The following is a 72089-nucleotide window of genomic DNA, read 5'->3' on the forward strand; positions in this document are numbered from 1 at the left end:
GGGGTAGTTGCCGAACCATACCACAAAGTTTTGACAACAACAAAAGTTGCAAAAAAGACAACAACGATACTATTGGAAAGTACAGTTGTAGTATTTCTCATATGCAGTCGTTTTGTATAGTAAGAATCGTAATGTCCTAGAGCCATACATGCGTCGTGATAATGCTTGGTGCATTGGTGTACCACACTCATTTAGCTCAATCCACAACTAGGGGTATATGTGAAGCCCCAAGAGAAGATGCATGACACTCTTTTTATGCTAGTCATGTAGGGCACGACTTAGCGACCACAGGATACCACGTTATGCTACACCAACTTTGCACCCCTACTTCATTTCACAATATGCCACCTTAAAGTTCAACCTTTTCCCATTTTGGCCCCAAAGTAATTGCACCTTGACCTCATGTATTCCAACTCGCATCCCACCTTGATCCCCACTTGTCCATCTTTAAACCCACTCTTTGACTATCATTTCTAGAGCCCTTGAGCCTAACCCAAGGTGTATACCCACTACATGCATATGATATTAGCTTATGCTTATGTTATGTATGTACCCCACCACCTATATGTCATTGCATGCGCATTGCATGTATTTGTCCACTGTAACCCTATTTACGCCCCCTTGTACTGTTTATATATCTCGCATGAATTCATTTTGTATTCCTCTTGTGTACCCTCACGCCATTCACACAGCAACATTGTTGCCCTAAGAGTTAAGGCAGCATGGCCTTTCCACCTATCAAAGGCCTCTTGATCAATCATAGATCTTGGGTTAAGAGGAGTCTCAATAGCTACATAAGGTGTAGTGCTTGTCCTCGGTATCATTCCAGCATCCAACACCAATACAACTGAATAGGATATATCCTCTGTATCACCATCATCAAAATCATTGTCCTTGATCAAAGATCTCACTCCTTGTAGATCAACAGGTAAAGCCACCTTCCTCTTCCCATTGGGATATGCAAACGAGCAAAAGTTCTCTCTGTCTAGATCACACCACTCATAAAATTCTTCGACCTCAGTTGTAAGATCTTTAATTATGCCGGTTTGGCCACCTTCGAAATCCCCATAGACTTCATCGATAGTGCAACGATTGTATGGCCCGCCAACTCCTGCCTCCACTGTTGCAGCTACACTGAACTTCTTGACAGAATCAGAAAAACAAAAGGTTCTACGAGAAAGAAGATATAGACTACAAGAAATGGGAATGAATCGGAATGGGAATATGCATACACCATGAACATCGTCTTCATGACCTTGAAGATGGCATCTCAACCGATACTTGGCGAAGTCGCTAAACATCATAACCTGATAACAATGGATATTTATGGATCTTCTCCACGTACTCCAACTCTTCTCCATGGATCTACTCTACATCTTGGCGATATTATCTTCTCCATTTTTGACATCGTCATATTAGCTAAAATAACGACGCACAGAGGAACGAGCACTGCGCTCAGACTTTCACTAGATCTGCTCCAGGAATCGCAATCGATGGTCACTAACGAAGAATTGACAAGCTCTGCGCTCATGTTTTCCATAGATCTTCTCCAGGAACTAAACGCTACAAACAAAGAATCAAGCACTCTACTTGGATCCCTCACAGATATGCTACATGAAGTGCGATTGAAGACGACAAACAGAGGGTTAATGAGTACTCTGCTCGAAATCTCTACGAATCTGCTCCGTGAACTACCGTCGAGGCTTAATGGGACGAACACTGTGCTCGGATTGATCAAGGCGACTGTTTTCGCCGGATTTACTCCTCTGCGGAATGGACGCGCAGGTTAGTGTGACTCGCCGGTGCCAGAAGCTGTGGTGGCATAGCTCCTTCACCGGCGAGCTCTGATACCATGTTGGAATTGACACCACGTACAGTAGGGAGAAAAGAGAAGTATGAAATGTTCTTGTATTGATTATTAACGAAGCTTACAGTCCACTGAACAAAGAGGACAAGTACACAATATATACAAGCAAGAGGCGAGGATTAACAAAGAATGAATAGAAGTGTAAATGTACACTACTACCCCTAGATATTTTCTTCCTAATATCATCCTCCAACATGTAGCGGCATTAGATGAAGGATTGGAAATAGGGAGACATCACTTGTTTGGGGCCACCCTTGGCTGCTGGACAAGTCTGATCCTATGATCCAAACTAGTATGTCCCAACATCTAGTTAGCTCGAAAGTTTCTTTTTTAATTGATCAAACTTCTCAAACCTGGGACCTATCTTTGTTGAGGGACATCTTTGAGCCTGGAGATGTGAATCATATTGTTAGGGTCCCTATTTACCCAACTTACGAGGATACTTGGTATTGGTTTGGTGAGTTTTCCTATAGCTCAAATGGCTTTTCTAAATGGAATTCTTTGTGGAAAATTAAGTCACCTCCAAAATGGAAGACATTCTTATGGAGAGCTATTAGAAATATTCTACCTACGACTTCAAACTTGGCTATAAAGAGAGTGGAGGTAAATCTTACATGCCCTATATGTAATATTTATCATGAGGATAGCATGCTGCATTCCCTCATTGAGTGTGAGTTTGCTCAACTAGTTTGGGAGTCCCAACTCCCCATCTCTTGTGTGATTGGAGCCACATTTTCTGCATGGTTTGAAAATGCTTTGGTAGTACTACATGGTGACATCCTTGTGAAAGTGGTAGCCACTCTATACTACATCTGGAAGTCACGCAACTATGCAGTATAGGAACACAATTTGCAGCAGCCAAACCAATTTTCTAGAGCAGTTGTTTCAGCTTGGCACCATGCAGTCGGCGCTACAGCCACGGGGAGACCTGCTTCAACTCCTTCACAGTAGTCGAATTTAAGTGGCAACACACCACTTTGCTATGTTGATGCTAGCTTCCTCCCGGCTGACCACTCAGCCACCTTTGGTGCAGTGCTCCTCTCAGCCGATGGCTCTTTCTTTTATAGCAGCATGTAATGGTCCACTATCATACTGCTCCAGGGCACTTATGGCAGAATCCCACGCTTGCAAGGAGGCTCTATCATGGCTTATGGACCATGGCATTGCTTCAGTTACTCTTCACACGGATTGCTCGGCCCTGTATAGCTTTCTCACTACCCCTTTTGACAAACCTAGATCTTAGGTCGAAATCATTCTCAATGATTGTTCGAGTCTGCTGCCTTTCTTTCCTGTTTGTTCTATTCCTCCAATTTCAAGATAGTTGAATTTAGTTGCTCATTCTTTAGCATCCAAAGCCTTACATTAGGCTACCTCGCTGTACTGAGACTCTGTCCCTCCTGACTTTGTTTCAGTTCTTTTTACAGTAATCTACTTCAGTTGTTTTTTGCTTTCAAAAAAAATACTATTGACTCTGTTACAATGCAGTATCGGATGCCACTAGACCATAGCATCTTGGCATCAGTAGTATAGATTAATTATAATAATAATTAAAAAGACTTCCGTCATATCACTAGCATCAACATCACCACCACCATCACCATCTCCACTTATTATTATTATTATTATTATTATTATTATTATTATTATTATTATTATTATCATTATTATTATTATTACAAATTATATGTCTATTTTATAAAAAAAAATAAACTAAACAAAAAAAGATAGTTTTATTAAAACATTCAGCCCAACACTAAAAATTAAAATATTTTACGAAAAATGAGTCATTTTAAAAGTTTATTTTCTAAAAAACATTTTTCAAGTTTCAAAAACATCTTAAAAAATAAAAAAACTATTTAGCAAAGAAAATATTTTGTTTGCTACTTAAACTTTTACCTCCTAAAAAAAATGGAATTGATGATATATTAGTTTTAACATGAAAACAGTAAAATTATTAAGTCTATGATTGATGATTCTATTTTTCATCTATTGGAATTGGACCGTACCCCTTTATTTTTCCCCCTTTATTTTTTCATTTTTTATACGTATTTGATTTTTCTTCTTTTTTTTTTTCAGTTTCTCTTTTTGTTTTCTTTTTATTTTTATCTTTTCTAAAATTTTGTAAGACAAAGTGTTATTATTATGGATGTGCAATCCATAAAACTTTGACAAAAACTTGTGTGAGGCCGTCTCACCGCGGGTCGGGCCGGGCCGGGCCGGGCCGGGTGAAAATGTGATACTTATACACATAGATATCGTACTTATATGCTCAAATGTAATACTAATCATGAATAAAATTTAACCAATCTTTTAGAAGACGCTAGGTGCTAGTCGGATGCCCAATGATGCCTAGCGCCTAGGGGCCGAATAATCCGAGTATATTGTTTCCACTTTTGATTCTTTGCTTCACGGTCACTTTGTCTCGTACACATTCAGGCTTGAATTTTGTGTATGTACTTGTGATCTGTTTCTTTTTCTGGATATGGCTGAGTCTGATGTATCTGCATCTTTGCTAACGAGTTTGCTGAGTTGGAGTTCGTTGCTTGTTTTGTTGTTGTCAACCCCTTTTTTATGCCCATTGTCGTTTGGGGCATGTTTCCCTTTCGTTGGTAAAAAATTTGTGTCCTCCGGTTTACAGTTTGTCTTCTTTACCTTGTGTGTCCAAGCTTGTATGGTCCACGTTGTGTTCACCCGAAGTTGCGGTATTGGTGGCATTCAAGCTTTCGGTTCAGGGGGAGTTCAATCCCAAGCTTGTTCGGTCCATGTTGTGTTCACCCGAAGTTGAGGTATTGGTGTCGATTCAAGCTTTCGGTTCAAGGGGAGTGTCCAATCCCAAGCTTGGTTGGTCCACGTCGATTTCACCCAACTGTCCATAGGTGTTGATGGCGTTCAAGCTTCTGTTGCAGTGGGAGTGTCCAATCCCAAGCTTGGTCGGTCCATGTCGAGTTCACCCAACTGTCCGTAGGGTATTTGTGGCGTGCAAAGCTTCTGTTGCAAGGGGAGTGTCCTAAATGGATTTGAGTTAGTTCGTTATTTAGTTATTTCGTTATTTTGGGTTATTAGTTATTTGTGTATCAAGTTGGGCATGATTAGTATTTATGCTCCAACTTGAGGGGGAGTGTTATGAAATATATTTAATATATGGAATCTATATAGATTGGGCAGTCTTAGAGATTTAGGTAGGTAGGCATATGCCAAGGACCTTGTAGTCCAGTGGCATCAAACCCTTCCCTTTATACGGGAGGTGGTGGGTACAGGTGATATTGACTCTTGTTCTTCATTAGGTTGAGAAAGTAGTTATGAACAGATACTGCATTGTAATAGAGTCAGTAGTATTCACAAAAAAAAAAAAAAAAAAAAAAAAAAAAAAAAAAAAAAAAAAAAAAGGTAGGAAAAAAATGTTCAAAACATTTCTCTCATTTTGTGACAATAATATTTGATTAAGAATGTAGGAAAAATTTGAAAGTAGATAATCAAATTTGTAAAAATTTAAAAATTGTAAATTGTAAATTACATTAATACTTTCTTTGTCTCTTAAATTTCCTCAATAATATTTTCCCACTTAATGACTAACTAAGCTATTTTCCTATAATTTAATAACCAAAACGGTCATTACCTTTTATCTTTCAACAAAATATTTGTGGGTGGTGACGTTGAAATTGTCACGTCACAATTTTGTGGTGTGGCATAAAACTATAAAATTCGGCCTAAAATGAAGCAAGGTTTCATACCTAAGACCTCTTGTCTAAATAGAAGACTCTCTACCACTACACTACACATTTCACTTGATTTGTATTTGTTTAATATATATATATATATATATATAGTAATACTTTTCTTTTAAAGTACTAAAGTTTCAAAAAGAAAAATGGATTCACAGAATCAGATCACAGAAGGTAAGACTTAGCATATTTTATTTTGAAAAAAGAGTTAAATAGATTGCAAGACAACACAACAAAATATAATAACCACCCCTGCAAATCTGCAATGTTTTCTCTATATCACAAACTAACTTAGGGTTGATATGAAACTATTGTAAAAGATCGGTTCAAATCACTTCAAAATTTTATACATACCTACAAAATAGAACTTTTACCAGCTTTAAAACCCACCCTTTGTTGCCCATTCTTTGCACATTCAAAGCTACTCCTCAACACATATCCTTTCCAAAACAAACAAACAAACAAAAAAAATCACGAAAAATAAGAGAAATACAAAATGGTTTCAAACAAAGTTGCAACTGTAATTTTGATCATGGCATTGGCCATGATAGTTTTAAGTTGCGAGTCTACAATTGATGAGGCGAAACGACTACTAAATAAACCTCCATCTCCACAAGCTGGCACGCCTAGTCACATGGAAGATTCCAAACGAGCTGTGAATGCACCTCCATCTCCTCAATCTGGCCCTATTGGCCACCAACCATGATTCAATATGTTTTTGAAACGGATTCTTTTTATGCAAGTTGGGTTGACAACGCGCAGCAATTTGCTTGATTTGATTACAATAATTGTCTCTTCATATTTTGGAAGTCAATTTATTTTATTTGTTGTAACAATTTTCATAGGCCACAATGCGTGCCATACAAATATACTTGTTGCCGGCGGTAGGCATATATGTAGCTTTAAAGCAAGCCTATTATGGCTTACGTAGTTACGTGCATATATGCATGCATGGATGCAATTTTTAGAAAATTTTATTTTTCCCTTGTTGGATTAATTTAAGGAGAGGCCCAACCTTTAAATAAATAAATAAATAAATAAATAAATATATATATATATATATATATATATATATGGAGAGAGAGAGAGAAAACCACCAACCTTGAGCCTTCACGCGAACATGCATTTCCCTCTCCATTGTTTCTGCCTCGATCATCTCCGTTGCAACAAAGATAACGGCCCTCTTTGTTAAAATAAATAGCTTTTTAGCCAATTTTGGTTTATTTGATCAATTGATCACACTATTAATTGTTTGACTTGGTTAAAAGATCAATTTAAGTGTTTGGTTAATTAGATTTTTATAACTCTAACATGTTAAAATTAAAAAAGTTGTTCAAAATAACTTTTTCAATTAGCTTTTTGAGAAAAAGAAATTATACCAAACTACAGCTAATGTTATCAACTAGTTATACCTTTTAATCTAATTAACTTAATCAGCTAATTAACACCCATTTACCAAACATGGCTCCCATTCATTGCTGCACGCACAAAAGTTTCGTAAAGGTAATCATCTCATTATACACACACATTGCGATTAGGAAATCAAACAACATACATAAAGTACATTTTCGACTACCTAAAGTTTATACTCGTTTTTAAAGATATTATTCAAACATAAATGTAAGCATAATGTACATTATTTTGATTATGTATTCAAACAGCATAAACTATTGAGTATGCATTATTTATATATTTATATAAATAAAGTACATTCTATATTCGCATAATATCCATTATTTGAGAATGTACAATGCAGCATGAAGACATTTGGGGGTTCCTTGTTTTTGTGTATAAAGTACATTATTTTTGTTCATAAATTACATTATTGCTGTTTATAAGGTACATTATTTGTGTACATGATGTTCACTATTTGATTATATCCAAATTGATTGAAAGTACATTATTTATATGAATAAAGTACATTTATTTATTTATTATAAATACTATATATGGTGGTTCCCAGCTAGAAATGCTGTATATACTCTTTTTTTTTTAATATATAAATACTATATACAGCGGTTCCCAACTGGAATCGGTGTATATTGTTATTTATTTATTTTTAATAAATACTATATACGGCAGTTGCAATTGAAAATCACCATCTATAGGTATTTATTTATTTTTTTATAAATACTAAATACAACGATTCCCAGTCGAAGTCGGTTATTTAGTTTTTAAAAAAATATATATTATATACGTCGTTTTAAATAACATTGTATAAGATATTTAATATACGGCAGTTCTAAACAAATGCCTATATAATATTTAATATACGACAGTTCTAAACAACCGCAATATATAATATGTATTCACTACGTCGGTCAGCTATACATCACTTAGTAAATCATTGCATATCTGTAAAAAAATCATCACATATTTGTCACTTAATAAACCATTGTATAGAATTTAACTAACTATATATATAGGACTCCCCCGAATTAAAGCTAACTTGAGCTTTCCTTTGCTAATGACAAATGGCAAAATTAATTAAATCATGTTAACAAAAGTGGGCTCTACCCCAAAATTAAACAACTAAACAACCACTTTACTAGTATTAAAATTTCTCTCTCTAGCTTGTTTAGGGTTTCATTTCTCCTCCTAAGATTTTTCCCAGGTTTTCATAAATTCAAGGTTATTCTTCCGTTCGTTTTCGACGATAATTTTCCCGTTGTGGTTCAGGCGGTATTCTTTGTTCTGCTTTGTTGATCTGGTTTAATGGCTACGTCAAATGAAGGTGGTGTGGTGGGGTCGACGGCTCTCTTGGCTGATATGGTTCTGGAAGATGAGGAACATGGTTTTGAGCCTTGGGTGATGGTGTTAGTGTCATCCAAGCCGGTGGTGAGGAGGCGTGGGTGGTTGTTGGGCGGTTCTTGACTAATAAGCTGGTGAAGGTTGAGTACATGCGGCAAGTCATGGCATCGGTTTGGCAGCCAGTAAAGGGTGTCCAAGTTTCAAAGGTCCAACCGGGATTGTTCTTGTTCGTTTTCTACAATAAGCCAGACATGCAGCGCGTTAAATATCTTTAGGGGATTGTTCTTGTTTTTGTGTATAAAGTAGATATATCTTTAGGGGAAGGCTTGAAACGTAACACCCACCTATCGTATGCAGGGATCGTTTGTTAAATACTATTGTGTCATTTTTCCAATCCTAAAAAATCAATTTTTATTCATGTGGGAGATTTTTGAAAAAAATTTCTTAAAATGAAATTTAAATTTATCAATTTTGGTGTAATTTTATATATAGGGAACTGTTCATGTGCGGGTATAGCTTCCCGTGTGGTTGTGCGGTTACACACCTTAAGCATTAAAATGGTGCACCTTAAGTACACAAATCGCGCACCTTAAGCACACAAACAAAACACCTTAAGAACACAAACCACACACCTAAAGTTTTTAAATGACGCACCTTAAGTACACAAATCACGCACCTAAAGTTTTAAAATGGGGCACCTTAAGTTTCAACACAAACACACCTTAAGCATACAAATCGCGCACCTTAAGACGAAAAACAACGCACCTTAGAAAGGAAAGCCACGCACTTAAAGCTTGAGGTTGACGCACCTTAAGTTTCACATTGACGCACCTTAAGCACACAAACCACACACCTAATTAAGAAGGAAAACCACGTACCTTAAGAAGTAAAACTATGCACCTAAGCAACCGCACAATCGCACTTAAGGAGGCCAACTGCACGAGAACCTATATATATATATATATATATATATATATATATATATATATATTAATTAATTATTGATTCGGATTCCTATTTATTACCGAACAAAGAGACTTTTTCACTTAATTAAATCCATTACAATTACCAACTATGTGAGTCTATGTCGTTGTCTTAAGCTCTCTACCATACCTTTAGCTTTTAGGCCTCCTGATAGACTTCATATATCGTTTCTTGAGTGCTACCACTCAAGTGTTGTGGACGCGACTATTGACTCTTTGTGCTTCAGTAGCTTGAGAAAGTAGCTATGAATAGATACTAAATTGTAACCACTGCTGCAAAAATCCCCGCCTAGGCACCCGCTTAGGTGCTAGGCGCTCCTAGACCGAGGCGAATTGCTCCCTAGGCGTGTCCGCCTAGGTGGCCGGTCGCCTAGCGCCTAACTCGGGCGACTGAGCTGAATTTGGCCGAGTTAACTCACCCAACTCGGCAGAGTTAGCCAGTTAACTCGAGCGAGTCAGCCTTGTTAATTTTATTATTATATTTATATTTATTTAAATTTATTTATTTATATAAGTAAGAGAAGTAAGATATATATATATATATATATATATATATATATATATATATATATATATATATATAATATAATATAATATATAATATAACATATGACATACACCCACACACATGAATTAAATTTTTGGTTTTATAGGGCGCCGCCTAGGTACTGCCTAGACGCCACCTAGACCGCTTAGGCGCTAATCTACCGCCCGACTAGCGCCTAGCGCCTACAGCAACCAAGATTGTAACAGAGTCAGTAGTACTAAAAAATAAAAAATAAAAAAAAGTGTTCTTCGGACTAATTGTTGGTTTGCTAATAGTTAGCTCTTTTGATCTTTGTGGGTCTTAAATTCCTTAATTTTGCATTTGTTAGCATCATTAAAATCTATCTATCTAAACATTATTTCTAAAATAATACACAATACTCAAATAAAAATAAAATAAAATAAGTAACGAATATTTATATGTGTTCTTAGTAGCTAACTCTTAAAAAAAAAAAAAAAGAGAAAAAAAAAGAGTTTTTCCTATCAATTAATATAGGTTATAGCATTGCTTTAAAGTTAATAGAGGTTTTCACACAAAAATATTAAATGTGACTGGTTAGATGTTACTCTGACTATTTCAGTTATTAGTGTGCAACAAGGACTAGTGATTTCATATTACTAACTTGATTTCTATAATAATTGAGTATTTTCTTTGATTTACTGGAACGCCACCCAAATGTGTACTCTAGGTGAAGTCCACGCTTTGTAGTCCTAGCTAGCAAAGGACCTGCCTAGATTGTTCATAGCTGATCGACTCAAACAGAGAAGTACACTATGCTACTCCTAATGGGAGTCGAACTTGGAACCTTTTGCTTAGGAAGCCAATAACTTAACCAATTTGATTGGAGTTGTCCTAAATTTGAGTATTTTCTAATATTAAGTTTAGTTGGTTTATTTGTGTAATTGTTTTAAAATTAATGAATTCCATACTTTTCTTTCTCTATTAATTGCATCAATTTGAAAAATAAAAAAAAAATTGTGGCAATGCTAAAACACAAAATAAAATGAACCAACATTTTGTTAATTAACTTGCGCGCAATTTGGTAAATCAATCTTAAAATAATCAATAAATATATAAAATTTTAATTTTTTAAGACTTAATAATTAATATTATGTTTTTTTTTTATGTACACTCTAATATATTCATAGTTTTATTTTGTGTACCAGAGTTTTCACAATCGAACACAGTGACTAATCTCCTCCCTGAATTGTAATCATCTCTTTAGGTGGAACAATTGGCCTGGAGATTTAAGACTGCTCCATACCCAATATAATGCATGCCAAGGATCGAACCCTTGAAACTAATGTATTCATAGTATCTATTCAACAATTATGCCAACTTGATTGCGATACGACTCAAGGTTCAAACCTGAATTTTTTTAAATATTTTTTTTAATGAAAAGTAGCTAGGACCGTTAACAAACCGAACATAAACGAACGGAGGTTGTTCGTGTTCGTTTGTTAAGGATTTTGTGGTGTTCGTGTTCGTGTTCGTTTGTTAAGATTTTTGAAAAGTCAGTTCGTGTTCGTTTGTTAAGCGTTCGTTAGTGTTCGTTAACGTTCACGAACATGTTGACGAACACGTTCACAAACGTGACGTGTTCTCAAACGTTAACAAACACGTTCACAAGCATGTTCATTTACGTTCGTGAACAATAAATAATATGCGTTCATATATATATGTGTGTGTGTGTGTGTGTTTGTAAACATGTCCGCGAACATTATTAAACAAACACTAAACAAGCTTGTTCACGAACACTAAGCAAACGAGCTAACCGCTGTTCAGACTCTGTTCGTTTATTAACCGCGCTCTAAATTTTGTTTGTTAATGTTCGTTTACCTTAATAAACGAACATAAACCGAACGCTTATCAAGTTCGAACACGAGTAGTTTGTCAAAAGTTCTGTTTGCTAACGGCCCTAAAAGTAGCAGTGATGTTATGGTTGGCAATGTACTTGACAATAATTAATATTATGTTAAAAAAGTAATTGAAGATACAATATAATAACACCCCTCATTCTAAATCCTAGTACTATAAGTTATAACCTCCCCTTCCAAAGTTTTCTCTTTACCTCAAACCAACGAAAGGTTGATACGAAACTATTGTACACGACCTTTTTTTTGGTGCGCATTGTACAAGACCTGTTCAAAACTTACACACATACCCTACAAAATAGAGCTCTAACCAACTATAAAACCCACTATTTCATGCCAATTCAGAGGCTAGGCCTGAATATATCTCTTTTCCTACACCACAATTTTAAAAAAATAATAATAAAAAATAAAAAAAATAACAAAAGAAAATGGGTTCCAACAAAATTGCTACTACACTTTTGGTGATGGCTTTTGCAATGTTGGTCCTGAGTTGTGGAAGCACAGAGGCCCTAGAACATGTGATCAAAAGACAATCAAATATTGCACCGCCGAGTCCAAAACCCAATGTCAACCGCCAAGGCGACCTCATGCCCGAATCAAGCCTCCAACAACATGGCATGCCCTGATTATATATTATTCAACATTATATATAGTCATCTCATTTTTCTTTCCTTATCCTTATAGTAAAAATAAATAATGTTGTTTTAATTTCTTTCATAAAAATTGCTTTTGCAATGTGTATGTATATGCGTATATATGAACTTGGTTTCTCACTAATTGTAGTTTTTTTTTTTTTTATAAAGGTGATATCATAGTTGATTTGTTGAAATAGTATGTGATGAGGAATTACTTTCTTTTGAAAAAGGCATATCTTCAAAGTTCTATCTCCAGCTTTATTGCTATGTTCTCAAGATATATAGATTTCACCACAGATCAAGCTGGTTGGAATTGAAAATTAATTGCATCAAATGACCTCCCAATGTATTATTGGGTATCTCGAGAGTGAGAAGAATTCTTAAGAGAAGCCAGTGAGGTAGGTGTCTAGGTGTACTTCTATTTGATTAAAAAAAATCATCTTGTGTTACAGAAATTTATACGGCTAGAAATCTTACGTTTTTCGACCAGTAAACGGTAATAGGGCTTATTTGGAAAGAAATCCGTCTTTCGACCAACATATTGATCAAAATCAAGATTCAAAAAATTCACCATCGGAATTACTGACCAACAACCAATATTGGACGGAAATAACATCAAACACCTCATTTGTGGACGGAAAATCTAGACGAGAAATCCACCATTTTAATATCTAGTTATTTTGATCCAATTATGCTCGTTGGTTGGAAATTTCAACCATTTTTTTTTTACTGTTGGTCGGAAATTCCGTCACTGTCTATTTTTGTATTTTGTGTTCTTCCTTAACCATTGGTTGAAAATTCCGACCAAAGGTTGGCAGGAAATTCCCAAACCGTTTATATTGCTTTTATTATTTTTGTCTTACATTATTTTAATTAATTAATTGAAATTTAAAAAAAAATCAAATTGATGTTATTTAACTATTGAGCCATTTTAGTTAACTGGCATTATGCCATTATCTTCCCCCAAAAGGTTGAATCCCTTTGGGGTCCCTCGCACCCGACCCAACAGAGCATTTAGGAGGATGTAAATCACGGTGACTCAACGACTCAGTAGACATGGTCAAATGCCGATGTGTACAAGGGATCTGTCCACTTTTGGCATAATTCCCACACTGTCGCTGCCGAAATTCAAACCTTAATTAGTTTCTTCTTCAAATACTGTTTACGTACTGAACTAGTGAGTTAAACCCGTTTGAGCTAGTTAACTGGCGTTATCAATTGGAGGGTCGGGTGTTTCTTCTTCAAATACTGTTTACTAAACTAGTGAGTTAACTCTTCTTCAAATACTGTTTACTAAACTAGTGAGTTAAACCCGTCTGAACTAGTTAACTGGCGTTATCAATTGGAGGGTCGGGTGCTTGACAAAATAAACAAAAATTGAAAGATGTGTTCCAGATGGGGACATAGTGACTAAACAAGGGCATGAACCAAATACTCCCTTAATGTTTAATAAGTTAATCAGATTGTTAAAGTTCATATGAAATAACCTGTAGGGTATAGTTGAGTGGGAGGGACTCATTCACCTTTAATCAAACGTCAAGGGTTCAATCCTTGACCTTGGGTATGGAACAATCTTAAATCTAATTCAACCTAGTACAAGAGGAATAGTTGATTCACCCGATCGGTACAGTCAACGCGCTTGGTCACAATTAATCAACAAATGACTTGGTATGTAGTATTGCGAAGTGCACGTTTGTGCTTCAGAAAATTAACCACTTAGGATGGCAATGAAATTAGAAAGGTTTAAAGTAAACATCTTAATTATAACAAGAAAATAGAAATTAAAAATAAGAAACTTATATGGATTGATCGTCCTTAAAGCAAGCTATATTTCTTCCCTTGGTATGCTTGAGAGCCAACTTCAAGCTTCTTAGTATGAATTTCTTTCAAAAATTGAAGTGTTTATAACCCTAGTTTCGTCCATCTACATTCACTAGGCCAAAATTACATTTATAGAACATCAACTGATCGACTTTGGACGACGAAATTTAGAAGTTCCTAAACACAATCTTGTTGGAGCGAGAACTCTAAGCACATTGATCATTACAATGAGAAATTTCTCATTATAGTTAAGGAGAAGCTCACTTATACAACTCTGAATTCCAAGCTGAGCTATTTATATCCCTGTAAATTCAAAATGATTTTGATTCGTGACATGCAAAAGCTGTAGCTCTTTAAGTTAGCTTTCTAGTGCAGGTGGGATCACTTCTGTTGAACCCTACTACATTGAATTATGATTAAAATATTAAGTACACGTTTGTTTGAATGAAAATTTCAACGAACTTTAAAATCTTTTCCTCCATTTTTGCATTGGTTTGCACTTATAAGCTCATCAAAAGTGTTTTAGCATGTTTCTTAACTGTATAAGTTATCCAATTTTTACACCTTAATTAACAAATATAACAAAAACACAAGTTAATTTCAAAAGATAACTAAAATATACAAATTTGATAAATTACTGCATTATAACAAACACACAGAACATACTTAAAGAATGATGTAAAAGTAGCCGCAAATTATATCGCGGACCGCGCATCAAAACGACGTTGTTTTGATTAATGAAAACAGACAGATGAAACGGTCTCCGTTCCGCGCCATTCACTTTCAGTTCATATACACTGCAGTTACATTTCAACACAACTACAGTTACATTTCGATATAACTACAATTTCATTTGATAATATAAAAACACAAATGTGAAACTGTTATTCAGTATCAGTTCATAGACACTGCAGTTACATTTCAACACAACTATAGTTACATTTCGATATAACTACAGTTTCATTCGATAATATGAAAACAAATGTATGTAAGACAATATCTTTTGAGATGAACTGTAGTGTTAGTTACGGAGCTCCGTCTCTCACCTACTGAAATGACGTCGTTTTGTGACCACGGTCCACGGTATAATGACTGAAAAGTACCAACATAGATAACTAGTTAATACTCAGGCGATAAATTATGAAGGATACAAATGTGTATAAATTATATACATTTATAACCAATAATAATGTCCACTACTAGTGTATGTACTACCAAATTCTCACGGAACACAAGCAAAAATGGCCGCAAGTTAATAACCATATTTCTTGAAAGTTATCTCTTCCCACAAACGTAGCCAAGAATTAGCGTATGATTGGGAACGCCCATCTATTTCCTGACTATAAAACCCACCCTTTCTCCTGCATTCTCTTCACAACACATCTTCTCTTCATCCCTTTTTCATCAAATAATCGAAGAGAAGACAAAAAGATAAAAGAAATGGCTTCCAACAAGGCCGCAACCGCCACATTCATAGCGGCGTTGGCCATGATATTTGCAGTGGAGGTTTCAGTGGCACAGGAAACTATAGGAAACTCCGACGACGCAGTTCGTCACTACAAAGTGAACGGCTTTGATTTCAAGATGGAGAAAGGGAACGAAGCTTGCTACATTGCCTGCTACAACAACGTGTTCGCTACCAATAGCAGTCCGTTCACCGCCGAGAAAAGGTGCCACAAGAAGTGTAGCTCCTCCGCTGGGGGTTCTCTGGTCTCCGCCTCCTCCGCGGTTGCGGCGGCCAAGCATACTCTCACCCCCAACCGTGGGATTTTCTACACCGGCGCAAAGAAGCCTAGAGTCTCCTCCGCCGGCACCGGCGCCGCCGCCGCAGAGAAGCCAGCTGTCTCTTCCGCCGCAGAGAAGCCTGCATTTCCGTCCGCTGGCACCGGCGCCGCCGCAGAGAAGCCAGCAATTTCATCCGCCGGCACTGCCGCGGAGGCGCCTGTAGTTTCGTCCGCCGGCGCCGCCGCAGAAGCGCCGGTAGTTTCGTCCGCCGGCGCCGCGGCAGAGGGGCCTGCAGTTTGGTCTGCCGGCACGGAGGAAACAAATTTTGGCAATCCCTATTCGTAAACGGAGTACAGCTTGAGAATTGAAGAAAGCGTTGTACGTACATGCATGCATGCAGATTCTCTTCTCGATTGTACGTGACATTAGTGTTTGCCTTTTAAGGAGCCATTTCTTTTATGTTGTAATTTAATTATCGATATCGGCAACGATGTCGATGATGTTGGAAAATATATTTCAACAGGGAACAAGGAATTATTATTAGTTTTTGCCTTCATCGATCACCATTGCATGCATGGAGTTAAGCAATTGTCAAAAAATTGTGAACATGAAGTTACATGAAATTGTGAACATGGATTTAGGTCTACCTTACCAGATAGATCCGATTCATGGCATAACACCAGACCAAACAATAACAATTGATTTTGTTATCATTCATGATAGCTAAATCCATGAACCAAAAACACCCTAAATCTATTGAAGAGAAACTTGTCAAGAAGTAGCTAATCTAGCAAACAAAGAAGAGTCCTCAAGGCTCAAAGGGGAATCAAAGCACACAATTTTGAAATAAAGCCACCAATTTTGTAAAAAGCAATTAAATGGGGTTTGTGTTGACCTCAATTTGTAAAGTATCCCTTTTCATTCCCAGATGGTTCTAAGAGAGTGGAGAGATTTAAAGACTATTACCATTGTCAGTTCTATAGTGCTCCAGACTAGAAAGGAAATTTCCACTGCATTCTGAGCATTATGGAAACTCATTGAAGGATGTTGGAAGATCAACATCCGAAGGATCATTCAAGAACAAAATCTGTTTTTTTTTTATTTATAATTATTATTATAAAAATTAATATTATATTATATTTAAATAATAAAAAATTTATTTTATTTTCCATGCGGTATGTTAAATAAAAAGTTTACCAGAAACTTGTTCCTTACATACAAATAATGCTAATTGCACACATTTTTAATGTTAACTAATTTAATTGTACACTTTTTTTGTCCAATTGTCTAATTGCGCAAACCATACAAGATTGATTGTTTCGTCCAAGCTAATTTAAGCGATTGTATCTAAAAACTAATTTTTCATTTATATATGTCCATTTTTCCATTACTTTATTTTATACATTATATTATAAGATTTGTACTATACAATATTTTGGTAACTTCTGTCAGAAATGCTAGGTGTTTGTGCAAGAAGCTTATTTCAGGTGTTTATGACTTAAGGATTCGAAATCAGCAAGAAGGTTATTTCAGGTGTTTATGACTTAAGGATTCAAAATCAGGACCTATGAAGCTTAAAATAAGGTCGAATCGGGATGATATCAAGGCAAAACGGTTCATGAATGAAGGTTCAAAACCATAACAAAGTTCAACGGAACAAAGAGTTAGCCAATTCGTGCCACTAGAAGGGTGTCGCGCTGCTGGTCACACCAGCGTGACACCCTGGACATCTTTCTAATGGTCAGTTGTCAAGCTATTGGTCACGCCGTGACCAGCAGCATGACAACCCTTCATCAGAAAGTAGTCAGCGGTGTCACGATGAAGGTCTAGGTTCATCGTGACCTCCCTGACTACTTTGCGGATCCCAATTGTCACTCATGACCAACAGAGGATATCCTGGGACCTGTGAAGTTGTTGCCTCGTGACCAGCATCGTGACCCGGCAATCTGGTAGCTAGCGGCTTCTTTCCGCGATTCCTTGTAGTATAAATAGCAATAGGCATTATTTTCAATATATCTTTGAATTTTCTAAGTCTTCCTTTATCTTTTCTCTCCACAAACCCATCTTAGAACATCTATACATTACAAATTCATCATTCCTTGGAAGATTTAGGGAGAGTTCTCATTTGTAATTACACATTCAACTTCAATTTCATATTCTCTTTTGACAAATTCAATCAAGAGTTTCTATTTCTTATTCTTGCAACTTTTAATTAATACTTTTGTATTTGGATTAATGCATAGTATTCCAATTGTTTTAGTTTTCAATCCCATTATGAGTAGTTAAATCCTTTAGGGATTTAGGTTAAATTGCTTTGTATGAATGCCAACATGATTTGAATTGCTTAATCTACGGTTTGCAATGCCTCTAGAATGAATGTGATTGTGAAATTAGGGAAATGTTTGACTCTTGTTTGGTTAGGGTCCAACTTTGCAAAAGATCAGATGTATTAAATTGGTGTTTCACCTATGAGAATATGGATTCACCATAGCCAAAGCTTTCACATTTCTAACTTGGCCTTAAGAGAGAGGAGTTGGAATGGATTGTGCACACAAGGTGCTTTAATCAAGCAATCGTTATACCCTGCACCACGATGCACATAGCAATGTGCACCACGTATGTAAACGACGTCATTTCGATGTTAGTGGACACAGACACGAATGACTCCAGGGAATTCATTATCTATAATACACATAATCATTATCTAAAATACACAAAACGTTTGCCTATAATACACAGAATGTTTGCCCAGAATATTGACACAAAATACACAGATGTTAGTGGACGCGGACGCGAATGACTCTAGTGAACTCATTATCTACAATACACATAATCACTATCCAGATTACACAGAACGTTTGCCTAGAATACACAGAATGTTTGCCCAGAATACACTGAATATTGACACAAAATACACAGAACTCATCCTCCTAACATTCGAATGCACAAACACATCACAACCTGTGTTAATAACATGAATACACAGAATATTGACACAAAATACACAGAACTCATCCTCCTAAATATTCGAATGCACAAACACATCACAACATGTGTTACTAACATGAATACACAGAACGGTTGCCTAGAATACACAAAACGGTTGCCTAGGATACACAGAATGATTGCCTGGAATACACAGAATATTAACATAAATACAGAGATCGGCCGAAACGGGAAACGTGATTTCCAAAAAAACGGACGATTAGTTTACAATGCTCAAAACGACGTCGTTTACGTACGTGGTGCACATTGCTATGTGCACCGTGGTGCACGGTATAATTTGCCTTAATCAAGTGTCTCACCGAGTCTAATTGTTATGAGAATGGGATTAGCACTTTGGTGATAATCCATTATTGTCCACGAGAGTGGTAGTGGTAATGACTTTACTCCCTCACTTTCATTATTGAGCATTGTTTAGCCTAGAACCTTAGAACATTAAAGAAACATTTGTGCATTGTTATTTGATTTAAATCCTCTTCTTCATCATTGTTTATTCTAAAAATACAACTTTCATTTTTGCATTGCTATTTGATTTAAATCATCTTCTTCATCATTGTTTATTCTAAAAATATAACTTTCACACATGCATCATATCCACCATATATTTTCTTATATTTTTTAATAGTAATAATATATAGACATTATATATATTGGAGTACTATATAAGTTATTTTTAGAAATATAAATATCAAATCTATAAAAAAAATGGTTTATATTATTATTTACCAACCCAAATGTTAAAATGTGGTTAGCAAGATTCAAACCTACACAAAACAAAACCCACATAATTTCTACTCATGCCCAATAACCAATCCAACACAACCACATTTATTTTATTTTTACAAGCATTACATATTTAACTAATAAAAACCTTCTTGGAATGAATGCTAATACATTATGTAGTGACAACATTTGAATAGTTTCTTACTTCTTATAGTTTTATCTCTCATTTATTTGGGATGGTAATTTCACTCAAATCCGGTGAAGACAATAAATTTTTTCAATACTGTTTCTCAATATTTATATTAATTTTTTAAGAGTTTATTAGTGAAGTAGTTCATTCGTGGTCGAAGGAATTAAACCAAAAGATAAATAAAAAGTTTTTGTTCGAGCAAAGGCGAAAAATATTTCACAAGAAATATGAATTGTCTAAACCATTGATTTTTGGAGCTCATTTTAGAAGCGAAATGGCGTGAAAATGTATGTTTGGAAAATAGAAGAAGAGGTAGCACAATGAGTTAATACCCAATATAGTCCTCGACTATAGTGGTTTTACTCAATTTAGTCCTAAATGACTTTTTGTGCTCAATTTAGTCCTCGACTTTGATGGTTTTACCCAATTTAGTCCTTTGTTAAAAATTCTGTTAGTTGACGCTTAAAAATAGGGTCCTAATGGTAATTTCTCATCCTTCGTCCCATTTGCTTCTTCCCCTTATTAAGATCCACGCAGAAATGTAAATCTTTATACCCAAATATTTATTTACACTGTATTTATTTATTTAGGGTTGAAGTTGATTTGGTATGAGAATTTGCATTTTTGCGTTGATCTTAATAAGGGGAAGAGTAAGGAATCATCCCAAATGGGATGAATGATGAGAAATTACCATTATGGCCCTATTTCTAATAGTCAACTAATAAAATTTTTAACAAGAGGACTAAATTGTGTAAAACCATCAAAGTCGAGGACTAAATTAAGTACAAAAAGTCATTTAGGACTAAATTGAGTAAAACCACTATAGTCGAGGACTATATTGGGTATTAACTCTAGCACAATTGATAGAAGAGAATATTTATGGCTAAGTGCAAGAGTTCGAATCTTCATGGAGATAAAATTTTTCAAATAGAAGACTTGATAGCAAAGCTTGAGAAACTGAAAATATATTGTTAGAATCTCAAAGGAGTTAACCTTATTAAGGTAGAAGACTTGATAGTATGGTAGCACAAGGTTGATGAAGAAGAAGCATGTTCGAAATCCATTAAGAACAAATCAAATCAAGTAGCATACTGTTTTTGGGTGTAGCTCAGAGTTTTCCATCGTTGAACATTATAGCCACCTCAATTGAGTGGGACAGCTGGCCTGGAGATTTAAGATTGCCATATACCCAAAGTCAATGATTGAACCCTTGACCTTTGGTTAAGGATGAATGAGTCCCTTCCAGATTATCAAATATTATACTTGATAGCAAGGGTTGGAGCAAAGCCTAAAAGAAGTGCACAGTGTTCGAGTCTTCACAAGATCAAATAATTCAAGGAGAAATGTTGGTAGAAGAGTTGGTAGCACATCTACTAGATAAGCTTGTAATAGCAAGTGTGTAGCAAAGGACAAATGTTCGAACCCCTGTGAATGCAAATAAATGAAGTAGCAAAAGTGTTAAAGACATGGAGATGCAAGGTTTGAAGCCCACCAAGTTAAAATAAATCAAGAAGAAAGATTTGTGCAAAGGTGGTAGAAGAGGTTATAAAAGAGAAGAAATTGGAGCTAAGTTCGAATCCTTTCAAGAACAAATCATTTAAGTAGAAGAAAAGGTAGAAGAGATGGTAAAAGAGGTTGAAGCAAACAAAGTAGAAGAGATTGGAGCAAAGGTAATAGAAAAAAACCATTATTATGAGAAATAAATGTTTGATATATATATGATATCGCAACATACATATTCGATTGTTTTGCTTTAGATTCCAAGCTAATTGCCAAAGACTTTGTGGTCAAGCGGCACCCGGTGTACACTCCCATGTGGAAGGGAGTGGGTTCGAGCCTCAGTGGAGGCATTTGTTGACTCTTTGTGCTTCAGTACGTTGAGAAAGTAGCTATGGACAGATATTACATTGTAACCGAGTCAGTAAAACTCAAAAAAGGAAAGAGAGCGGTTGTATCTTCTTTTTTTTTGAAATCAAAACCGCCGAATAGGCTATTATTTTTTTTTTTTTGAAATCAAAACCGCCGAATAGACTATTATAAAAGTGAAGCAATAGAGTTTGGAGGGACAGAGTCCCAATACAAAACAAACGGTTGCCTGTGAACCAGCAGTAACAGCTAGAGTGTTTGCCAAAGAATTCAAAGATCTAGAAATCAAACTAATATGACAATTCAAAAATGAACCAGCAGTAACAGCTAGAGTGTGAGCCAAAGAATTCAAAGATCTAGAAATCAAACTAATATGACAATTCAAAAATGAACCAGCAGTAACAGCTAGAGTGTGAGCCAAAGAATTCAAAGATCTAGAAATCAAACTAATATGACAATTCAAAAATGAACCAGCAGTAACAGCTAGAGTGTGAGCCAAAGAATTCAAAGATCTAGAAATCAAACTAATATGACAATTCAAAAAAGAAGATAAAGAAGTCTTGCAAGCATCAATAAATAAACCAGCGTAGGAATGAGAGGACTCCGGTCTTTGTAGAGCACTGTGAAGTTGAGAACAGTCCAAGCATAGTTGAATAGAGTCGATGCCCCTATTCCTGAGCCAAGCCAATGCTTCTTTACATGCAGCAGCTTCCGCCATGAGAGGAGAGAAAGAATCTGGCAATGGCCCTCCGCATGCAGCGACGAAGCCACCATGAGTTGTTACGAGAACAGCCCTGAAAGAAGCCTTGAGAGTATTGTGGTGGAAGCTGGCATCGACGTAGCATCTCAGAGTAGCAGGGTGGTGTACGTGCTGCACTCCTCCCACCGGCGACGCAACTTGAACCGTCTGATGCTGAGGCGCATTCACCGCCGTCCACGCATGCAGCGTAGCCGCGACAGTAGCCACCAACCTCCTCGGCGTTGGGAGAAAGCCATCCCACACTGCGTTGTTCCTTGCGCGCCAGATACGGTACAAGATAGCTACAGTCATACAAATATTTTCGTCGATCAAAGAACTTATCATATTCGCACACCACAAATTAAATGAGTCACCTAAAATGCTAGAGAAAGGTAATTGTGATTCATGCCAAACTAGTTGTGAGAAATCCCATAAAATTAGTGCATGCATTGTATCCTCATGACTCAACCCACACATTGGACATTCCAGATTCACCTCAACCCTCTTCAAAAGCAAATTAGTAGTCACCGGGAGAATATCATTAAGGGCCCTCCACAAAAATGTCTTCCATTTGGGAGGAACTTTAATTTTCCACAGGGAGGTCCAATCAACAAAGCAGTTTGGTGAACCCTCAAAGTTACCAACAATACAACGATAGCCCCCTTTGACCGAATAACAACCTTTCGAGTCTCCAAACCAATACCATGAGTCCTCATAGTCCGAGGAGATAGGCACTCTCATAATACGAGTCACATCATCTGGGGCAAAAATATCAGTCAGAATTGAATAATCCCAAGAGCTTGAGCCTTCATCAATCAATCCTACAACAAGAGAACCGTTCAACTGTGGAGGCATAGGCGTATTAATCATTGGGTTAAGGTCATCAGGAAGCCAGGGATGGCTCCAGATTAACGTTGATTTCCCATCCCCAATTCTTTTTCTCACACCTTGGCATACCAAGTCATGGGCAGCCATAATACTTCTCCAACAGTAACTAGGACAATTTCCCACTGTAGCACTAAAAAAAAGAGGATTTCGGGTAGTACCTTGCCTTATATACTCTAGCAACAAGGGAGTGAGGCATTGTTAAGAACCTCTAAGCCTGCTTACCCAGCATAGCCAAGTTAAAGGCATGAAGATCCTTGAACCCCAGTCCACCAAACTTTTTAGGTACACATAACCGATCCCATGCTTTCCAATGGATCCCTCTCTCTGAACCAGATCCCCACCAAAATTTGTTCATGGTTCTCTCAATTGACAAACAAACCGAATCAGGGAGCAGGAAAACCCCCATTGAGAAGGTAGGCATAGCTTGGGCCACACTTTTCAACAAGACTTCTTTCCCTACCTTAGATAACAACTTTTTATTCCAAGAACCAATTCTTTGCCTAATTTTATCCTCAATATAAGAGAAAGCATTCCTTTTATTCCTTCCCACAAATGCCGGGAGGCCCAGGTATTTCCCAAAATTAGAGGCCTGACCTTGCAACCTCAGCTCTATCATGCTGAGTAGTATTTTTACTAAAGCAGACACTCGACTTATGATAATTCACAGCCTACCCAGACATTTGTTCATACTGATTTAAGCAATACTTTACCACACCTGCCTCTTGAGTATTGGCCTTAAAAAACAGGAGACTATCATCTACAAAGAAAAGATGTGAGATAGGAGGAGCACCTCTAGCCACCCTGCACCCATGTATGGCCCCTTCGACTTGAGCCTTCTGAAACAACAGAGAGAGCCCTTCAGCACAAATAATAAATAGATATGGGGAAAGGGGGTCACCCTGTCGTAGGCCACGGGTAGGAAAAATCCTTTCACTGCTAACTCCATTAACCAAGAAGCTATAGGAGACTGTAGTAAAACTAATAAGTTTAAATGAATGTTATATTTTTCAGTTATGTCCATCTTTTCCATTACTTCATTTTATACATTATAGTATAATAATTGTATTATACAATATTTTGGTAAAAAATATCTCTACTGTTATAATTTCCATTATCTTTTTCAATTATTGTTGCAATGCACATGCATCATATCCACCATATATTTTCTTATATTCTTCAATGGTAATAATATATGAACATTATATATATTGGAGTACTATATAAGTTATTTCCTAAAATATAAATATCAAATCTATAAAAATGGTTTATATTATTATTATCATTATTATTACTAGTATTTTCGCCCGTGCGTTGCACGGAATGAATTTGTTATAATATTTAAAAAATATTTGGATCGATATACAATTATATAAATTATAACATCGAATATTATATAGCGCAATTGATGAAATTGGTTGGATTGATTGTGTTTTTTTATGTTTTCTTTGCTTGAATTAGAGCAAATAATTGTCCAATTACCCGTGCGATTCACAGATAATTTTTTTATTATTTATTTAGATAATAAAATTAAAGATAAAATTATTTTAAAAAAATCTAATATTGAACATGTACATTTATTTGATTATAAGATTAGTGCAAAAGTATCACTCAATTAATTGAATAATATATGACTTGTTTGTTTACAATTATCTTAAAAAGATCGATATTTAATATTCCGTATAACTTAACTAATTATATTATTACAAAAATAAATATGAAAAAATGAGAAATAATTTAACTTTAATTATTACGGAGTATAAAAATAAATTGAACGACCAATATTTAGCTTAATTACCATAATAATTATTAGACAATTATTATTAGTCAATAATTACACTAAATTAATTATTTTTCGTTAACAGGAATATCAATTTGTATATACAAAAATTATTACTCCGTATTATTATATATTAAATATGTTCGACCTTCTGCAGTGTTCATGTCACACGTGTACTAATTAATTTGATCAACGACATATAAAGTTGGTGAGATGATTGCTCAAATAATAAATATTAATTATGTGATAAGTTAGTTGTTTCCGGAGGGAGCTTCAGTTAACTCTACGACTAAAAAGAGCACGTTCCCGTGCTTATGGTGTAGTATTTATTAATATAATTAATAATTAATAAAATATAATTAATTAATTAATATTTAATTCATATAATTATAATAATATAATTGTCGATTATATTTCCAATGAAATATTAATATATTCATTTAATTTTTTCTAATATTTTTGAATATGTTCATTTCCTTTTTTCCTTTATAAAAAGAATTATTAATTATCATTCATTTTTCCTTCATAATTTTTTCATAATATTTCATTTGTTGGTTACTAATTCTTTTGTAGGAAAAATTATGTTATATTTCCAGTGAAATATTAATATATTCATTTCGTTTTTCCTAATATTTCATTTTCTTTTAAATATATTCTTGATTTAATTTTCAATTCCAATAATATCTCATATTCTTGATTTAATTTTCTACTAATAAATGATGACTTTAGGAAATATATATACTTGGTTTGAGGGAAAGCATTCAATAGTAATAACCATATAGTAATATGAATAATTATTAGCTTAATTAGAATACTAATTATTAGTGTACTAATCTTACCATTATTAGTTTTATTACAATTAATTCCTTAATTAGCAAAATAACAATTCTATAATTTTGCTAAAATATATTCAACTAATTCATTACTTTTAGAAAATACTAATAATTGTATAGTAATATGACTAATTATTAGCTTAATTTTAGAATAATAATTATTAGTGCACTAATCTGACCATTATTAGTATTACTACAAATCTACAATTAATTCCTTAATTTTAGCAAAATAATAATTTTTTAATTATACTAAAATCTATTCAATTAATTCCTTAATTTTGGGAAATAGTAATATCTCTATAGTAATATGTATAATTATTATCTTAAATAGTATTAGGAAAAATATTTAATGGCCGATGTATAGATGCTATACGCCGGCGGTAAATGAAAAGATTCCATCTCATTAAAAAAAATCAACATTGACCAAGTCCTTGTTTGTAAAATTTATATTACTTTCTAAATTATTATATTTTTAATAAGAAAACTCTTTATTTTTTTATTAACAAAATGCAGCTAATTTTTTAAACCTATTTATTACTTAGGTAATAAGGAAATATACTTGGTTTGAGGTAAAGCATTCATGATTATGGTTTCATCTCTCCATATATATACAATGATCAAGCTAATTCAAACGGTAATCGCGTTACATTGTGCAGCCATAAACTAACGTACATTAATGCTTCGTGCCTACTGTACATCTCATTTTTTTTGGAATAAATACAGCTCATATTTAATTTATATATAAAACAACAAACGTAGTACTGACGGTTTATTATATTGTAAAAATTATGGAGCCGCTGGTCTGCAGAGGATAGATTGCAGACAGAACCGGAGACTTTGAGGCCTTTAGAAGCCCATTCTTGTCAGCGCTGGTTGAGCTCTTCTTCCTTTCTTGAATCGGTGTAAACACTGGCACCTAATTCAGCTAGCCCCTCCACTACTGCATGCATAAACACAAAAAAAAAACATAAAATTTTCAAACCCATAAATGAATCCTCAATGCATTTAATAAAAATCATAACTTGATAGAGAATGATGAGGAGCAGAGTAGAGGGAGACAGTGGAAGAAAGGGATAAGAGAGACACCAAGATATGATTTTACAGAGAAAAGGAAAGGAGAAGGAGGCATTGCAAAATAAAAAATTATAATTTCTAAAGACTAATCTATTATATTTATAGATAGAAAATGTGATAATTATAAATTTAAAAGGAAAGTATAATGGATTTTAATTTATAAAGGAAAGAGTAATTATTCTGTTATTATATATATATATATATATATTCTTATTTTTTATGCAAGTTACCTTTTGTAATTAAATCAATTGTTTTATTTGTCTTTTTTATTTGCCTAATATGCATGCATCCACCGTTTTTTTACTTCTGTCATTATTTTAATTATTCTTATATTCTTATTTTGTATGCACATAATTTTATTTGCCTATTATCATATTACCATAAATATATATGGATAATTAATCAATTATAGGTGAATGAAATTGGCATGTTCTTAGCAATTGACTTATTTTATGAATATATATATATATATATATATATATATATATATATATATATATATATATATATGAATAATTAATAAAATAATAAATGAATAAAATAAATGATTTTACTAAAATGCCACTAAGTTTGGGCGGTAAAATTTGGGAGGAGGATATTGTTTTTATATATAATAATATAGGTATAGATTATTATTATTATGATCTTAACAGCAACAATATTATATCAATGTATAAAATTTATATTATTATTATTCATGCAATAGATCCACTTCATTATACCAAGAGGATTACTATTTTTATCCTATCCCAAAATCATAATAATATGCAAGAGTATAAGATAAACTTTTCAAAAGAAACACAACTAAGGGATAGAAATAGCAAGTAATTTTAATACAACATATTTATAACAACAACCAAACTAAATTAAAAAAGAAAATACATAGAAACTTCTCCATAAAAAAATTACTTTTAGAAATAGAAAAATATGTAATTTTACCACGGCATAATTGTAACAACAATTGAATTGAACCTTTGCACGCCATTTGCTCCTCATCCATTGCCCTTTCTGATCTAATTGTTGATACTGGTGGTAAAAGCACTCAACAATCTTCATCAGTTCTTCTGCGCCAAAAACCCCAATATGTAATTCAAGGCCTTGAACCACGTTTACCTTTTTCCCATCCACTCTCTCGTAGTCAACAAAATCTTTCTTCCGCTTCACTTGCGAGGAAGAATATGGTATGCTCTTTCTCCTCTTCCTCCGCTAACCCCTATCATTTAACCTAGATGACATCGGTGAATGTTTGCGATTTACCGGTGCGGGTGACTACGCATAAAAAATCATCTTTTTCAACCGATTCAAGTAGGTCGGTGCAATTCTTGGTGCATGCACCACCGTAGCTTTCTCAGAGGAGTTAGATGGGGCTTCGTTATCGTTAGGAAACAGTATATCATCACCAAATTGAATTACAAAAAAATTCAAAACAATTGTTAACACGAAATCATAAACTAAACAATGAAAGAAAGAACAACAAAGCATAACCATGAATCTAAAGAAAGAAATCAAAAGATTTTCACTTACTCTTGAGTCTTGAGCTTGTCCATCAGAGTTGTGATCGGAAACCTACAAAACGAATGCCAACTTTGCCGAGTTCAGAAGTTGTGAGGGAGCAATCTCTCATGCTCGGAACTTATATGAAAGAAATTGGCGTCAATTTAAACCTGTCGGAATAAAATTAGGAAGAATGCTACTGGAGGTTTTAATTTTCTTGGGATTATGGCAATAAATTTTATGGAAATATATAAATGGTTAATTAATAAAATAACCATATATATATATATATTTGGTTTTACTAAAACAATTCTCGTGGTATTATGGAATAAAATTAGGAAGAATGTTATTGGAGTAGAGGTTTTAATTTTCTTGGGATTATGGCAATAAATTTTATGGAAATATATATAGTTAATTAATAAAATAACCATATATTTATTTGGCTTTACTAAAATAATTCTCGTGGGATTATGGCATATAATTTTACTAAATTAATTCTTAATTTGATTTTACTAAAATACCATGTTCAGAGGTGAAATTCATACAACTATATATATCTTTAAAAAAAAAGGAATTTATTTCAATCTTAAATCACATATATAATTATGTTATGTTATTAAAAAATTATTACTGTACTGGATGAAGAATACATCTTGAAATTATGTATTAAATTTTATTTGATTGAAATAACTTAATCGAAATTACAAATATATCACCAAATATATCACATATTCATTCTATTTATACTATTACATATAATACATATATTACAAATATATCACCAAATATATCACACCAATTATATCATACCAATTATATCATCAATTATTCAATCACCAATTAATATTACTATATTATATTACCTTTTTAATATTTTAATTAATTAATAAATCCAATTATTCAATCACCAACATTTAACCATAATAAATTAATAATTAATAGATTAAGAAATAAATAAATAAATAAATAAATAATAGATTTTACCAAAATGCCACTAATTTTGGGCGGAAAACTTTAGAAGGAGGATAATGTTATTATATATAGATAGATTTACAATAATATAAATTTCTAAAATTTAAATAAATTTAAGATTTAAAAAATATCAATTCGATTAATACATGTATTTTAAATTAACAATATTAAATTTTGTTTCTCGATTTTTAATTGAACAGAATTCAATACTTGTGCTTTAATTTGCAGTTTACCCACTGAAACACGTCCGAAAATGCAGAACAACACAACTATAAAATCGTGGTCGGCAGGATTCAAACCTGCACAGGCAAAGCCCACATGATTTCTAGTCATGCCTGATAACCACTCCAACACAATCACATTTGGTTTATTTCTTTAGGCATTATGTATTTAACCAATAAAACCTTCTTGGAATGAATGCTAATACATTATGAAGTAACAACATTTGAATAGTTTCTTAGAGTCATTTCCATTTTTGGTCCTACTATTATTTGGGCATTGCCAATTTTAGTCCACTTCATTAATTTTTGTCACATTACGGCCAGTCTTATTTATTTAGTCCTTGCCACTTTTAGTTCACCGTTAAAATTTTCGTCGAATGGTCGTCCAAAACAGGAGTATTTTTGGTCTTTTCATGCTTTGGTCATCTCCTTGACCCTTTGCAGTGGTTTTCCTTACACATTTTCATCCAATGAAGAGGTCCGGCGGAAGCCATGTGAGTCACATTACAAAGCCATGGCTTTCACCGGACCTCTTCATTTGATGAAAATGTGTAAGGAATACCACTACAAAGGGTGAAGGAGATGATCAAAGCATGAAAAGACCAAAATATCCCAATTTTGGACGGTTACTTGACAAAAATTTTAACGGTGGACTAAAAGTGGCAACTAAATAAGACTGGTCATAATGTGGCAAAAATTAATGAAGTGGACTAAAATTGGCAATGCCCCAATAACAGTAGGACAAAAAATGGAAATGACTCAGTTTCTTACTTCTTATAGTTTTATCTCTCATTTATTTGGGATGATAATTTCACTCAAATCCGATGGAGACAATACATTTTTTCAATACTGTTTCTTAATACTTAAATTAATTTTTTAAGAGTTTGTTATTGAAGTAGTTCATTCTTTGGCTATATATAACAAAATTATCAATTTTTTTAATTGACTAGATGTTCGTTTAATCGGGAATACAGAAACCCGGCGTTCTCCTTTCCCTCCTTCATACGATGAGCACGAATTCGACCCCCAAGATCATCGCTCAAAAAAATAATTAAAACTTAAAATAAAAAATTCTTTAAAATAAAAAAACAATGAATAAGCCAAACACCTTGTGCTCAGATGACAAGTAGTGACTCTCCATATGGGAGGTCATGAGATCGAGCCTCCAGATACTACAATGTAATAGGGTTAGTTGATTCGGTTCGGTGAATGCACATGATTAGACCAACATATTTTATTTTATCATTAGACCCTTAACAACATTGACTCTTATATAATTTAGTAGATATATTATATTAGTGAAAAAGAATTACATTTACGGTTTGACAAAATTTAATTGTTGAGAGAAACTATTAAGCGTCAAATGTAGTCTATTAGAAAATGTTTCTCACCCTTACAAATTTCATTACATTTTTGCCACCTCTAATGCGACAATCGAAATGCTTTCACCCCCTACAAAAACCACAAAATTTTTGCGACTCTCTAATATGTCTATTTTTGTTTGATTAATTTTTTCTTTTTTATTTCAAATTTCAACTTACTACAAATTGCTACATCATGGAATAAGTTTGTGTGAGTGGCATACGTAGGAGAGTGTAGATCATGTTAGGATCAAATGTTTATCATTATGCTAAAAGCTATAGCTATTGCATGCTTTGATACTAATTCTAATTTCAATATCAAGCATGTACCACTACGCCAAAAGTTATAACTAATAGTATGTGGATGTGCAACTTTAATTTATTTCTTTCTAATTGCATAGCAATCAACATCACGTTTTGATGACATGATGTTGGACTTGACTCTTCGAACCGCCTGCGCAATATATGATTAGTTTGCCCGCATGGGCAGCTCAACTAGTCACAGGAGTGAAGTTTGAATTGGGAGTAAAGACCAGGAATCGAGTCTCACCAATGGCAATGTGTGGGCAACCTCTCAAAGTGAGGGGCTCCTTGTGAGCCAGTAAGCAAAGGTCTAACCTCTGTATTTAATTGAGTTACCATGATTTACATCCTCCTAGATGTTTTGTAGGGTCGAGGCGTGGGGCCTTTGGGATCGGAGATTCAACATTTTGGGAGTAAAAAATATATATGGTTAGTTTTTCCTCTTTTATATTATCTCTTTTATTTATTTATTTATTTCAAACACTAATCTATTAAAAATTGAGGCGTGACAGAAATATAGAAACTTCTAGCGTGGTTCATTATTAAATTTTCCTGTCAAAGTCTTTAAAGGGGAAAGTAAAATGGTAATTTCCTTGATAATATAACTAAATGGATATAATTTTATTTTAAACATGCATTCTTTGTCTTGAACAAGCTAAGAAATGAATTGCAACATTCAATCCCTTAAGGCCTTAATGTCAAAACCCATAATTGTTTTCCCAAATCCGAGTCGCTTGCAAAACCCATAATCAAATTGAAGTAGTTGAATGTAATTTTTCCGTTCAAAGTCAATTGTCAAGTGAAAGTCTCCCAAAGACCTATTCCTCCCGTTCATTCTTGTTGATGGCATTTACGGACTGTTTTGTTCACGGAATATGGAGGGAATGGCATAACATTCCCAGTAATAGCCTATTCCGTTGTTTGGTTCGCATGCATTTGTATTCCCAGGAATATTGTTCCTGGAAATGGGCTATGGGTAATAGCTATTACCAGCACCCTCGGTATTAGCATATTCCTGACCTCTCAGGAATAGGTATTTTATTATATTTTTTTTTCCCTTTTTAAAACCTAAATTTTTTACGCTCACTTATCTAAAACTCATTGCATCGCATCGCCTTTCTCTCTGTCATCGCACACATCTCACCTCTGCCGTTGCAAATTGAAATTCTTCTTCAAGATATTTTTCTAATCTTCTCTCTTTTTTTTACAAATTATTATTTTAATATATATATATAAATATATAAATAAATATATATATATATATATACACACACACACACACTATATTTTATGACCAGGCTCTATCAAAAAAAAATAACAATAATAATAATAATAATAATAATAATCATAATAATAATAATAAGAAGAAGAAAGAAGAAGAATAAAAAATTTTGTACAAGGGCATTTATGTCTTTTAAATATATATTACATCCTATTCCTTTAACCAACCAAACGCTGGAATATAATTCCCAAGTCTATTCCTTCCACGAACCAAACACTGGAATACAATTTCTATTCTATTCCTTACCTATTCTATTTCTTATGGAATAGTATTCCTATTCCCATAAAATTCATTCCGTAAACCAAACGTGTTGTTAAGGCTGTAAAAACACCCAACAAAAATTCACGATGAATAATTAAACAATATAAAAGTTTAAATTATCAGTGATGTAGTTTTTTTTTTTCTTTTTGGTACTTTTATATTTCGATCAAATATGCGCAAAGTATTGTGGACTATGATGGTCCATGTAGCAACGTGGACCATAAGATATATGCATTCTAGTTTAGTTTTATTTTCGACACACTAGTTTCATTATAGTAACACTGGAGTATATATATATATATATATATATATCATTTTAATTACACTTCATGTATATAATAATTAAGCTTCGTTTTATACACAATAGATTCATTATAACGGCATTAAAGCATCATTTTAATTTCAAAACATGTTCATTTAACAGTATAAATATGTGTATGATGTCTGCTATTCAGTTTCATTTTATACACATAACAGGATTGTTATACCACCATACCACTAAACTATCATATAATTCTACTACACGTTCATTTGACAATATACATATATGTATGTGCTCTGCTATTCAGTTTCATTTTGTATAGACAATAAATTGATTATAGCAACATACACTAAAATATTATTTTAATTTTATTACAAGTTCATTTGACAATATACATATTTGTGACATGTTATCATTGTTCACATAGATTTGTGCATCATAATCCACCGTATAACAATTGACGAATATAATAGATAGAAATATCGAGATAAGCCCGATTAAGTTACCAAATAAATGTGTATCAACAATTTATTGTATTGTATTGTATTGTGCAGTTATCTTGTTCTTCTCTAGTAGTTGCCTTGTTTGGTATTTGACATCATTACATCAATACCGTACAAGTTGCCAAGTTTAGTTATAACTTATAACTTACCCCAAAATCGATCTCAGTTTGAATTACATCAATTATTACAAGGAATTCAATTGGCTGTAGGGTTGTTAACGAACCGAACATAAACGAACGAAGGTTGTTCGTGTTTGTTTGTTAAGGATTTTGGGGTGTTTGTGTTCGTGTTCGTTTGGTAAGCGTTCGTTAGTGTTTGTTAATGTTCGCGAACACGTTCACGAACGTGTTCGCAAATGTTAACAAACACGTTCAGAAACATGTTCATTTATGTTTATGAACACGTTCGTAAACACTTAATAACCAAACATCTACACATGTTTATGAACACAATTTGTTCGTGAACTGTTAGAATAATTATGTTTTATATTGTATGGCTCACTATTATTAATATGGCTCATAAATATCTATTAAATTTAATAATTAAATAATTCTAATATTTGGTCAGTTAAAGGATAATAGTAGTTTCAACTGCTCAGATAACCATCTCACGTTGATGGAACTGTGAGATGGTTTTATCAACCAATGAGACTCTCTGGTCCTCTCCCCAACCCTTCTGCAAAACTAAAAGTTCTCTCTCCATCAGAGTTCTTAGACTTAGGGAACGCTCAGGGTCTGGAGGGAGAAACCAAGTCTCCCATTGAAGCATCTGAAACCATGGAGCCAGGTACATCTGTTAAACATTAATGCAATACTGTATGTGAAAAACATGTGTTCTGAAGATCTTATATATTTAAGTTTTATCTTACATGTGGTATCATGAGCAAGGTTGTAGAACATATGTTTTTCCATATATTATGATAATTACGTATTGTTTGTATGGTTGCGTATGTATGCTCAGTTTTTAGAAGATATGAGTTTTCATTCGCATGCCCAGGTTTCCGTAATTACATTCGCATGCTCCCTTATATTATTCTGCAAATGTGTTTTCAATGTTTTCTTTTTACTTTTAGCTTTTCAACGATTGCATTTAAAGTTTGCAATTTGAAAGGTTTACGTATATGATGTCACGCCAAGTTTGCTGCTTCCGTTTTATTACTACACATTATTAATGTTTGCCACCATGCGATTATGATATTGCAGATTATGTGAATCATTACGTACAAATTGCATATTAGTCTGCAATTAATCGTAATTAATTTAAATATCATATATTCATTATGTATTAGAATTGTTATTCTATTAGAATTATTATTCTATTAGAGTTGAATTAAGTATATTATTCCGCATTAATTTTCTGATATTATTTATTATGGTTTATTTATTTGATATCTAATTATGATTATTTGTTAGTCACCAAAGTGACCAAATTATAAAGTTTCATAGATATCAAATTTAAATAAATTAATTCAATTACCCATAATTATGTGATGCTTATAATCAAATGACATGATTTTATTTTCTACTATATTGGGTAAATTGAAGTTTAATAATTATGAAATATTTAAGAGTCGCCCAAAGGTTGATCAATTATTTCATAATTATAAACATAATAGCGGTTAATTATTTATATTCGATTGGATTGTTTAGCATATCCAAAGATAGCAAACAAGTTTAGTCGTAATATAATTAATAGCCAATTATGTGAAAATTGTACTAATTGAGCATCGTTATGTTTAATGTATGCGTTGTTGGATCACCCAAAGGAGACCTTCAATGTATTTAATTGTTTACGAGTATGTTAGTTAAATGTATTTACTTTGTGTTAATGTAGAATTAATGTCGAAGTATTTTATATGTATTGCAGCATTAAGTTGTGTTTCAATGCTTTCGCAAGTTGCGTCTATTGTAAAGTTTAATGGGCTAAATTTTGCTGAGTGGCATGAACAAATTCAGTTTCACCTTGGTGTTCTGGATCTTGATCTAGCACTCTTGACTGACAAGCCCGCTGTTATTGATGATAATAGCAGTGCTGATGATGTAGCCTTCCATCAAGCATGGGAAAGGTCAAATAGACTCAGCATGATGCTTATGCGAATGACACTTGAAAGCAACATCAAGTCAACAATTCCCAAATTTGACAGTGCTAAGGATTTGTTGAAACATGTGGAGGAAAATTCACTTTCTGAATGTGCTGATAAGGCCCTAGCAGGCACACTTATGGGTAAACTGACCACCATGAAATTTGATGGTTCGCGTTCCATGCATCAGCATGTTACTGAGATGTTAACCTTAGCAGGAAAATTAAGGTCCATGGAAATGGAAGTGAGTGATACTTTCCTTGTCCAATTTATTTTAAACTCTTTGCCTCACGAGTATGATACATTCCAAGTGAATTATAATTCCATTAAAGATAAATGGAATGTACTCGAATTGCATAAAATGCTAAATCAAGAGGAAAGAAGGCTTAAGGGACAAGGGATTCACTCAGTTAATCTCATGAGTCAGTCAAGGGCTGGTAAAAAGTTTGGAAAGAAGAATCAGAAGGGTAAGAAAGGACCAATGAAGACTAATGAGTCCTCTTCTCAAATCCACAAAAAGGAACATAAGAATGACAAGTGTCATTTCTGCAAGAAATTTGGTCATTTTCAGAAAGATTGCCTTAAGCGTAAGGCATGGTTCGAAAAGAAAGGTATAAATTTTATATCAGTATGTTTCGAATCAAACTTAACTGAAGTTCCTTATAATACTTGGTGGATTGATTCTGGTTCCACTACTCATGTTTCGAATACTATGCAGGGATTCCTTATGACCCAAACCATAAAGCCAAATGAAAGATTTGTGTTCATGGGGAATAGAGTTAAAGCTCCAGTAGAAGCCATTGGAACTTATCGCTTAATTTTAGATACTGGACATCATTTAGATTTGTTTGAGACTCTTTATGTTCCTTCAGTTTCTAGGAATTTAATTTCTTTGTCAAAACTGGACTCTTATGGTTTTTCCTTAAAGTTTGGAAATGGATGTTTTAGTTTGTTCAAACAAAGTCACTTAATTAGTTCTGGTATACTTTCTGATGGTTTGTACAAGTTAAATCTTGACAATCTTTTTGCTGAAACTCTTTTAACCCTGCATCATAGTATTGGAACTAAACGAAGTTTAGTTGATGAAAGATCAGCTTACTTGTGGCATAAACGTTTGGGTCACATATCCAAGGAAAGGATTCAAAGACTTGTAAAGAATGAAGTTCTTCCTGAATTGGATTTTACTGATCTCGGTATTTGTGTGGATTGTATTAAAGGAAAACATTCAAATCACACAAATAAGAATGCAGCCACAAGAAGCACACAGCTCCTTGAAATTATACACACTGATATATGTGGACCTTTTGATGTTCCGACTTTCGGAAAGGAAAAATATTTCATCACATTTATTGATGACTTTTCACGTTATGGTTATGTCTATTTGTTGCATGAAAAATCTCAATCAATAAATGCCTTAGAGGTATTTGTTGAAGAGGTTGAAAGACAATTAGACAGAAAGGTGAAAATTATAAGGTCTGATAGGGGTGGTGAATATTATGGAAAGTATAATGAGAGTGGACAATGTCCTGGTCCATTTGCTAAATTTCTTGAAAAACGTGGTATTTGTGCTCAATACACAATGCCCGGAACACCGCAACAAAATGGTGTTGCAGAAAGGCGTAATCGCACCTTAATGGAAATGGTTAGGAGCATGATGAGTTATTCTTCTTTACCCTTATCATTGTGGGCATATGCTTTAAAAACCGCCGCTTATTTATTAAACAGGGTTCCTAGCAAGGCAGTTTCAAAAACACCTTTTGAACTGTGGACTGGAAGGAAACCCAGTTTAAGGCACCTTCGTGTTTGGGGATGCCCGGGGGAGATACGCATTTATAATCCACATGAAAAGAAACTGGACTCAAGAACAACTAGTGGTTTTTTCATTGGTTATCCAGATAAATCTAAAGGGTATAGATTTTATTGTCCTAGCCATACTACAAGAATTGTTGAAACTGGAAATGCCAAGTTCATTGAGAATGATAACATAAGTGGGAGTGATGAACCACGAAAAGTGGAACTTAAAGAAGTTACGGTGCAAGATTCTCCAATAACTTCTTCTCAATTTGTTGTTCCTGTGCGTCAAATTACTTTACCTGGAGTTACTCAGATTGTTCATCCTACAACAAATGAACAATTTAATGACTTACCTGAACAACAAATTAATGATCAACCACTCCATGATGAAGTTAACAATGAACCCACGAATGATATTCCTACAGAAGTAGTGTTAAGAAGATCTCAAAGACAAAGGAGATCTGCTATATCTGATGATTATATGGTTTATCTTCAAGAATCAGATTTCGATATTGGAATCGATAAAGATCCAGTTTCATTTTCACAGGCTATAAATAGTCCTAATTCTTCTAAATGGGTCGAAGCCATGAAAGATGAGTTAAAATTAATGGAACATAATGAAGTATGGGATCTTGTTGAATTGCCTGAAGGTTGTAAGCCAGTTGGCTGTAAATGGGTTTTTAAGACCAAACACGACTCGAATGTTGGCTGTAAATGGGTTTTTAAGACCAAACACGACTCGAATGGCAATATCGAACGGTACAAGGCCAGACTTGTTGCCAAAGGTTTTACTCAGAAAGATGGTATTGATTTCAATGAAACATTTTCACCTGTTTCAAAGAAAGATTCATTTAGAATAATTATGGCACTAGTAGCTCATTATGACTTAGAGCTGCATCAAATGGATGTGAAAACAGCCTTTCTGAATGGGAATTTAGAAGAAGAAATTTACATGAACCAACCTGAGGGTTTTTCAGTTGAAGGAAAGGAACACATGGTGTGTAAACTTAATAGATCAATATACGGACTTAGACAAGCTTCTCGACAATGGTATCTTAAGTTTAATGATACTGTAATGTCCTTTGGATTTAAGGAAAACACTGTTGATCAGTGTATATATCTGAAGGTCAGTGGGAGCAAGTTTATATTTTTGATTCTGTATGTCGATGATATTTTGCTTGCTACTAATGATCTTGGTTTAATGCATGAGACCAAGATGTTTCTTTCTAAGAACTTTGGAATGAAAGATTTGGGTGAGGCATCCTTTGTGATTGGAATTGAAATATTCCGTAATAGATCACAAGGAGTGTTAGGATTGTCTCAGAAAGCATATATTAACAAAGTCTTAGAAAGATTTAGAATGGAAAAGTGTTCTGCATCTGTTGCTCCAGTTCAGAAGGGAGATAAGTTCAGTCTTATGCAATGCCCTAAGAATGATTTGGAGCGAAAGGAAATGGAAAATATTCCTTATGCATCTGTCGTTGGGAGTTTGATGTATGCTCAAACATGTACCTGACCAGACATTAGCTTTGTTGTCGGGATGCTTGGTAGATATCAAAGCAATCCTGGTATGGATCACTGGAAAGCTGCAAAGAAGGTATTGAGATACTTACAAGGCACAAAGGAGTACATGCTTACTTATAAGCGGTCCGATCGCCTTGAGGTGATAGGATACACGGATTCAGATTTTGCCGGGTGTTTGGACACAAGGAAGTCCACATTTGGATATCTGTTCCTTTTAGCCGAGGGGGCTATCTCTTGGAAAAGTGCGAAGCAGACTGTCATTGCTGCATCCACTATGGAAGCTGAGTTTGTGGCATGTTTTATGGCCACAAATCATGGGTTATGGCTGCGGAATTTTATTTCAGGACTTGGAATTGTCGACAGTATTGCCAAGCCGCTGAAAATTTATTGTGATAATGCCGCAGCAGTCTTCTTTTCTAAAAACGACAAGTATACAAGTGGTGCTAAACATATTGATTTGAAGTATCTTGCCGTTAAAGAAGATGTTAGGGAACGAAGAGTATCAATTGAACACATTAGCACTAGATTAATGATTGCAGACCCATTAACTAAAGCCTTGCCACCAAAGGCTTTTAATGAGCATGTTGAGAGGATGGGCATAATTGAAAACAGTTAACATTATGTTAAGGTTTGTGTTTTTGATATATTTGATACTTGGAGCTCAATATGATTTTGTTCCTATATTAAGTATCCTGTTTAGTTTTGGAGTATATATACATGAATGTTTTATGTCAATATGAACATGATTTGTCTGTGACAAAGACATTATCGTGGACCATTATGGAAAATATCATTATGAATCATATTAAGTTTGAAATTAATATTGTGATACATGGAAGGGACTACGTTAAATTAGTGACGTATTACCGCCATGATTCTTATTAGTTTCTAACTGAATGATAGCTTATGTTCTGACCAATGTAACGAAGGAATTAGCTTATACTATGCATATTATGTTTCACATTCATTATTAAATTTATGATTTGTGAGCCAAGTGGGAGAATGTTAGAATAATTATGTTTTATATTGTATGGCTCACTATTATTAATATGGCTCATAAATATCTATTAAATTTAATAATTAAATAATTCTGATATTTGGTCAGTTAAAGGATAATAGTAGTTTCAACTGCTCAGATAACCATCTCACGTTGATGGAACTGTGAGATGGTTTTATCAACCAATGAGACTCTCTGGTCCTCTCCCCAACCCTTCTGCAAAACTAAAAGTTCTCTCTCCATCAGAGTTCTTAGACTTAGGGAACGCTCAGGGTCTGGAGGGAGAAACCAAGTCTCCCATTGAAGCATCTGAAACCATGGAGCCAGGTACATCTGTTAAACATTAATGCAATACTGTATGTGAAAAACATATGTTCTGAAGATCTTATATATTTAAGTTTTATCTTACATGAACAATAAATAATCTACGTTCGCGAACAATTTTATATATATATATATATATATATATATATATATATATATATATATATATGTTTGTAAACATGTTTGTCAATATTATCAAACGAACACTAAACGAGCTTGTTTACAAACATTATTAAACGAACACTAAACGAGCTTGCTTACGAACATTATTAAACGAACACTAAACGAGCTTGTTCGCGAACAATACTAAACGAACACAAACGAGCTTGTTCGCGAACACTTAGCAAACGAGCTTACCATTGTTCATACTCTGTTCGTTTATTAACCGAGCTCTAAATTTTGTTTGTTAATGTTCGTTTACCTTAATAAACGAACATAAACGAACTCTTACCGAGCTCGAACACGAGTAGTTTGTCGAAAGCTCTGTTCGCTAACAGCCCTAATTGGCTCTAAATGGTTATTAATTACGACCCTTTAAAAACTAATTTTGATTATTAACTAAAATTGACCAATGTTTACCCTAATGCCATCTTGGCAAACATTACCAAAGAGAGCTAAATTGCAAATTATATATCGTGAACCAAGATCCACGTTACAAGATGAATCATGGTCTAAAACGATGTCGTTTTATATTAAGTGTCAACTAGTACATCATGTTTAATAACATTATCTTGTATTATATTTATAATATTTGTTATATATGTTCATAAGCTTAAACCTTAATGTCCATATATAAACACTAAACTGAATATACATCATATGTATTTCCTTTAATTTTATCACTGTATAGTAGGTTTATAATATTCCTTCTATATGTTCATAAAGAGAAAATTTGATGTACATAAGCATTACACTACATACACATCAAGCTAGTTTAATAACATTCATTATGTACTATGTTCAAAATATTTGTTCTATATGATTATAAATCTAAGCTTTTAATGTACATAAACACTAAATTACATATCCATCAATCTATTTCTGATCCATTCGCTCTATAATATGTTCATAATATTCATAAAAACAACGCTTATTGTACATAAAATTATACTCTGATTTGTATCATATGTGCATCATGTTTAATAACATTCATCATTTATTCCGTTCATAATATTTGTTTTGTATTATCACAAACCTAAACCTGAATATATATATATATAATTCATTCACTTTGTAGTAGGTTCGTAATGTTCCTTCTATATGTTCGTAACAAAGTTTAATGTACATATATGTTGCACTAAAGTTAAAACTTTATTATCTACTTATAGATTTATCTTTTTTTTAAAATAAAAAGTATATCAATATGAGTGTCATTTAAAGATCTTAGTTAGAGCTTTTTGCAAATATATTTTTATACATTAATTTTATTTGTAAAAAGAAAAAGAGAAAAATAAATTTAAGTTTAAAAAAATAAGGATGTATACTATTGGGTGTACGTAGCAACATGCAATGTACCTTAATCCATATATTGGAGCTGAATGAGAGAGGCTAAAATTCAATCCAACAATTCTTTCTTAACCTCGGTTAGAATTTTACTTAATAAAGTAGCTATGTAAGTATATATATAGTGTAATTCGATCCAATAATATTTTATTTCCTTCCCCAATATGATAATTTGTTGATTTATGTGGTACAAGCCAACGAAAAGATGTTAGAGGTGCTTGGTTCACTACTTTTGAAAGAAAGAATATGAGAATGAAAAGTGAATGAATTGAAGTGTTTGATTTCTATTTTTCTAGATTAAAGAATTTGAATGAAATACTTTTGAAATTAAAAAAAAAAAAATCCTGATTCATATTAATCCACTTTTCATTTTGATATATTCTCTCTTTTCTTTTCTTTTACTTTATTTTCTTTTCTTGTCTTTTCTTCTTGTTTTTCCTCTTATTTTATGTTTTTTTTTTTTTTTTTGGTTTCACAATTGAAAAAATCATCTATTTCCGACTGCCTATTTGCCTAAAAAATGGACAAATTTTTTCTAAATTTTTAAATTTTTATTTTCCATGGCTAACCAAGGATGCCAATGGATACATTGCTCAAGCAAACATGTCAACGAATAACTATTTTTTTGCTTGTATGATACGTTGTCTTGTCCTGTTTAACACATGAGTTTGTACTTATTCATTAGATATTTTACTATTAGTCCCAAGCAAGAAAAAGTTTAGAGAGGGAGAGGGGTTTGAAATGATTTTTTTTTTCCTCCAGAAAAACGTTTTCTACTTTTGTTAAAAGGTGAGTTTTGCAGCAGAAGTCTTTTATTTGCCAAGTATGTTTTGTAGCTTGTTTTGATTTGGACAAGTGTAGTGTGTATAGTATGTATCATTAGATAAATAAGTAAATAAAACATGAATTAAAGAGAGAGAAATTTAGGAGGCTATTAGTGCTCATTATTGTGGTCGTTACCATGTATAGTATAAAAGGGGATCGGAGTTCATGTAAAAAGTTGGGGGGCTCTGTTTTCTGACACGCAAACATTCTTGTACTAAATTATTGTTACTCAGTTATCTGAATATACACCGGTAACATTTTTACCGTATTACTACAATGGTTACTTATTAAAAAAATATTTAAAATATGTCTAAACTCATACTTTTAAGTCTTAATTAAAAATTCAAAAATATTTTAAATTTTGTCTAAATAATATAGTTAGGCACTACATTAATCCATATAAATTTAAAAATTAAAATTCTTTTAATTTGTAAATGTAATTTTCTTAATTATAATAACTAAAATATAAAATATAATTAAAAACAAAATCATAAAATTAACAAAATGTGTGTTCATAAATATTTATATTTTTAAAAAAAAATGCATACATACATATACTTATGCACTATACTAATCATGCTATTTTTTAATTTTTAAATTTAATTATTTTAATTATAATATATCAATATAAAGTATAATTACAAAAATTATATTATAGAATTTGCATATATACATATTAATAAATATTATTTGTATATACACTATATTACACAATCATATAAGAAAATCCGTCTGATTAGAGTTTAAAATCACATATACAATATTTATAATTTATAATTTTTTTTAGTTTGTAAGTATAATTTTCTTAGTTATTATTCATATGGTTAGAATTATAATATATATGAAATACGATTAGGAATAACTCAATTTATTTATGTAAAATTTTCTCTATAAATTTATCTAAATATGTACATGATTAGAGATTATATTAATCATACAAAATTTTAGTTTTAGTTTTTTATGCTATGATAATAGATACTTGACCAAATATATAAAAATTTAACTATATTATTATATTGTACATTTTAATATATTTTCATTTTTAAAATTTTTTATTTAAATTCATAATAACAAATATTTTTTCGTGCCTCGGGAACCGTCTCGATAGCCTGAAGTGGATCAACAACGTTATCCACCACCATTTCCGCCACCGGGGAATCCGATAGAGAAACTGCCAAATCATGCGCAGGATCCCCTTCCCCAGAAGACGACGATTCCATAGCAATGTCCGTTGCCTTGAGCCCAGGATCGCCCATAGAAACCTTCGATTTCTTCGTGCTGCCCTCCAGAAGATCTTGATCTTCCACACTAATTATTTTGGAAGTGTGACTATATATTGTATAAAACCTAGTTTAGAGGGTAGAGTAAACCTTAATTAGAAATGTTTTGCTAATCCCATTATTCTTGTATTTTTCTTAATTGTGACTTGTACAGGAATCGAGTAACTGGCTGGCTGAGAGCGCGCATTGTAGTATCTAGTAGCCACTTCCCTTATGACATTTTTAGAATTGTTGATTCAAACTGTATTACTTTCTTTAATTTCTAAGTTAAGTGGGATATTTGGAACTTGCCTTTAATTAGAAACCTTTTCGAGCCGGAGGACATAGAACGCATAATCAAAACACCAGTTAACCTGGCTCTGGTTGATGAATGGTACTGGAGACATGAAATGCGTGGATGCTATTCAGTTCGCAGCGGATACAGACTGTTAACCGACTTCATACCAGAGAGCAGCGGCTTCAGTTCCTGGAAGAAACTATGGAGCATTGACGTGGCGCCTAAAATCCACAATTTTCTATGGAGATGCGTAAAAGGAATTTTGCCTGTCCGTGCTACACTAAGAAGAAGAAGAAGAAGAATCGAGGTACAGGTCGAATGCCCCCTGTGTGGTTCCGAAGAAGAGACGGTGTCTCATGTTTTCCTTGAGTGCGCTGCTGTATTAGGTAGGGGTATGGGCTGCGGCAGGCATCCCCATTGGCCAGGTGGCAGCGGGCTTTACGGATTTCCTTGAAGCATGCTTGGAGAATACAGACGTTGATACCATGCGCAGAGTAGCAGTCACTACGTGGTCGATCTGGTGCGCAAGAAACCAACTGGTATGGAACAGCAAACCTTTCAATCCTGGTACGACATGGCGCCAAGCTGAGGGCGGGATAAAATCATGGAGGGAGGCTCAAGCGGGAAAGAAGATCAGACCTCGTCACAAATAGTTGAAAGTGAACAAGGGCAACTTGAAACCGGCCTGCGATGCTTTGTTGATGCAGCGCTGTTTGAAACGCAAGGCTTGGCAGGGTACGGTGCCATTGTTGAAAACAACTCAAACCGATATGTAGGAGCCCGTGCGGGTACAAGAATATGCTGCATGGACCCTTACTTGGCTGAACTTTGGGCTATCAAAGAGGCACTATCATGGATTAAAGGCCAAGGCTGGAGTTCGGTTACAATTTTTTCGGATTGCATGAATGCGTGTAACAGTTTAAATAGCCATGATGATGATCGTTCCTATGCTGGTGTAATTGCAAAGGAATGCAAGTCGATCATGGCGTCACTAAATCATGCATCCATAAAATTTGTATCTAGAACTAGGAATACTCAGGCCCATGAGTTGGCCAAATCCACAAATTTGTATAGAGACTCTAGGTATTGGCTATTTGAGCCACCAACTTGTACCTTCGAGTTCCCTATTACGTAATAAGATGATAGTGTTTGTCCTTCAAAAAAAAATAAAATTAAGTGGGATATTGAATTTTATAGTTTAGAGCCTTATATCTAGTTAGTGTTAGATTTGAAGTGGCGATTTCACCCTTTCATATTTTGAGACTTGAATTTTAGTTTGTAAGTTCAATTATGACATAATTGGTTTATGGATATTATATTTGTAGTAATCCCATTTATAGTAAATTTTGATCCTTAAGCTATTTAAGGAAAGTTTTGAAAGATGAATTTTGAAGTTGTTACAAGTAGGTATGCCTAGGTTAGGCCCATGACCCCTAAAGCCGCCTTACATCTAGTCAGTATTAGATTAGATGTGGCAGTTTCGACCTTTGTTATTTTGAGACTTGAATTTCGGTTTGTAAGTTTAATTATGACCTAATTGGTTTATGGACATTTTCATTTTTAGTAATTCTATTTATAGTGTGTTTTGATCCTTAAGCTATTTAAGGAAAGTTTTAGAAGACTAATTTGTAGGGCGTTACAACAACTAACTCTATTGCCCCCTCTAGATCTGCCATTGCCCATGTTTGTAGATTATTATTATTATTATTATTATTATTATTATTAATTTGAAGAGATATTTTTCATTTAGAAAATGAAAACATGAAAAAAGAGGTTAGAAAAAATAGAAAAAAAGGATTTCATACCAAACAAGTTCTAAATATTTGTTTTCAAAAAAAAATTTCTAAATATTTGAATATAATAATCTCATGAAAGTCTGAAATCTATTTTTTTTTTAAATACAACTGAACCTATTACATTGTAATATTTATTTAAAGATTCTTTCTTAACCTGTTAAAGCACAAATAGTCAATATCGTCTGAGACTCGAACCCATGAAATCTTTTTCTTAGTAAACCTAATCAATATTCTTTTGATAAATAAAAATACTTTCATAAGTAAAAGTAAAAAAGCAGCCGGTCCTTATTCCATGGGGGGGACTCGGTCTGGTCGGGTCAGACTCAGAGCAGCAGATTCCATTAAGCGGGCATTCAACACGTCGGTAGACCCAAAGCCCCAGCTCTCACGCTCACTTCCACCAAAATTTATATAGATGTGTATGAATTTTTGATGTGATGTAAGTATAGAGGCAGGCTTTTACGTTTAGTACTACACAACTTTCTTTCATTTCATCTCTTTCTAATCGATTTTGTTCGATATTTCAAGTGGAAATTTCACGCAATTCTTACTTGATTTGTCGTTAGAAAAACGCAAACAAAAAAAACTGTAAATCATTTAGCATGTCCACCGCCGGAGACCGCCGGAGCGCAAGAGATATTTTCTGTGACGCCGGCGCAGGTGCCTCTGCAGGTTTGTTTAGTTCATTCCCCTCCAATTTCGTTGAAATCCCCTGATTTTTTCTGATTCTGCTAGTCTTGGCTTCTGCTGCTGGCTAGGTTTTCGCTGAATTTTTTCAATTTTGGTTTAGTAATTTTCTTTTTTTTTTCCTGTGATTTGGTGGATTTTGTGTAGGTGCTATCGCTGCTACATTTGTTTGTCCACTGGATGTCATCAAGACCAGACTGCAAGTCCATGGTCTGCCAGAGGCTGCCCGTTCGGGCCATAGAGGTGGGTATTCCTGTGGTGTTGTATACATAATACATAAATAAATATGGTTCTTGTGTAGTTGTGTGCATTTTTGGGATTAATGTACTATAATAGTATATACTGGACTGGGGAGCAGTAAAATAGTAAATGCTTGACTTTGAGGTTGGAATGTGTAATGGGACTGTAGAATATGAAAGTGAAATTTTTATTTTAATGGAGGCCTTGACTGTTACTATTAGGGTCAAGTGCAAGGAGACAAGTTTTATTCATTCCTAGTGCCACCTTGCTGACTTATGTTAGCCAACAGTTTAAGGAATACTATAAGGCCAATGACTGAGGAGTCACAGATCCTTTTATATGTTTGGTTCAGTTGATGTATGAGAGTATTCAGACAGTGTGTGATAATTGCATTTGCAATACCCCGCTGACATTTCTGTTGCAGAATGTGTCAGGCCAGGTGATCACTAAGATAGTATAAGCGATAAGGTTTTCTATGTTTATTTATTTATTGTTTTTAAAGATTTGCCTACAGCATACAAGGCATCTCATCCATGGATTGAGGAGTTTTGGATTTGATATCACTGTAGTGAAGAAGTTATAAGTTAGCATAAACCAAGTAGCTTCACGGTTACGTGTATATATTAGTTTGTGAAATTTTGGACGTGTTTTCTCTAAGAGACTCCAATTCAAAGTCCTGATAATAGCACTAACTCTGACATGCCTTCAATCAAAATCTCTAGTTTCTTCAGTTAACTATCTGTTTGTAACTTTGAATGCCACCAATTGCTTCAATAGCTTTTCACCCTTTCTTCACCTTGTGCCATAATACTATGTGTTGCCTTTCTGCCTTCCAAAACTTGTGTGGGTTTGACGTGAGTTCGGACTGCAGTTTATCTTTGTTTATAGATTACCAAAATGCAATGTGTTGCATACTTGCATATGCCTATTCCTTTCCTTTCATTTAATAATTGGGGAGCTTAATAGAATTTTTGTCAGTTTATTTTTACATTTGAATCACAGATGAATTCATTAGTGTTGCTTTTTAACTAATAACTGGCAAAGTGCATTGCAGTTATAATAAACGTTTTAGACGTAGTTGAAGTACAAAGTGCTCTATATAAAAAGGATGGGAAGTACTGAAGTATTTAGACTAACAGATAGGACATAATATCCTGTCTTTAAAGGCATGGACAGGAAATAATTTTTTTTAAAATTTCTTTTTATTATATTCCTTTGCGTATTTGCATTTGTTCCTTATATTCCTTTACTCATCATCAATGTACTCCCAAAATATATGTATATATATATTTTAATAATCAGGTAGTGTCATCATTACCAGCTTCCAACACATTGTAAGAACTGATGGTTTTAGGGGACTTTATCGTGGACTTTCACCAACATTGGTGGCTCTCCTTCCAAATTGGGCAGTAAGTTCTATCCTCTTGACTATCACCAATTGTGAATTTTGCAACTGCTACAGCCTACAAGCCTTGAACTTGAACCCTACCACAAAAAAGGAAGTGAAATAAACTTATATTGGTTATTATTAATCCTCCATGCATTTCTCTGTCTAATTCCTTCTGGAAAAATCTTAGTTTATTTGATGTCTAGGTGACTAGGAGTCTAGGACTGAATTTATTAGTTAGCTAATTGATGTATATGTTTGAATGCACTGTAATGCCTTCTGTTATATAGATTTGAATGCATTGGTTGATATGGGAACCTGCCCTAGATATAGATATGTGAATGAATGTGATTTTGGTATGTACATATGGTATTCATTGATTGTAAGTCCCTTATCCTGGGTATCCCTACATTGCTGACACGATATGATATGAGATTTTTGGTATAGTTGGGGATGTTTATGTGGTGTAACTCATTCTGAGCATTGTACTCTTACTTTTTTCCCTCTTGATGAAAGTTACCTGTCATCTGTAGGTTTACTTCACAGTTTATGGGCACCTTAAGGAAATATTGCATTCTCATGGTAGGTGTTACAGAATGCTATTTGCTTTTGCTCTCTTTAATCTTTTCATTTCAGTTTGTTTGCTTTTTTGTCCTTTTGCTAGAGATGTTTGAAATGCATTTGAACTGTTGTTACCTATTTCTGTCAAAAGACTGGTTTACTCACTTTGTTGGTCACATTTGCAGCAGACAACAGCGGTCAGCTCTCTATTGGTGCAAATATGATTGCCGCTTCAGGAGCTGGAGCTGCAACAGCCATTGCAACAAATCCATTGTGGGTTGTTAAAACACGACTTCAAGTAGGTTGGGTGTTCTTACAGTTTCAGTTTATAATTTTACACTTGACTAGTTTAAGGCTTCCTTTGATATAGAATTTTGTTTACTTTGTTGGGTATCTATTAGCTGCCAGCAAGAATATACATATCCAAGAATACATTTAACATTTTAACTGGACTAGTGACTTAAATGATGGAGTTTAGGAGGAAACTAAACCAATAAGCGTGTATTTCAATGAAAGGATATCCATATTTACAGGTTCAATGGATGGTATGGTCTGAAAGACCTTTCTTTCTACTGCCCATCATTCTTTAACATCCACCTCTCTAAATTTAGTAAATTAAATGTCTAATTGTCTATATTGAGTCATTCAAAATAATGATTCTGCTTACTGGCAGTTTCTCATTTTATGGAATCTCCACTTGGACCATGTATGCATATTTTCTCTCTTCCAATTTGGATTCTACCTTTCTGCAGACGCAAGGAATGAGAGAAGGGGTGGTCCCTTATAAAAGCATAGTATCTGCTTTAAGTCGAATTTTACATGAAGAGGGAATCAGAGGATGGTACAGGTCAGCACTCTAGTTTACTAACCAAAAATGTTACCTAAAATTTTGTTTTTATTAATCCCAGATGCATAATTGATAACTCTCAAATGAAAACCAATGTATCTGGTGCTTAATAAAGGTTCTTTTTTCAAGGCACCAAGATAATTTCTTGATAAAGTTAGTTATTGGGCTACTTCATTCTTTGCTCTGTGCTGCTGTGCTAGCACTTTTAGTTAAATGTATCCATTTTCTGTGACTTGTACAGTGGTATCCTGCCTTCTTTAGCTGGGATAAGTCATGTTGCTATCCAATTTCCTGCATATGAGAAGATCAAGTCTTATTTTGCCAAAAGGAGTAAGAACTTTTAGAATCATTTATTTTTTGTTAATACAAATTCACCTTCCATGACTGTTATTTGGCTCAATTACATTGACTGAAACCTTTCCAGATCATAAGAGTATCAGCGAACTAGGACCTGGTGAAATTGCAGTTGCTTCTTCGTTGGCCAAAGTAGTTGCCTCTGTAATGACTTACCCACACGAGGTACAAGTCCCTCTAGAACAACTGTTTTACTACTAAATTAGCAAATAAAAAGTCGGATACCACGTAATCTGAATATGCAAAATCTAAAATGCTAATAATAGTTGCATTTTCAAGATAGCACGCTATATTTGTTTAGTGTAAAAAAATATTTTACCCACAAGTTGTTATCTCTTACAATTGATTTATATGATAATTAAAAAATAAAATTAATGTAAAACCTGAAAATCTATCCATAATACGAGTACTTTTTTACAAATAACTAAGAGTTGGTCAATATAACTAACAAAATCCGCCATTAGCTAGCACAATTAGCTATCAGTTATATGTTACTGCTAATGGTCAAACAGCCAATTGTTATACCATGGACCAGGGCCCAAAAATTATGTGTCTATAGTTTACATATTTTGTACTTGCAGTTAATAGTTTATGTGCCTGCAAGTAAATTGAAGGCACATAACATGTTAACTGCAGCACATAATATGTTAACTGCAGACACATAATATGTTAAGAATTTGTGAAGTTGCAGACACATAATCTGAAAGTTATTTTGGAGTTTGGACCAAAGTCCACAATGCAAGGTATACCGTGATTCATGGTATAATTTGCCTCAAACAGCACCTTGGGCTTCAGGGCCCATTTGCAACACATGAAATTTTTTTTTGGGTAGACAACGCTTTTACCAAGTCAAGGTCTCTTTTCTGAGCATGTGAACCTAGGACATGTATACAGCACTGATGTTTTGCTCTTGCTTTAACATTTGCCTGTTGTCATCATTAGGTTGTACGTTCTAGGCTCCAAGAGCAAGGACAAGCGAGAAACTCTACGAGACAGTACGCAGGAGTTATTGATTGCATCAATCAGGTGTTGAGAAAGGAAGGCCCCACTGGGTTCTACCGTGGCTGTGCAACTAATCTTCTGAGGACAACCCCATCTGCTGTTATTACATTTACGAGTTACGAAATGATACACAGATTTCTACTACAGGTTGTGTCTCCCAAGGAGGATCATTCAAAAGCAAAACCTAAACCGGATAGTTGCTTCGAGTCTGAGAAGGTAGCCAAAGCAACAGGAGAAGATAATGCCAAGAGTGTACAGCATATGCAAAGTGCATCTAATAAGAGAACTTTTATTCCTTTAGGAGAAACGGATAATCTAACAGCTAAACATTGATTTTTATCTGCTGCAACAAATGTCCAATTTTGGGTGTCTGTATTATTGCATAAGGTATTGGCCTCTTATAGGTTGAGTTCTGATTTCCAATGGCCGACTCCAACATTTACAAGTCAACTAATCTTAGTGTTTGTTTCTCATTTCTTCTTGTATGTATGCATCTGCAGAATTGCAATCTTACATGAACGGCAATAAATGTTTGATCTGCTTGTTTACGACCAGTTAAGTTGTGCCCGGTTGCAGCATGTTTCTAATTAATTAATAGCTTCAAAAGTATGTAACGATAAATCATTAACGGGGGAAGGACAAAATCCTCAACTTTAATGTCTTGCATGCTCGAGAGAGAGCCTCTAAGCTATACAATTCAATAAGCTTTAGAAAGACTTTTGTATAAGTAGTAGTGCAAACCCACTTGCCAAACCAATGTGGGACAAAAGCTACTTCAAAGCTTTTTCTCTTCATTTTTCTAACTCAAATGGGTCAACTTTGAGAACCAATTTCTCATTTACCAGTTATCCGTTTTAAGCGCACAATATATCAATCTTTTCGTCTAACTACGAAGAAGCGGAATCGACTTTGACTTCACCCAAATCGAAAGTGGACCGCACATATATTTGTGAGATCAAATCTTGTGCATCAATGTAGTAATTTTAATGGTCTAGATTGATTAAGATTCCAAGTTGAAGTGTGTGCGAACGGTGATTAAATGTGTGCGACGGTGATTAAATGTGTGCAAACGGTGATTAACTGTGTACGAACGGAGTGGGTGTGTCAATCAATCTAGACCATTAAAATTTATTAGATTGATGCACAAGATTTGATCTCACAATATTTTAATGGTCTAGATTGAGTAAGATTCCAAGTTGAAGTGTGTGCGAACGGTGATTAAATGTGCGCGAACAGAGTGCGTGTATCAATCAATCTAGACCATTAAAATTTATTAGATTGATGCACAAGATTTGATCTCACAATCTCACCTAAATAGGTGATCTCAAAGGAATCATCCCTATATATAGGGGCGCGCTCTCATGAGAACGGGTGCCCAGGAGAGAAATAAGAACGATCCATAGCCGTCCACGTGTCCAGATCAACGAATCAGATGTAATTTAAAAAAAAAAACAACGCGGTGATATTTTCGTAAATAACTAGAACTTTGGTGCAAGTAAATGTGTTATAAGTGCAAGTAGTTGACACACATTTGCAAGTAAAAGGTCCAAGTAAAATCACTTACAAGTGCACCTATTTTCACTTACAAGTGCAAGTAATTTACCTTGTTAACATTCGTGCACCTAGGTGTAACTAATTATACCGTTAGGTGCAACTAGTTATAACGTTAGGTGCACTTAGTATTGATATTCAGTATACATTTTTTTTTGGAGTGCATTCAGTATACATTTTACTTGCACTTGTAATACATTTTACATGCATTTTACATGCACTTGTGCACCTATTTTTACTTACGAATGCAAGTAATTTACCTTGTTAACATTTATGTACCTAATTGCACCTAATTATAACCTTAGATGCAACTACATCTGGACACATGGCGCGCTACTATTCGTTCTCAGTTCTCTCCTGAGCGCACCGTTCTCATTTGAACACAATCCTCTCTCTCCCTCTCTCCCTCTCTCTCTCTCTCTCTCTCTCTCTCTCTCTATATATATATATATATATATATATATATATATATATATATATATAAAACTAAATAATATACATATGTTTTAACTAAAGGCAAAGTAGCTTGGTTGGTAAAATTAGTAAAATATAGAGATCTTACCTCAATTAAAGGTTGGGGTTGAATCCTTTCCCTTATATTTTAGAAAGCAAAAACCTGAATTGTGAGATTTAATTGTATAACTTTCAAATCTATTTAGGAAAATGTTTCTTTTTCTGTATTTTTTTTACCTCCTAGAATTCCTCTTTGATATTACTCAACTAAAGGACTTACTAACTCCAACTCAAGTGGTAAACAAATGTGGTGAAAAGTAGAGGGGTGCTTAGCATTACTTATCTATTTATAGCTAAGTAATTTAATACTTATATTAATAAAATGTGTTATTTTGTGAGCTTTTATAATGAGTTATGAATTGTGAAAATTATTTAACTTTAATTAATTAATTTACTCTCTCTATCCCATTTTACATGTTCTATTTACTATTTGAATTGTTAAACCAAATCTTACTTTTTTGCTTATTTTCTAAAGTATTTTTTAAATTATTTGTAATTTTTATTTTTTGTGTTTAATAGTATTTTTAATGTAGTTTCTAAATAAAAAAATTTATCTAGTAATACCATGGTTGAAAAAATCGCTAGGCGCTCCTTAGGCGCTCGGGGAGCGCCTAGCGCCTAGGACGCCTAGCCGGGGATTAATCGGCGCCTAGGCGTTCGTGTAGTTTTTATTTTTTTAAAATTGGTTTAAGTATTTTTAATTTTTTAAAGACTAATAATTATAAACTATATAATACTTTAATAGTTAATACTAAAATATTAAATATTAACCTAAAAAATATTAAAGTTTGTACAATTTAGGATTATTTCGCTCAAAATGATGTTTTTTTGAGTGAAATAACACATTAAAAAAAGAATAATAGTTAATCGACCGACTATAAGGCCTAATCGGTGCCTAGTCGGTGTAGTCGACGCCTAGGCGGTCAGCACCTAAGTGGCCTAGACGGTACTTTGGCGGCCTAGGCGGTCGCCTAATCGGCCAGCCGCCTAGGCCACCATTTAATGTGTTACGCTAGGCGATCGACCTGCACCTAGGCGGGATTTTTGGAACACTGCTTTTCAGTCAACATAACAAGCCCTCATTGCTCTGTGATAGATAGTCACAAATCGATTAAATTGAACTAATGTTGAGTCACTTATGTCCCCCTACCCCCGCCCCCCGCCCCCGCCCCCAAACAAAAAAAAAAAAGAAAAAAAAAAGAAGAAAGTTAAAGTCTAAGTCCAAAATTTTCTAGATTGGATCCAAGCTTGGAGCTTGGTTTTCGTACGAAGGACCGGTCCCGGTCCTCCTCTATAGACTATAGACTATAGAGGAGGTCCAAAGTCTTGCTATCTCTATTCTCTAGTAAGCATGGTTGAAAAAATCGCTAGGCGCTCCCTACGCGCTCGCGGAGCGCCTAGCCGGGGATTAATCAACGCCTAGGCGTCCGTCTATTTTTTTATTTTATTTTTTATTTTTTAAAAATTTGTTTAAGTATTTTTAATTTTTTAAAAACTAATAATTATAAATTATATAATACTTTAATAGTTAATACTAAAATATTTAATATTAACCTAAAAAATATCTAAAGTTTGTACAATTTAGGATTATTTCGCTCAAAACGATGTTGTTTTGAGTGAAATAACCCATTAAAAAAAAGAACAATAGTTAATCGACCGACTAGAAGGCCTAGTCGGTGCCTAGTCGATGCCTACGCGGTCAGCGCCTAAGCGGCCTAGGCGGTGCTTTGGTGGCCTAGGCGGAGCTTAGGCGGCCTAGGCGGTCGCCTAGCCGGCCAGCTGCCTAGACAACCATTTAATGTGATACGCTAGGCGGTCGACCAGTGCCTAGCGCCTAGGCGGGGATTAATCGGCGCCTAGGCGGGATTTTTGCAACATTGAGTAATACTAAAATTAATATTATGAAAAATTGAATTAAAAATAACTTCAGTCAATTTTTGTTAACCGAGCAAGACACATGAAATAGGCTGGAGGGGTTATATGATATATATTTTGTGATTCAATTATGAAAAAAATAAAAGATAATTTACTTTTTTTTTATGAATATCTAGTCAATGTAATCTAGAAATTTCTATTATGTGTCATCATATTCACACTCTAGAAAAGCTTGAAATTTATCTAGCTTAAAGAAAAAGTATTTATAACAATCATATAAATATAGAAGATGTGTGATTTATAATATGCTTTCTATTCAAACTATTTTATCCAAGTAATTATATTTCATATTTTGTTATGAATATTTTCATCGCGTTTTGAAGTATTTTAATTTCTTGCTCCTAATAAAACATATTTCTAGCTTCGCATCAGTTTGTAAGTGTTGTTTTATAAATTTTTATAATAATTAATTTATTATTTATTATAATAACATTGTTATGCTTTATAAATTTATTCGATTTTAAATTTTTTATTCCTTTTTATAAACTATAATTATTTATTTATGAAGGTACAATTATTTATTATTTTGCATTTAAGAAAGCAACTATAATTTTTTTAATGATTATTATTGTGTATGTAAAATTGTTAAAAACTTGTTAATCTTTTTTTATTTTTATCGAAAACAATCAACTCTATTACATTGTAGTATTTGGTCATGTATACTTAGATACAACCGTTGAGACTCAATCTCATGACATCCCATATGGGAAAGTCACTACATGCCATTTGAGCACAAAGTGTTTAGATTGTTAATCTTATTTAAAGGTATTGTTATTAGTATTTTTTTTTTGTTATTTAATTTAAAATCTAGGTATAAAATATATGTTAACTTTCAGTAGGACCTTATTATTACTATCTCCGTCCCAAAATGGTTGTCTGGTTCGTAAGTAATTTTTAATCCAATTTTTCATATTATTAAGTTTAGCATTAATATATAAAATTTATATATTTAGAAACTACATTAAAAGTACTATTAAACACAAAAAATTAAATTTAAAAATAATAAAAAATTATTTAAAAAAATAAGCAAAGAAGGAAGCTAGAGTTGGTTTGACCAATGAATAGTAAATAGGACAGGTAAAATGGGACAGAGGGAGTATTATTTTTTTGCTATGCCTCGAGCATATAAAATGATGACTTCTAGGCATAGCTTAATTAAAACCTTGGCCTTGCCAAGATACTTGTCGGAATCCCCCTGCCAAAGACTAGCTCACTAATGAATTATGCAAGCTCAATAGCTTGCCACAAGGCCTTGGACATGGCATGTTCTACAGTAACCTACATAATTTCATCAGATAGAGATGAGCATGAACAAAATAGAAGAATCTTAATAGATCTAAGTTTGGGTCGTAGGATTGACTACAACGGAACAACCATCCGGAGTTTGAATGTAAGGAGTCGGAGATGGAAATGAGCCATTGAGCCATCAACGTATCCATTGAGATTTTGACCATGAAAAAAGGGAACAAGTTGAGTTTTTCAAAATATATAATTTGAGGAAGTTTGAGAGAGATAAAGTGATGAGACCTATGTAGAATATTTATTAGGAACGGGGGTGGAGAGATAATATCGGAGATGGTACGAGAGGAGGAAGTGGTAGTGGCTGGATTGGCATCCCTGGGCGGTAGCATGGTGGTAGTATTGGTGGCCATATGATCTACTGATCGGATGAGAATAGTAATATTTACATTTTTAATCAATTGTATTCTTAAAGTACAGGATGAAACATGTGTATATAAGTACAATAATTTAGTCCTAGATTGGGCAGGACTACTGGACTAGTAAAGGGAGAGTTAGCCTAATACATCCAAAAATAAATAAAATATAGAGTCAACCTTCCCATTAGCAGATGAACAGAAATGTGTGAACAGAATTCAATAACGTCATCTGTGAACAGAAATCTTGAAAATGGAATGCAAGACTACAAAATATGGGAACTTTCCATCCACCTTAATTAATTCCCATTAGCAGAAGACAGGGTTGGAAAGCTTCAAAGTAATCCATTTGACTAAATAGGCTATGACAACATTTTATTTTTTTATTTTTTCGTTTGTCTTTGTTCTCATTTACCAGAAAATTACTGTTGACAAAGTGCTATGAACTGTGCTTTCAAAAAATGATCTTTACATTTACATGGAGAATTAAAAGAATAATGAAAACTCATCTGTTATTACTTGCTGTGCTAGAGTTACTTGTCCATCTATCACTCATAGAATCTGTTGAATTTGGCTGCTTGTTAGCCCTCAGCAAAATCATGTTCTCTGTTTCAGGGGAAGGAGGAGCTCTTACACGTGTAGATACTTTGCTGTCATTCTCACTTTCTTCTTCTTCTTCTTCTTCTTCTTCTTCTTCTTCTTCTTCTTCTTCTTCCTCAGGGTTGAATGTATCGCGCTGAATCTCCTTTAAATTCTCCAGAACTTCATCCATTGTAGGCCTCATGTCCTTCTGAAGTTGCAGGCATTGAAAAGCCAAATCTGCTACTGAAATTGCCATTCTTTTAACTCCTGCATCCGTTGAAAACCCGAGAGATGGATCGATCAGCTCGTCGTATGCTCGTCTTAGTATCCTGCTCATTGCGATGCTGGCCAAATTGATCTCGTGCTTATCCCTACTAATGTCCACGGCTGGCTTTGATGTTACCAGCTCGACCAGGACGACCCCAAAGCTATAAACGTCACTCTTATTTGTGAGCTGGTAGCACTCGTGGTACTCTGGGTCAACATATCCCGGGGTCCCCTGAGGGGCGGTGGAGATGTGAGTGACGTCGGTTGGGAATAGCCTTGACAGCCCGAAATCTGCGACTTTAACACGGAAATCGTTGTCGAGAAGCATGTTGTTGGTCTTGACATCGCGGTGTATTATGTCAGAAGCGTGGAGGTAAGCGAGTGCATTAGCGGTTTGTACTGCGATGTTCATCCGGATAGGCCAAGTGAGGGATCCTTCCTTGGCCCTTTCGCCGTGGAGGTGCTCGGCGACTGTTCCATTGGGAATGTATTCATAGACTAAGATCAGTTCCCGGCTACACCTCGAGGTGCAGCCATGGAGGGTGACAAGATTGTCATGCCTCAGGCCTGTGAGAATCTTGATTTCATTCAGGAATTGCTCCATTCTCTTGACATTGTGCTGGTGAAGGCGCTTCACTGCAACTTCTCTTCCATCAGGTAGTTTTCCTAGTTAATGTTTGAGGTGCAGCATGTCAACTCACATAACACTACTACTTGGAATTCAAAGACCCAGGTCACTGAAGGGCAAGACTAAGGAATTGTTGGACGGAGGTCTAAAAGGTCAAATTCAGCACCCTGCCTGGGTGCAACATGCCAACTCATATAACAGTATAACACTACTACTTGAAATACAGAAACGTTGAATGGAGGCCGATGAAGGGCCAAGTCCAACTTTCAGTGGCTAGGAAATTATTGGACGGAAGCCTGAATGGTTAAATCCAACATCCTACCTAGGTACAACATGTCAACTCACATAACACTACTACTTGGAATTCAGAAATATTGGATGGAAGTCGATGAATGACCAAGTCCAGCTCCCAGTGGCTAGGGAATTGTTGGGCGGAGGCCTGAAGGGCCAAATCCAACACTTGCCTCTCAAAAATATAAAAATATAAGGAAATAAAATTACGTCTTGACTACTAGCTATAGCTTTTAGGCGCTTAATTTTAACACCTAGTATTGGAGTCTGGGCACCCGAGGACTTTAAGCCACGGGGTGTTAGGCGCCTTCACTATTAACTATAACCTTTAGACGCATGATTTTAACACCTGGAATTAGAGTCAGGTCACCCAGGTGGCTTCAGGTCACCGGATTTTAGTAGTCCTAGGAGGAACCGGGTGGCTAGCTATAGTTCCTAACAAGAAACTAGGTGAAATAAAAGTAAGTTACCATGGTAAACTGTTCCAAAACCCCCATCTCCAATTTCTGAAGAGGAATCGAAATTCTTTGTTGCATCTTTGAGTTCTTTGAATGAGAAAACTGGAACCCCAAAACTCTGACCGCCCATCTCCAGGTCATGACTTAAGCAGGGGTCTCTAGACGCATTTCTTGAAAAAATATATGGAGACTCCTCTTCTTTCTTACGACGCCAAAGGATAAAGATGAGCAATAAGCTCAGCAAAACCGCAATTCCACCCAAAGCTGCAAAAGAGTTGAATATATAGGGCGTAACCAAGGGTCGATCAATAAATTATAAAAGATGACCAAAAAGAACTGCAACTACTTATACTTAAATACATACCTGCCATTACTATTGTTCTCCAGTAACTATTTCCTTTAAGACAGAGGAAAACAGATGAGTATTAGACACAGAAAAAACCTTAATTCTTGAGAATACTGTAACAAACTTGTATGGTATACATAATTGTTGGGCAGAGGCCAGTAAAGAGCCAAGTCCAGCATCCTGCCTCAAAAAAAATGTGATGACGAATAATATATGAGGAGATAAAGTTGCGTTTTTGCTACTAGCTAGCTATAGTTTTTGGCGTAGTGGTAAGAACTTAATTATGAGAATAATATAAGTTCCTTTGTACCTCTTTCTTTGGAACAATGAAATTGGTTATTTGCAGTTGTAACACATTGGCCACCTCTTTTTTGACAGTTGGAACAATCCTCAGACAGCAGCCATTCTAGGACAAAAGTAACACTTATGATGTCAAACAAGTCATCAGTGCTGTATTCTTTCTCAAATGGCAAAAAAATAGGTGAGCACTTGGCTGGAAAGCCATGGTGGTTTGGTAAATTGGGAAGTGGATCACCATCACCCGGAGGCCTATAGAACAGGCTGAAGTCTCCACACTTGGTATGATTACTATAGCCAAAAATATTCATCTGTTGAGTTAAATTGGGAGATTTTGGGCATTTGAACACAGTGAAGTTGTGGGGGATGACAAATGATACCCAAGGGGAATTCGGGAAGGAAACATTCGTGTCGAAAGAATTGCATCTAGGACGATTCAACACGATTTGTTCAAGCTCGGGATCATATAGCCTGATGTAGTCTCCCAGCTTCCCATAAACATAATAATATTTTCTTCCTATTCGGATTCTTGGTAATGGAACTGCATCACATTCCAGCTTTAACAGCCCACACTCGTGCCCGGAGATATTGGAGGAGAACGGATACTTCATCGCCCCGAGGCTTCCACAGGAGAACTCTGTCGGGCAAGCAGACCGGTGTTTGCCCGCTCCTTGACCTAGAAGAAAGACTGTTATGGTATAGAGGAATAAGCTAAAGAAGGTGGTGAAAGAAGCCATGGCCACCCTGTAGTCATAAGCTTCAGAAATGCAAAATCTTGGTTTAATTTCTGTCTGATTTTCTATATCTGCTTCTTGTTTGTTGTACGCAGATTAGTGTTTTATACGGCAATTGACTTGGAATTCTTTCCACAGACAGAACAAGAGTCAAGAACTTGGATGTCTTATTAGAATTGTTTGAGTAAATTACAAGGGAGGAATAGAAGGGGAAACAATCATTGGGATGGAGGTGGGGACCATTTACAGTAGGAAATGTGGGAATTTAGGAGTCCAATTTGGTTAATAGTCAGAGACAAGAAGCAGAAATATTTGACTGGTTGATTTGGGATTGAGAGTGGCTGTTGCTAGGATAAAATTTTACTTTGGACCATGGTTTAAAACACTACTGTTTCTTTTAATGAAAAATAACTGCACAAGTTTTGTATAGTTAGTTCTGTTTGTATAACATATTCAATTTTATTTTATATACATTGTAATTTCATTTAACCCAATTAAAGTTTTATTTTGTTTCAACTACAGTTTTATTTCGCATTATACATACAGTAATCTATTACACTAAGACTTGTTATTGAATTTCATTTTATACATACTGTAGTCTTATTACAATACCACTAAATTATAATTCTAATTCAATTACAGTTTCATTGGACAATATACACTCAAATATGTGAAACTGATATTCAATTTCATTTTATATACATTGTAGTTTCATTACAATACAATTAAAGTATCATTTTGATATAACTACAGTTTCATTTGATAATATACACTCAATATGTGAAACATATTATTCAATTTCTTTTTATACATGACTGTAGTTTTATTTAAGCAAAACTAAAGTATCATTTCAATTCAACTACAGTTTTATTTGATAATATATACTCAATATGTAAGATATGTTATTCAGTTTCATTTCAACACAACTAAAGTATTATTTCAATTCAATTACAGTTTCATTTGATAATATAAACACAATATGCGAGACAAGTTATTCAATTTAATTTTAGATATACTAGTTTCATTTTATTTTGAACACACCAAAAATATAAAATTTGTTAAAATTTAATAGCTGCCATTTTTTTTACTTAAAGAAAATACACCATTTTCAAACCATGATCCATACTGTACGGACCATGGTCCACCGTATAACAACAGTCGTTATACTGTGGACCATGGTCCACAATGCATTGTGGACCATGGGTCATGGTTGATACTGCAGTTGTGTTGAACTGATACTGCAGTTGTGTTGAAAGGATACTGCAGTTGTGTTGAAAGGGAATTACATTTGCGCGGAATAGAAGCCGTGTCATCCATCTGGAACTGTAGTTGTGTTGAACGGATACTGCAGTTGTGTTGAACGGATGAATGGCCTATGTTCCGTGCAACTGCAGTTTCCTTTCAACACAACTACAGTATCTTTTCAACACAACTGCAGTATCTGTTCAATACAACTGCAGTATCAACTATGATCATGGTGTCCACAATGCTTTGTGGACCATGCTCCACCATATAATTTGCGGTATAACAATGGGTTGCTATGACTTTGCAGTGTAGAAAGAATATGATCTTACAGAAGTCATTGGAAATAACTGCGTTAACCACGGCTTACTCTTTGGCTTTTGTGGTGTCTTGCCATTAGTGAAATTGGTTGGGATCTTCCATGTGGACTTGGGTCTTTTTATAATTTAATAGCGTACGTATGTTATTGATTTTTCTTTATTTTTTAAATAGCTTGGAAAAAGCTGGGTTTCGAAGTTGGATAAGGGTCAAACACACCTTATCAATTAATCAATATTTTCCTAACCTTTGATGTTGTAAAAGATTTAGGGTGTATTTGGTTCGCACATACGGATCGAAATTGAGATGATAATCAAATACTTGGTAGTAGGATGAAATTAAAATGGCTACCAATATTAATATTTGGTTATGTATGATCCTATAATGGGAATAAATGTTTTAAAAATACAAAAACAAAAATCAAGACAATTAATCTTAATATAATAACATCTAAAGTATCAATATGAATAAAAAATCAGATCTACACTGAGAGTGCATGTTGGGTGCCACTAAACCACAAGTCTTAGCTTTCACACACTGTTTCTAGTTGTACTAGTGCTGCAAATCCACTTTTCAATCACAGAATTTGGTGAAGTCGCAAATTTGTTCTTCATCGAAACCTCTTCTAGTTCTCCTGAAGGAGAGCATTTTGCAAATCCACTTTCGTCTCCTTGAATCTCCAACAAGGTGTCAAGGACATCAAACATAGTAGGCCTCGAATCCTTTCTGGGTTGCAAGCATCGAAATGCCAGCTCTGCCACCGAAGTTGTCATCCTCGTAACCTCGGAATCTGTTCCGAACCCCAAACATGGATCAACCAAAGCATCAAATGTGGTTGCTAGTATCCTGTTTACAGCAAAGTTTGCCAAGTTGATCTCATGTGAATCCCTATCCATATTGACGGCGGGTAGGGACGATATGAGCTCCATGAGAACGACCCCAAAACTATAAACATCACTCTTATCAGTGAGCTTATAACACTCATAGTACTCGGGATCAAAGTAACCAGGGGTCCCTTGAGGCATAGTGGAGACATGAGTGACATCGATGGGGAAGAGTCTCGAAAGCCCGAAATCAGCAACTTTGACAGTGAAATTGCAGTCTAGAAGGATGTTGGCAGTCTTGACATCGCGGTGTATTATGTCGGAAGCGTGGAGGTAAGCCAAAGCGTTGGCTGTTTCTATGGCAATGTTCATGCGAATAGGCCATGTGAGGGATTTGTGCTTTGCCCTTTTACCGTGCAAATGATCCGCAAGTGTTCCGTTGGGGATGTATTCGTACACGAGGAGGAGGCTGCGACTGTTTCTGGAGGAGCAACCGTAGAGAGTTACAAGATTGCGGTGCCTTAGCCGAGTAAGGATTTCAATTTCATTTACAAATTGTTCCATTCTCTTGCAATTTCGCTCGTATAAACGCTTCACAGCTACTTCTCTCCCATCTCCAAGTTTGCCTGGTTAGAATATTGATGTCAAGAATCAGATTTCAAATGCGGTTTTAGATTTTTATCTAGGATCTAGCTTACTAGATTAACTTATTCAATAGAAGACAAAATGAAGCTCCAAAGAGGTGTACGAGAAGCTAGGTAGAGTCTGATTCTTATGTAAGAAATTATAAATTTAATTAATTACTACCAACATAATCTTAGTCCAGCTCTTTGCATAAAGTTATTCTAGTACAGTACTTTATCTCTCATGGTACGATTTGAAGTGCTCAATGCACACCCTTAAGTAGGGTGTGGCTTATATATGTACTTCATTTTCTACATTTGCCATATATATATATATATATATATATATATATATATATATATACCTAAGATCCTTTGATAATAGTACCATAGGAGAGAAATAAGAATCAATCTCAACCTAACACATGTAAATATTCAACCGATTTGATCAAGATTTGAAAACAAAAATGTGGTGTAATTTTTGTAGATGAATTGGCGTCTCTACTTGGCATGCTTAGCTGAAAAGCTAGATGAAAGCTAAAAGCAGAAAAGCTAGTAAATAATAAGTTAATTAATTAAAATTATTATTTTAAACTTCCTATGTTTTATCAAACAGAGTTGTAGCTAGTAGCTACTAGTTTTTAAGCTATGGGGTGTTTGGCAAACGGCTAATAGCTTATAGCTGATAGTTGGTTGGTTTAGCTAGTAGTTGATGACTGGTTGCGTTAGCTGGTTTGACCAACTGGTTGTATTAGCTGGTTATAAAAAACTGTTTGGTAAATTAGCTGTTTACTAGTAGCTGATTGAATGTAAAATGACATTTAAGGGTATGAGTGTATTGTATTATTTCAACCTTTAAATATAACAAGAAGATAAAAACTCTTATTAATAAATAATTATAAGATTTGGATATCATCTATACTTTTTTTAAGGGCATAAGTTAATTATTTTTGTTTATTTAACTCTTATTAAATTATACGAGTATTCTAAAACAATTTTTATTACGTATTTATTTTCTATTATTATTATTATTATTAAAAACAACAAACCCATCACCCGTTTATTATTATTATTATTATTATTATTATTATTATAAAATAACAAATACACTACCCATTTAAAAGTAAATAACATTGATTTCAAAGGATAAAATAGTCAATATATCCATTGTTCCCAACAAGCTAATACAAAAAGCTACATTCATTAGCTTTTCAATTTTCAGCTTATTGGCCCAATAAGCCAAGGCCAATAAGTCATTTACCAAACACTTCAAAATAGCTTATTGATTGGTCAAACAGCTAAACTTGGTCAAATAAGCTAAAATTTGGCCTATAAGCCAATAACCAAACACCCCCGACTTTAAGCTAGCTTATAAGCTAGGTATGCAAAATAGATCATAATTAAAATTTTATCAATTTATATTAAAGCTTAATTGTTTATAAAAATTAAAGTTACGTTCTCCTATATTAAACTGTTTCCCAAGTTAATTAATATTTGACTGAGTGATTTAAAAATTAATGTAGGCAAATTGTAATGTAAAATGTATGCATTGAACCTTAAGCTTTAAATAAATTATGAACTATCGAAATATCACTTTTAATCAGAAGATGTCTTACCTCGATAAACAGTTCCAAATCCTCCCTCTCCAAGTTCTTTTGATGGATCAAAATCATTTGTGACTCTTTGAAGTTCAGAGTAAGAAAAAATAGGAACTCCCAAGTATTTACTGCTACTTTCTACATCTTGTTTTGAAAAGAAGCTTGAGAAACCGCCAAGTTTAGAAGATTTGTAATGGCGATGAGCAAAGATGACAACTAAACTCATAAAAATCATCAATGCAAGGCTACACAAAACTGTATTCAAGTAAACTGTTAGTCAAGGTTTCAATTAGTTAAAGATAAGCAGCATTATTAAGAATAGTGAAGATGTTCCCGGCAGCACAGCTTGGGAGTTACATCCTTGTAGGCTCGGGGTGAGTGGGCCTAGGGGCGAGAGAATTTTATCTTTTTTGGACAAGAAATTAAAATTCATAATTATTTATAAGTTTACATCGAAGTTCGATCATTCGACCATCCATTTAAATGATAATAAAGGTGTCATCACACTACATGTAAAATCAGTTTTGATTTGCTCTAACAATTTAATAAGCATTTGAAGGAAAATGCAATACCAAGCAATTAATTAGCACGAATGTGATGTCCGGGCATACGACCAATATAATTATATCTTTTATATAAAATAAATGACACAATGCTAACAACTAATAAAAAATTAAATTAAAGTATCTTCTAAAATATTGTTAAAAGAAAATATTCACCTATTATTAGTATCAACTTCACTTTTGATGAGGACTTATTAGTTTTTCCTGCAAGTTGAACAAATAAAGTAATGGTAAAAAAAATTTAATATTATTAATGGCATCTACATATTAGCATGTTACACAACTACACAAGTAAGTTTTTTTAGTCCGTAATTGTTGGGTAATTGACTAATTGTTAGTAATCTAGTATGATTTCTTGGACTGATGTGTGTATGATTAATGAATTTATTACCTGTTTCAACTAAGGGTGTGAAAGATGAGGATGAAGACGAAAGCGAAAGTAGTGATAAGGAATGGATGATAATGGTGAGGATTCTGAGAATGGGGAGGATGAAGATAGGAGTGACTCTGAGGATGAGAATGAGGAGACTAAAGAATGTTGAATCTGGCAAGAAGATACCTCCAAAATCATTAATAAGATTAAAAGATACCTAAGACTTTAATTTTGTGTTTTATTTTGATTAGATATTATGAATTTTACCAAATGAAAGAACTTGTTATGTTAAAAATTGATATAAGAAAGGTGGAGCTTGAACATGAATATTTTTTAAAGGCCTGCAAGAAATTAGGCCCGCAGTGGTGTAGGCTGGCCCGCTTTGACAGTACTAGGTGGACTTGTCTGGGAAGAGACCTGTTCAAGCTTAATGTTGATGCCTCGATTGATTTTTCTCAATGTTGTGAGATGCTAAGGGGAGGGGGGGCGGGGGGGGGGGGGTTGTGTTGGCATTTGGCAAAGGGTGATATGCGGGAGGGTGTGCTCTCTACTCGTGAGGCAGAGGCGGTGGGGTTCTTGAGGCTCTTAGTTGGCTTAAAGAGATAAGGGTAAACAAAGTGAACTTGGATTTAGATGCCTAGCAGGTGGTACTTGAATTTGCTATTCATGGAGAGGCTGGGTATGACGTGTTTGGGTTGGTGGTAGGTGATATAAAAGAACTTGAAGTTGCGTTTGATGGTCTGAAGTTCTCATTTGTTAAGTGTCTATGAATGGTGTTGTTCACGATCTAACTAGGGAAGCTTGTTCTTTGTCTGGTTGCGGGGAGTGGCATGCCACTCCACCTATTTTTCTTAAAGATGTATTATCTCGGGATGCTTATGACTGAAGTTTTAGTTTTGTTGCGGTAAAAAAAAAAAAACTATATTATTATTGATTTTTATTATATTTAGTAGATGTAACAACAACAACAACAATATAATATCACTCCTTTGATCGAAAAATGAAATAAATTTGTCCATCTACAGATTTCTTAAATAAATGTTTAGTGGAATGTATAACTATGGGCCATAGAATGATTATATAAAGATTAATACATTTTCCGTTTCATTTATGTGTCGAATTCGATTAACTAGATTTAATTTTAGTTTTTTTTGTTATATTATTTAAGTAGCATTATATAAAATTGATATGCTTAAAAAGTTCATAAAAATACAATAAATATAAAAGAACGAATTTTAAACAAAATAAGAAAAAAGAAATTGTTTAACCATTATGGCAATAAATAATAAACAAATAATAGAATTGTACCGGAAATCACGGAATTATCAGTGTTTTCATTAGTGTTTCCTGTATGAATGAATGTGGATGGGACTTTAAAATGTCTTAAATGAAAGGGACACAAAACCATCAATATTATAGTGTGGGTCAAGATGAGAGTTTTTATGTGTATGGGTTTGCCTGTTATGATAGATTGGCCAATATTTTTTCAATAAAAAATGTTGCATTCCTTATATAAATATATTACACTAAAATTTCACATATTCATTTAGCTATTTAATTATGAAATTCATAATTAGTTTATTAATTAATTTTCGTTTGTTTGATCACTATTAGCTATTTGACTTGGTTAAACAATTAATATGAATGTTTGATTAATTAGTTTTTTGTAACAGCTTATTGTTTAAAATTGTTAAAATTTAAAAAGCTCCTCGATCAAACCAGCTTTTCGATCAATTTTTTTTGACAAAAACTTGTGTGAGACCGTCTCACCATGAGACGGTCGGGTCGGGTCGAGTCAAGATGCAAATGTAACACTTATATGCACAAATGTCATACTTATATGCTCATATGTAATACTAATCAGGAATAAAATTTTTGTTACTTATTAGGGTAAATTTAATACTTTTAAGGGAAAATACACTACTTTTACATTTCGATTTAAAAATATTATATTTTTCCTCAAAAGTATTATATTTGCCCTTATAAGTGAGAGGTACTTGTCAACATTACTTATTATGAAAAATGTATTACCTTTTCTTTTAAGTAACCAAAATTATATTTTTGATTAGTGTTGTATTTGAGCATATAAGTGTGAGATTTACACATATAAGTATGACATTTGCACGGTGCTTTGACCCGACCCGACCCGTCTCACGAATAAGGATCCGTGAGACGGTCTCACACAAGTGTGACCCATTTTTTTTTATAAAGTCATTTTGCATGTATTCAGCTATCAACTATTTGTCCAACACTAGTCAAATCCACTAACACAATCAGCTAACAGTTATTTACCAAACACCCCATAGTAAAATAAAAAGATTAAACAATAATTAAATATATTAAATACAATAGTGACAAGTTATAAAACATGATTATTTTTAAAATTAAATATGTTTGAGAAAAATGTAGTCTATACTTACTTGTTATTCCATTCACGTCCGCCTTTCTTTGTTTACCAATCATATTGCTATTTTCTACAATTAAAATAAACCAAGGCCGAGTGAAAATCAGAACATAATATTACAATATTAATTTGGGTTTAATTATATATATCATACCTTCTGAACACTTGAAATTGTTGTTACTAGTAGTTTGACAATGGCCTCCTCTATCGTGACACTTTGAACATTTTTCGGACAATTTCCAAAAGAAAATAATCTCAGGACTTAATTCCTCAAATAAATCATTGCTTTTGGTTGAGTTGTCAAATGGCAATTGAACAAGCGAACAATCTTTAGGAACTTTGTTTCTGGGAATAATGTGATGATTTTCTTTGTAGTATAGAGTGAAGTTTTTACATTTACGGTAGCTCTTGTATCCCTTAAAATAATCATCTATCTTCTGTTGCCTATGGTGTGATGAGCCTAGGTTGCATTTGAACAAGAAAAGGAATTGGGCTGTGGGCACTTCAAATGAAATTGAAGGAGAATTGGTAAAGGACGTAGATGAGTTCCAATTGAAAGAATCACAACTTCGTTCCTTCAAGTGATTACTAAGAACTGGGTCAGAAAGCACCACTAAATCACCTTCTCCCAATGCCAGAGTGTTATACAGCTTACCATCTAATTCTAGTGTAGGAGGACTACTTGAGACAACATTACAACCTAACTTAAACAACCCACAATCAGGAAGTGATTTATTTGTGAAAGGAAAAGTAGGAATGCTCCGGTTGTTACAAAGGAATTCTTTTGGGCACTTGGGTTGGGGTTTGGTCTCCACTTGAGCTAAGTGAAGAAATATTATGAGTAAATAAAAGACAAAGAAGCAAACTGAAACGGAGGGTGACTGGTCTCCCATTTGGCTAAGCTACTACGTGCTATTTGTGCTGCCAATTCTTAACTTGGACACACATGTATATATATATTTGAAGGGGTGGAAAAAGTTATTTCACATAGACAGTGGGAATGCTTTTTCTCTTTTTCTATTTGAAGTGGAAGTCATGTATTCATACCTACCTACTTGAGCAGGGCAAATTATTCTGTAGATCGTCCGCACAGCTTTGCGGATCATGGTCTAAGATAACACCGTTGACTATTGAGTTAGAATAATGTACTTTATGAGTTAGGATAATGTACATTATCTGTTGTAATAATATATTTTATGTGTTAAAATAATGTACTTTATGTGTTAGAATAATGAAACATCTGTGACAAGATAATGGATTTTATGAATTAGAATAATATATTTTATGAATTAAAATAATGTGTATTATACTTTATAATAATGTATATTATGAGTTATAAAAATGCATGTTGCAGCTGATCGCATAAAGAAGTACACAAAATGACATTATTTTTTGGACCGTGATCCACATGGTTGGGTGGGCCACGGTCTACGCAATAACTCCAGTGAGAACGCTCATTTTTTAAAATCCCTTTCATGCATTTTTCATAGTAATGGGTGTCTTTTTCTTTTCGGCTGAATGGCTTTGATGGGTAAACTAATTAATTGTTGACCACTTGACTGGGTCTGGATCTACCGGTCTAATACATGAGCTTGTATAGATGATCAAAATAAATAGTCTAATTTGATTATGGGAAAAAATATAAATATATTTTAACAGATTTCTTGTCATAAAGCTTGTATTGATTGGTAAAATTATGTGATAAGGGTCAAATAGGTATTGATTGGTCCAATATATATGCGTGTAGATGTATGTGTGTTAACCTTCCATCTAAACTCTGAAATATTATCATTTTTTTTATGAAGGACATAAACTGAAATTTCCCGACAAAGAATGGTGTAAAATTCCGTAATTTATATCATGAATTAGGGTAGCATTATGGACTCTAGATTGAAATGACGAGGTATAAAATTCATACTCGTAAAGTATATAATTTTATAACACAAAACATCAAAAATCACAACATAAGACACATAACATTATGGACCTTGGATTGAAATGACGAGGTACAAAATTTATACTCGTAAGCCACAGAATTTCACAACACAAGACACAAAAAAATAATAACATAAACATATACACATGTTATATATTTACTTATCTTTCAAATCTGATTTAGGTACATAATTTGTGTTTATAGACACATAATTTCACAACACAAAACACATTAATTTATAACGTAAGACACAATTACTAATTTGTTCCAAGTATAGAATTCACTTTTAAGGTACATAATTTCATAACGTAAGACACACAAAGTCACAATACAAAAACACATACACATGAATCATGATTCACATTGCAGTGTGAACCTGGTCAATGGTATAAGGAATGGTAAAATTTTGTACAAATAAGCACAACTTACAGAATAGAACGAACAAATGCAAACAGAGAAAAAAAAAACATCAAAAACAAAACAAATTGTGTTTCTCCATTTCCAATTTTTCATTTCTCCAGTTTTCTAATTTTCCTTCGCCATTTCTCCAATTTTTTCATTTCTTTAGTTTTAGTACATAGTTTGATTACAAAACAAAATACAAAAACTTCATTAAATACAGTCATCTCATATAACATTTGTATATGGGAAAATGACACTTTTTTCTCCTATGTTATGTGCATATAGCACTTTTTCCCCCTGTGTTATTAAAGTGGCAATTTTTTCCCTTGAAATGTTAAATTGACATTGTTACCCTTAAAAATAATTATTTCATTTATTTTTCTTCTCCAACAAATTATTATTTATATGTATGGATGATCACGATTCGGTTCGAACCTAACCAAACACTGTAACAATCATACCGAAATAGTATGGACAGTTCTAGTTACGATTCAGAAACGAAAAATTTAAAATTAAATAATTGTTGAACCGTGAACCGAAACTTAGCCACAGTCATATATAGTGAAAATGATCAAACACTTATTTTGATAATCGGTACGGTTCGGTTCCAATTTCGATTTTGAACCGCCGATCAAAACTTATGTATTTATTTATTTTTATAATTTTATTTCTTATTTAAAAATAGTCTAAACTTAACAATTATTTTATTTTATTTTTTTGGTTCTGAATCGTAGCCGTAACCGTTTATACTATTTAAGTTCAATTGCTACAGTGTTCGATTAGGTTCGTATCGAACCGTGATCTTCCATATATATTAGTAACAATTGATTGGAGAATAAAAATAAATGAAATAGTTATTTTTAAGGGCAAAAATGTCAATTTAACATTACAAGGGAGAAAACTACCACTTTTAAAATAACTGAGGGGGAAAAACAGCCACTTTAATAACACAAGGGGGAAAAAGTGCTATAAGCATATAACATAGGGGGAAAAAGTGCCATTTTCCCTTTGTATATTTATACAACAAAGATAATAATAATAATAATAATAATAATAATAATAATAATAATAATAACAACAATAACATCGACGATGACGATGATGAGGAAGAGGATGATGATGAAAACGGAATTAGTAAACAAGTTTTCGATCCATTTGGGAGCTCCGTGTAAGCAGAACACTGTTCACCCGTGCATTCACCATTTGGAAGAATGGAGAAGTCAATTTTGGCTCTCTCCAAAATTCTATAGAAATGAAAGAATGGAGATGGAAGTTATTTTAGACAAATGATTTTAGTAAACAAGTTTTCCATTTTCCATTCTTCTACTTCTCTAATTCTCCATTTTTTTAGAAAATCCTCAATTTTTCCAAGTTACTAAACAGCCCTAAACAAC

General features: G+C 34.0%; 4 protein-coding genes across 6 annotated transcripts; 1 reads left to right on the forward strand and 3 right to left on the reverse strand.

Annotated features, from left to right (window-relative positions):
* Window positions 1-21174: 21174 nt before the first annotated feature.
* Window positions 21175-23950, reverse strand: LOC116015828. The gene is made up of 3 exons (XM_031255993.1): window positions 23557-23950; window positions 21945-23507; window positions 21175-21266 (listed from the first exon to the last, which is right to left on the reverse strand). Exons 1-3 carry the CDS (start codon window positions 23948-23950, stop codon window positions 21175-21177), a joined length of 2049 nt encoding a protein of 682 aa, XP_031111853.1.
* Window positions 23951-46385: 22435 nt separating this feature from the next.
* Window positions 46386-51709, forward strand: LOC116014918 (nicotinamide adenine dinucleotide transporter 2, mitochondrial). 3 transcript variants are annotated; one of them, XM_031254878.1, is made up of 10 exons: window positions 46386-46516; window positions 46606-46749; window positions 46912-47007; window positions 48307-48413; window positions 48925-48973; window positions 49138-49250; window positions 49705-49799; window positions 50041-50129; window positions 50224-50318; window positions 51096-51709. In XM_031254878.1, exons 2-10 carry the CDS (start codon window positions 46680-46682, stop codon window positions 51486-51488), a joined length of 1107 nt encoding a protein of 368 aa, XP_031110738.1. In that variant the 5' UTR covers window positions 46386-46516; window positions 46606-46679; the 3' UTR covers window positions 51489-51709. The 3 variants fall into 3 exon arrangements, with proteins under 3 accessions (XP_031110738.1, XP_031110739.1, XP_031110740.1); XM_031254879.1 differs by having other exon boundaries at window positions 46644-46749; XM_031254880.1 differs by lacking the exon at window positions 46386-46516 and having other exon boundaries at window positions 46523-46749; window positions 49141-49250.
* A 5391-nt stretch (window positions 51710-57100) lies between these two features.
* LOC116017138 (LEAF RUST 10 DISEASE-RESISTANCE LOCUS RECEPTOR-LIKE PROTEIN KINASE-like 1.1) lies at window positions 57101-60434 on the reverse strand. Its single transcript, XM_031257667.1, has 4 exons — window positions 59692-60434; window positions 59400-59432; window positions 59048-59299; window positions 57101-58324 (listed from the first exon to the last, which is right to left on the reverse strand). The coding sequence occupies exons 1-4, from the start codon at window positions 60413-60415 to the stop codon at window positions 57315-57317; spliced, it is 2019 nt and encodes a 672-aa protein (XP_031113527.1). The 5' UTR covers window positions 60416-60434; the 3' UTR covers window positions 57101-57314.
* Window positions 60435-62491: 2057 nt separating this feature from the next.
* Window positions 62492-69250, reverse strand: LOC116015829 (LEAF RUST 10 DISEASE-RESISTANCE LOCUS RECEPTOR-LIKE PROTEIN KINASE-like 1.1). The gene is made up of 5 exons (XM_031255994.1): window positions 68512-69250; window positions 68374-68427; window positions 65737-65784; window positions 65036-65272; window positions 62492-63422 (listed from the first exon to the last, which is right to left on the reverse strand). Exons 1-5 carry the CDS (start codon window positions 69248-69250, stop codon window positions 62503-62505), a joined length of 1998 nt encoding a protein of 665 aa, XP_031111854.1. The 3' UTR covers window positions 62492-62502.
* Window positions 69251-72089: the final 2839 nt, after the last annotated feature.

Source organism: Ipomoea triloba, chromosome 4 (genome assembly GCF_003576645.1).
Source record: "Ipomoea triloba cultivar NCNSP0323 chromosome 4, ASM357664v1".
Classification (NCBI taxonomy): Eukaryota; Viridiplantae; Streptophyta; class Magnoliopsida; order Solanales; family Convolvulaceae; genus Ipomoea; species Ipomoea triloba.

Bases quoted from the DNA above. Each gene is read 5' to 3' on its own strand.
- LOC116015828 (XM_031255993.1), bottom strand. From the start codon at position 23,950: ATGATAGAGCTGAGGTTGCAAGGTCAGGCCTCTAATTTTGGGAAATAC. The intron at 23,508-23,556 runs GTAAGCAGGCTT...CCTTGTTGCTAG, and splicing joins CTTTAACTTGGCTATGCTGG to AGTATATAAGGCAAGGTACT. The intron at 21,267-21,944 runs GTTCACAGGCAA...TTGCATTCACAG, and splicing joins CACTCTAGCTGTTACTGCTG to GGGTTCGAACATTTGTCCTT.
- LOC116014918 (XM_031254878.1), top strand. From the start codon at position 46,680: ATGTCCACCGCCGGAGACCGCCGGAGCGCAAGAGATATTTTCTGTGAC. The intron at 46,750-46,911 runs GTTTGTTTAGTT...GATTTTGTGTAG, and splicing joins CGGCGCAGGTGCCTCTGCAG to GTGCTATCGCTGCTACATTT. The intron at 49,800-50,040 runs GTCAGCACTCTA...TGACTTGTACAG, and splicing joins GGAATCAGAGGATGGTACAG to TGGTATCCTGCCTTCTTTAG.
- LOC116017138 (XM_031257667.1), bottom strand. From the start codon at position 60,415: ATGGCTTCTTTCACCACCTTCTTTAGCTTATTCCTCTATACCATAACA. The intron at 59,433-59,691 runs GTACAAAGGAAC...TCTGTCTTAAAG, and splicing joins TCATTGTTCCAAAGAAAGAG to GAAATAGTTACTGGAGAACA. The intron at 58,325-59,047 runs GTAACTTACTTT...AACATTAACTAG, and splicing joins TTTTGGAACAGTTTACCATG to GAAAACTACCTGATGGAAGA.
- LOC116015829 (XM_031255994.1), bottom strand. From the start codon at position 69,250: ATGGGAGACCAGTCACCCTCCGTTTCAGTTTGCTTCTTTGTCTTTTAT. The intron at 68,428-68,511 runs GTATGATATATA...TTTTAATTGTAG, and splicing joins CAATTTCAAGTGTTCAGAAG to AAAATAGCAATATGATTGGT. The intron at 63,423-65,035 runs GTAAGACATCTT...TATTCTAACCAG, and splicing joins ATTTGGAACTGTTTATCGAG to GCAAACTTGGAGATGGGAGA.